The sequence below is a fragment of the Apium graveolens genome, chromosome 2 (genome assembly GCF_009905375.1).
Source record: "Apium graveolens cultivar Ventura chromosome 2, ASM990537v1, whole genome shotgun sequence".
NCBI lineage: Eukaryota > Viridiplantae > Streptophyta > Magnoliopsida > Apiales > Apiaceae > Apium > Apium graveolens.
The window spans coordinates 271308492-271380580 of record NC_133648.1 but is presented as its reverse complement, the minus strand read 5'-3'; the positions used below and the strand labels follow the sequence as shown (position 1 = coordinate 271380580).

Genomic DNA, 72089 nt, shown 5'->3' with positions numbered 1-72089 from the left:
ATTCACAAACACTCATAAAAAATGGCTTAACCTTAATTCTTCACTTGCACTAAGGATGGAGTTTACTATCTAGCTTTCAATGTGAAAGAGGGTCATGTCTACAATGACCCTTGGGGACTTAGAGTCAAGATCAATCACCAAATCTATAATCCTTATGACATTCCATCATCAGTCTATGAGGAAATGTATTTTGAACAACAAATTGATCTCCAGTTCTTTCAACTAGAGACCACCCTTGAAGAGGAACGCCGGGCCAAAGAGGCTGAGAGGCGTAGGATTAAGGCTCTCGAGCTGCAGGAGAATATAATTTCTCTTGCAACAACAATCTCTAGGATTTATCATCGTAGGGCGATGAGGGCAGAGCAGGCTGCAAAGAGTCAGAAGAAGTCTGAGTAGTTAGATTATTTTAGGTTTTTATGTCTAGAGATATAAATCTTGTACTCATCTTCTTAAATATTAGTGAAAATATCTTTTTATCTTCTTTGACTCTTTAAGTGAATGAATGTTTACTGTCTTATTTGTGCTTGAATGCTTGTGACTGTTAATATTCAAATTAGTACTGCATGCTCAATTTCAGATATTTTTTAATAGTGCATGTGAAAAACCAATCTTTGTTTGAGTTCATATATTCACTATAATACAGATTGAGCACATTACAGGAAGTAACTGATGTAACAGAAGAAATTTATGAAAGATTTAATTCTGAACTCATGACATTATAATCTTTGAGTGTTATGTTCTATCCAAATTCTTGAAACTTTCTTTTTCTCACCAAGAAAGTTGTCCACACTCAATCTCAATCTCAATATCATAGATCTTATATCTTAAATTTCTTCTTACAACTGAAACACTTGAATCCATTTCTCAAATGTTGCCAAAAATCAAGTGACATGGTTCTTGAAATTATGGTCACCACTCAGAAACAACATTAAGTTGGTTAGAGACTACATGCTGAGGTAGATCTTAATGTTACTAACGAAGACACGGGGGTTTCATCAGTTTTTACCGAAGACCCTGTGAAAGCTTTCAATAAACTCATTCAAGTATTAGTTCTTTGCAAGAAGAACAAGGTTTGAGATCATGGTACATGACAGTAACCAGATCAAATCCTCTCCAATTCAAATGGAGGTTCCCATAATTGGTGAACAACAATTGTCAAAACCACACTATTACCTGTGAGTTTAATTGTTACTTCAGATTCACAAGGTATAAATATTGTTATTACTTTATCAGCAGTTATTCTAAATATTGATTTGGTATTTTCAGCATTTATATTTCATGTTATAAATCCTGTTGGTATTGTAACATCCGAGAAATATCGTGTAATTATAAATAATTATTATGTGAGTATTGTGTGATTTGTTATGAATTATCTGATAATTGGTGTTGATATTTGGACGTTTATATATGATAAAATGTGAGTATGTTAATTTTATGATGCCCATAATAAAATATAGATGATTGTGATATTCTTCTGGTAAATTTTGGAATGTTATATGATTTTATAATGATTTATGAATTTATTAATTATTTTCTGAATAATTACGAAACTATTTTATAAAACCGGGAATCATCCAACTTCAACCGTTTTTACGATTTTACAACCGAAACTTTTCCGAAAACTCCTTCCTAAACTAATCTGGTAATTCCGGACATTTTTTGTGTTTTGATTTTTTCGATCCGGATTACGGTTTGACCCGTGCGGGGCCCGGCGCAAAATTTTCGATACAACAATCATTTTAATAAATCAACAAAATCCATGTTCTCAAAAGACGGGATCATATTACATTATTTTCGCATAAGGTATTTTATTAAAAGCCCGCTTTGGATAATTATCCAATACGGGTATCAAATTGGATCGCTTTTACAGTTACTTAGCGGCCAAGTAATTAATTTATCGATCCAATACGATCCAACATGAACCAATATTCCATAAATATAAATAGCCTAATTATTATTTTATTTTATTCGTATAATATAATTAGTCAGTTAAAACCGATTAAAATACAGAGAAACCCAAAAAACACCGCGTTCTAGAAAATCAAACGTACAAACGAAGGCGTTATCGGACTCCGATTCGAGCGTGCAATATATCAAATCGAAGCTCTCGAAAAACTCTTTCTGAATCAATCAACTATTTTGGTGCAGAAATCAAGGTATTTTCTTAGTTAATTATTTTATTTTGAATTAATTTAAGATTAAATTATGAAAATTTGTTCTTGATGTTGTTGATATGATTTGATGATTCCATTGTGTAGATAATCTTTTTCTGGTAAATTTGGTATATTATACTTCAAAAATAGAGTTCAATAACACATAGTAATTAATGTTTGATTTTCTGAAAATTCTTTGAAAATGTTCTTGGTGTTCTTGAGGATCAATCGATCGTTTGAAGGTGATGCAGATTTCAGAATTCGAAGTATGAGTAACCAAAATGTTCATATTTTCATACTCTATCTATAGCTGCCATCAAATCATACGAACGATTTATAATTTTTCAATTCCTTATTTAGGGTTTATGTTCAAAATTGGGGATTCTTAATTTATGAATCATTTGTTGATTTGGATGCTTGGTAAAGCTTTATTATTGAATTTTAAATTACTGGTATATAGAATTGAAGGTTTTAACCCTGTAAGAGTACATATGAGTTCTTGAATATTTTGTTTTTATTTTTCAATTTTCTCGATTATATGTGTTTTGGTTATGAATTTTAATAATATGAACTGATTGTGCAAAGTGTAAGCTTCATTTTCGCGTATAAATCGTCGAATTTGGTTATCAGCTGTGTTTCGTGTTTTTCCGATGATATCGCCGAAAAATCATTCGATGTCAGCCGGATCTTGAACGTTGTTGTACGTGTCATGTTCTTAGTGTAATTTTTGGGTCTCTGGGCACGTGTTAGTGTGATTTGCATTGAGAAACCGATCGAAAGAGACGATTTGGACCCCCAGTTGAGGTCGCCGGATGGAAGACCGACGTCGGTCGGAATCTGCATTTTTCCAGATTTTCGGCGACGTGTTTGTCGATTCTAGTGACTCCTCCCGCCCTGTATTCTACCTTTTGATCCCCCGAGGAAGAAGACCCGATTCTAGAAAGTGTTTCTGGAATTAATTTTTAAAAATAAGTCGAAATTAATTTCTTAAATTTCCAAAAATTGTTTTATTTCAAAATTCAATTTAGTTAATTATTTAAATAATTAACTAAATTACTTTATATCCAGAAAATTATTTTTTTATTTTATTTTATTATTTTCAAAAATTAAAATTTGATTTAATTATTTATAATTTATTTTAATTAATCATTTATGGATTTAATTAATTGATTAATTTATTTAATTAATTATTTTATCTATAAATAGTTAAATAAATTGTAATTATTTATAATTAAGCCAAATAATGATTTAAAAATCATTTTGAGCTTTTCAAATTTATATAACGGTATTTAAAATTCAATTACTATTATTATTAATAGAATTATTCTTTTATATTCATAATAAATCAACCGTTCGTCCGTTTAGTACGAAACGAACGCCTCTGGACTCAGAAAAATATTCCGCTTTCAATAAAAATACTTTTAAAACCTAAATTCTTTGATATCAAATGGGTGTTTGTTTTATGAATCATTCTGAGTCAGTTATTGATCGATAAAATACTCTATTTAACCCGATTTTAATTCTAAAAGTATCGAGATCTATCTTTTGACGATTCAACTTATGTGCCACATGAATTATGTGATTATGTGTTACATGAATAATATGATTACATGCCTTATATGTTTACGTGTTATATAGATTGGGCAACCACGTGTCTTTTAAATGTTATCTGATTGAGATGTGATCCTTATCTGTTATTATCGGGCGGGTAGATGATAAAGATAAACGTATGGGCTAGACAATAATATATTGCCAGTTAATTGAATGGTATCTTTTATGATAGATACCGCTAGTGTGAGGAACTCAAGCCAGACAGAGATTTTAAAAGTAAAGCATGATTACGTGTAGTCATGAAACGAGCGAATTCAAAATAGGGATAAACCTAAGATGGTAAATGACAAGAAAGGTCAAGTAGCCTGTCAATGAAAATATAGATACATCAGGACTGAGTGATATGGCAAATAGTTAAAGATCAGAGGATTATCAATTGAGGCAAGTATTCCTACACTTTCTTCTAAAATACTGCAAATATTTTCGTTCCTATTCTAAGTTCAGAATAGTTAAATGTTTTCATATTTCACTGTAATTACTCTTATTTATGCCAGTACCTTTTTGATAGTGTTCCTTGATTATCGATTGATCTTGTAACACCCCCAAATCCGGGGTCGGGGATCCGGGTTGTCACGAGTTCCATTTCCCTTAATAACACCCAATCTTAATAATTACTCAACTACTCTGTACTGTGACCCCACAATAAACACACACACCACACGTTATAGTCTCAGAGATGAACATCCAAAAATAACCACAAGTCATTTTATTCCACAATTATATGTCACTACACCCTAAAAAGGTTTCTGAATAAATTTACATTTCTTTGCCATTATTACAATTCATAATTATACATAAGTCTGGTACATCATAAGTTGAAAACCTAGCCTATTGGTAGTTCCTACCTCAGCTACAGCGACATCCATGCCTACAGGAAACTGCGGAATGTTTCCTATCCGCCTGCGAATTGGGAGCTTAGTCCTGTTCATCTTTTCTATCTGTTGTTGTGTGATGAAAGAAGAAAGCAAGGGTGAGCAGCAAGCCCACCAAAATAATATGTATAATGATTAATAATATATGAGCCTACACATAATACTCATGAAAGTCTTGGTCAAAAGAAATGAGCCAAGTTGATATCTTAATGCGATGAAGTCGCAAAATATTCAGTATAAATATATATACATATATACTTTTCAAAATGTTGGAAGTTCTCTTCCATGCATAATATACACAAGTCCCAGTGTATAACTGTATAAAAAATATCGTTGCAAGGTGACCTCATATATCTAACCTTGTCTCAACGTTTTTCTGAAAATCTTTGTCATTCATAAGACAATTATTAACTAGATATAAGTTTAAAAGATGAAGTTACCAAATACTTCACTACACTTATATCATTTATAAAGCTACTTGAACTACCATTGTTCAAAGTATAATGAGCTTTCAACAGTTCATCACATAGATGAGACTACAAGACAAGATTTGAATAGATTAAATCTTTAAAATATTATTAAAGGAAATGAAGTTATGACATACTTCATTAAGTTCTGATATATATATATATATATCCACATATACATCTTCCTTTATACATTTCCTGAAAACCTCTGCCATGTAAAGTATGAACAGAATTGCAATATCCAATAAATTTGGAAAGGAAAAGAATTTTGGCATAAACCAGATATCTTGCTGATCAGGCAAAGATACCCATAAGTAACATTTTCTACTAGTAGATGGACGAATTCCCCACTGGTCATCACCCTGGTCGTAATAGGACCTTATGCTGGACTGCCACTCAGCCACTTATGCATTTGATGGACTCCCACTGAGCCACTTACACTATCATGGACGCCCACTGAGCCCATGTTGCTTATGCCGACTCAATAGATGGACTTACTTCCCGAACGTTGGGTAAGTAATCAATTCATTTACCAAAACTGCAACCTTGTTGCGAATATAAAATACACCACAGAGCCGGATCCCTCAGGTTTTGAGCGAGTATTTAAATCCCCTTAAAAAGGAAGATCTTAAATATAAAAATGAGTTTTGAGATCCGCTCTAACTTTTAAAAATCATTTTGAAGACTCGAAAATACTTTAAAGAGTGTTTGGAGTAATACTGATTTATTAAAATAAATCAGTCCCGATATGAAAGGAATATCTGAATATTATTATTTAAATAATATTCCCATAAGAATAATTGAGGTAGAAGTTGGAAAACTTATACTTGAATGAATAGCAAATAACCAAAGATATACTTATACGAAAGTACTATCTTTATTTGAATAATCGAAAATAAGTTTGATTATAGAAAAATTATTCTTTAATAAAATAAAGAATATTATTTAGTAAATAATCGGAGTCATAAGTCCTCGAATGAATATTCAAAATAATATTCATTAAATAGAATAAACAGAGTCATAAGTCCTCGAATGAATATTCAAAGTAATATTCATTAAATAGAATTAACAGAGTCATAAGTCCTCGAATGAATACTATAATTAATATTCATGAAATAAAGGAGTCATACATCCTCAAATGAATATCCAATTAATAATCATTAATAATATAAACTGAGTCATAAGCCCTCGAATGAATATTCAAATAATATTCAATAATAAAATAAAGTTAAAGTTATCGAATAAACCTTATTCGATTAATATATAACCATATATATATAAGAATATATATATTATCCTCGGGAACATCGACTCCCGGTTTAGAAATATGTTTTCACCTTTGGGTCCCTATACTAAGGGTATATGCAAATTACCGCTATCCTCTAGCATAGGTATTATCAACTGAATCAACAGATATATATGGAAAGAATACGAAACAGGCATGCATAAATATATACCATAGCAGCATGCTTCAATATATTGCAACATTTGCTAATTAACCAACATGCATCTATCGCAAGATAATGCATATACATATATACATCACAACAACAGTTATAACGGGTAGAAAACTTGCCTGAGCGACTTGGGGTGATAAAAGGCTCGGGACGAGTTTGGTAACCTATAAACAACAAGTAAGTTGGAATTAAACCAAAGTCACTTGTAAATCTATACTTTAACTAACTCAGACTCTAACGCTTATTTTGCGCTTACTGATTCACTTAAGTCACTCGAGTACCCTCGGCTCCACCATTTTTAATAATTTAACCTTTACGAGTTTTAAGGAGATTCCTTCGCGAGTGTCTTACCAACTGCCTAACACACTTACCATAAATGTTTCATACCTTAATTAACCCTTTTTGGTCTTTAACCTATGTTTCAAAGTAAGGCGAGGGGAAAAGTTTCGTTCGCGAAACGCCGTTACTTGAAACGGTCGTTTCTCCTAAACTGTGCATCAGAATCGAACGAACTACATATCAAAACGAAGCTCGTAACACGAACTATCTAAACATGGCAATGGTCATAATCTAGCAGGGGGTTCTCGGGTCCTAATGTTATGCACAAAAACAGTCTAAAGAAAATTGGACGTTACGACGGCTATGTTTACGCGATTTCCCAATTTAAAACCATTCAAAACCAACCCAATTCAACCTCAAATCCAACATACAACCAACATCCATCCTTATCACATCATAACAACCCCAACCAATTCAATTTTAACATTCATACTTATGCCTAAGCTTGAATTTAACTATACTACAATCTTTTAACCAAAACAACAACATTTACCATTCCATTTCAATACCATTTCAATCCCAAACTCTAAATCACAAACATTAAGCTACAATATCACCCTACTAATCAAAATCATCTTATAATACATAGGAATCTAGGGTTTGGAGATGATATACCTTCCTTGAAGTGGTGGGAGGAGCTAGGAAGCCTTAAGAAGCTTTGAGAAGTCTTAGGAATGCTTGGATCTTCAAGGAAATCAAGAAAAATTTCAAGTTAAAAACTTGAAAACACTATTCATTGTCTTCTTCTTTGATTAAATGAAGAAGATTGAGAAGGAATTGATGGGTTAAACTCATGATATAGCCCTAACTAAGCATAAGGATGATTAAGGAATTAACTCACCAATTTAGGAGGCTTGGATCTTGAGTTTTGAATTTCTTGCCCTTTTGTAATAGTAAAAGCCGAGAGCATGAAGAACAATGCCTTGGTTTCTTTTTGATTTTGATGAAAAATGATTTGCTTGGCTTGGTTGGTTTGATTTTTGTGTTTGCTTTAGTAAATTACCTAGTTGCCCTTGATTTTGTGTGGTTAAAAAGCCACCACATCTCCTTCCTTCCCATGTCATGGTTGTGTCATCCTCATGATGTCATCCTCCCCTCCTTGTCCTCTTCTCATTGGTTTGGTGACATCATCTCTCTAATCCCTTTGATTAACTTCCTAATTGTTTGCCTAATGACCGCTGATCTGTTATACGGTTCGCTTAACTTTCGTTCTCGTTTATCGTTTGAAGGATCATACCCGGGATCTTATTACTTAGGTTCCCTTAACCTTTCTCAATACATTATATTCCTTTTTATGATCCTCTATTATAATCCTTTAATTTAAATCCTTTTTATCCTGTTACCTTATACTCAATTCTCTCCGTATCTAGTGGATTTCCGGGAAAAATCTAAGTGTTCGGATTTGGATTCTGACGATCTTTACATACACTTATATCCCATATAAAGTACTAATAAAATCTCAGAATATCCATATCAGAACCCCTACATAGTGTGGCATGAAAAGTTTTCTCATTCAGCATAGTCTGCAAAATCACTATTCATAAGGGTTTCAAAAATTTCCAAAAATTGGGGTTATTACAGTCTCCCCTCCTTAAAAGGATTCCGTCCCGGAATCAGATAGAAAATGAATAGGGATACTCTCTTAGCATTGCACTTTCTAACTCTCGAGTAAATTTTCCCACATTGTGGTCCTACCACCAAACTTTGCCTAGTTTGATAATCCTTCTCCTAAGCACTTGTTCCTTTTCACTCTATAACCCTTCCTGGTTGCTCCATATAGGTTACGTCGGGTTGCATATCTATGCGCTCCTATGCCCCTATTTATCTGGCATCCGAATTACACTTCCTTAATATTGATACGCGGAACGCGTTATGAATTTGCTACAGGTTTGGGGGTAGGGCTAGCTCATATGCTAACTTCCCAAACGTCTTTATATATCCAAGGGTCCAACAAATTGTAGACTTAGCTTTCCTTTCTTTCCAAACCTCATCAATCCTTTCCAAGGGTTTCCAAGGGGATACCTATAACATTACTAGTCCCCCTATTTCATACTCTTTGTCCTTTTTGAGTCAAATCAGCATACCTCTTATGTCCATCTTGGGTTACTACCAACCGTCCTCTGATTAGATCTATTATATCCCAGGTCCTTTGGACTACTGTGGGTCCGAGCACCTTGCGCTCTACAACTTCATCCTAACATAAGGGAGATCGACATTGTCTTCCCTCAAGGATCTCATAAGGCGATATCTCAATACTGACATATGATCTATTATCGTAAGATAACTTAATTCGCGTTAAGTGATCATTCCAAATTCTTTCAAGTCTATTGCACAGACTCTCATTATAGCTTTTAGCATTAGAACTTTTGCTTCTCAATACCCATTCTTTTCCAGTTCGTAATCGCTACTACCTTCCGTTCCTAATATTATACGGGTTATACTTTTGCTCGCTAGCGTTCTATAACCTTTTTATAACCACGTCAACCTTAGTATCACGAATGTGTTTCCATTCCGCATACTACCACCACTTTATTACTCCTTTTTCAGTTGTTTCTATTTTCCAAAATTTGATAAATCATATAGAAGTAAAGGAATTTGTTGAGAGATCACTATGATCATGAACACTTGTTATATCGCATAGTTAGTACAGAAGGTGGCCAGCCTTTAGTACTTGACAAGCAATTAAACAATAGCTGGTATCCTACTCGGCTTCTATCACACAGATAGATAGTCATTCGGCAATACCTCCCCTTCTGGAAGGGTTGTTCTTCTCAGTTTACATGAAATGAAAAGAGAGAAAAGAACGAACTGAAGAGAATTATATATATGAAAAAAAATATTGCCATAAAATATCTGGCTTGGAACCTACCTCTGAATTATAGAGGTTTGTCATAGGAGAACAAAACATATATGTATATATATCAACATCAAGTATTATCGCATCGCATTTCACATGCTTAAATATTTTTGTTATTCCGTCCATCATTCTATGGACCCATGCTCTTCCTCGAGCTTATACTAAATCACCTATGAAACTCCCTCGACATCGAAAATGGAATCTGGAATCTCATTTTATACATCATCGTTAATAGAATTTTATGCTTGCACCGCAACCTTCCTCGTATAGTAATACGACTCTCTATTGATAAGAAAGAATAAGTATTCAATAGGTAGATAATCGACTTAATTAGTTTATCAATGATAGCTTATACACTACCACGACCCGTTTAGTGGTACTCAATCTCAACATCCATTCCAATACAACTCACACGGTTGTAATCGGCTCATTATTCAAAGAATCGTTTCTGCATTACTATGGTCCACCACTGACCTACTGTCGTCATTCATTTTCCTTGGAATCTTAATAGCTAACCATACGGAGTCCATACATCTCGTATCTAATTCTTCTAAGGAGGTAACATAATCACAATTCATGATTCATGAAGAACACTCCTGATCCTGACATACATACATGACATGAAGCAGATAAAATTGCAGAAGAGTTTCAATCAAGGCAACGATAGCAGGTTAATACCATTCTTAATCATATGCCTTCAATAGAAGACTTAACTCAAAGGTTCGCTTAGTCCTTTTTGAAATATGGTCCTGGATTATTCTCAAGATAGTACCTTCTAAGATAGATAGCCCGCTCATGGCGATTACACGAATTAAACCTTTACCAACTACTATTACGGCTGGGTATTGCACAGTCATCAGAAGGAATGTCAATCTTCCAAACCATAATACAACCTTCATAGCTTTAACCATCATCACTGTATTCCTTTGGCACAAGCGCCTATAATTATCCTCTTACCTTTAAAGTGTCGGCCACCTCTTTGGCCTTTCCTGATAGTAAAATTTCCTTACAGTCAATGTCATTTTAACCACCTCCATATAAATTTTCTACCTCATTTCAATCACAGTTTATGTGAAGATGTTTTCCTTAAAATCTGATGAGTAAAAAAAAATCACCATTTTTCCATAAGTTATTGCGTCAGTCTTTAGAGGTTAATCACTGTCATGACTGACTCTCAATCATAATTAGAACATCTTTTATCTTAAGTACTAATTGCCCTGAACAATTTCGACCATTACTGGTTCGATCCATACCTTCCCGTGGTTTAACACGTGCCCCACTTGGCATCATTATAATTACGTCATATTTCCTTTATCAACATTTCTATTCTTAAGAATTTTGAATATTACCTTTTTCCTTATAAAACCTCTAAGGTTATCCTTCAATCGTTCCTCCTGTATTCCCTAGATACAGAGCATATCACAATACCATTTACTAATACTAGAACCATTGTCTATATACTTCTGAAAAATTTCTCCACTGATTCTTAAAGGTGATTGTTACCTTAATCCTTTTCCAATTCATACTGTCAAACTCATACTATCCCTATTAAGGGTGAAATGCCAACCTTTATGCATTTCCCTAGGATTTATTTTAAGTTACCGATGTTTAATCCTGAACTCCACCTTTAAAAAGGTACATGCATCCTCCCATGGATAATTCAAGTCATATATCCCTGATAAGGGTGTCTTATTCAATCATTCCCACCTCGATAGTACATGTCTAATTTCACAATAACATCTGTATTCAAAATGGGGTCAATCAATATGGCCTCCAAAAGATAACAACGGTTATCCGCTTGTCTTGCCTAACCTGGTAACGATAACAAGGATGTTCTGGAAGATATTGGTCGTGTTCAACGTGAACTTCTTCTTAATAATTCCTTATTTACTTTTGTTGTTTATCTCAACAGTCACCTCAATGTTGGGATATCTTTCATACCTGGCGTCTCCCTTTCTGGGTATCAAGCCACCGGTCTTACACTTCGCATTCTTGAAGGTCACTTCCTTCATCCAATTTTCCTAATTTCTTACTTCCTTGTTTCCTCAGTCTATCCGCGTCTCATTATTTATCCTTCAAACTATCTCAAGGTTTCCTCAACTCCTCCCAACTTACAGGGGGTAAACTATATGTATCTCTTATGCCTTCAACCCTCAACTTCAACTCATGGTGAATCACCCTCATCCTGACGAATGCATACTTTTCTATGTCTATTGCTACGAGTCTTTAGGGTTTCCTCATACCCAACTCCCTTACCATACCTCAAACTCTATTGCCCTTGTATACCTTTCCACTTCAGTTTCTTTTTATTTTCCTTTCTCTTATCATTATTTCATGAACCAGCACAACACAAGCATTGATTTCAAACATCCCGTCATTCTGGATTCGTGTCCTTAGAACGAATCTTGACAACTTTTACAACTTAGATTCATAATTCATCATACTCGTCTGCCTTTGTTCTGGCTCTAAAGCTTTTACTCTATCTCTATAACCTTGGGAAGTACTTTCCTGAAAACAATTGACTGATCTTAAATCATTTTATTATAATCTCTTGCTCCGTGCCTTCCTTGGTCTTTCACCAGCGCGTGGTCTCTCTTTTAGGAGGGTAAGTGATAAAAATAGTCTTTTGTGATTCGTCAATCATTTAGAATCTCAAGTGATTCCTATATTTCCTTTAGCCAGGCTCTTGCCTCGACTGGGTCAGCTTGTTCCTTGGAACTCTGAGAGCTTAGCGACTTAGAGGTCCTGAAAGAATTTCACACCACATTGTTTCCTCAAGGTGGTGGTTGGGAATAAAATATAAGTTCTGTTTAGACAGGTCCATGAATTTCCGTATAGGAGTACCGTCTCGGGTCTCCTTATCTCGCTCGACTTTTGCTTTCTTAGTCTAAATATTTCTTCCTACTCCCCATAATTGGGGTCATCCTTTAATTTAAAATCTTCATTTTCCACTTTATTATATTCCGGGTTCTTTATATCTTAATTGCGACCTCCCTGATTATCACATTCAAGGTTTGCCCCTAATCTTATTCCTTGTGGGGGCATATTACTTGGAAAATTTTGAGAATCTTCGGATATTTGTCTTACTTACTTTGCTTAAGTCTTCCCCTCGTTTAGTCCTTGAACGATTGCAAATTATGAATTCTCAAGTTCGATAAACTCCATGACACTCTCTTAAGTGTTAATAGAGCAATTAACAATGTGATTTTATCACAAACAAACTGATCTGAACTGAAATTAACGAATATATACATAACCATTGGTTCGAGGGTACAACAACTGAACATATTAAAGAGAATTACATCATTTGATCTGATCGTTTCTATCCCAAAAGTACTACCATAGATAATCATTTAGTCATTAAAACTAATCATTCATAACTTAGGCTAACCCTTGTGCTACATGAAATTCTTGTCAGATTGTTCAGACTCTGCACACTATTATGGATCAAGAAATGCGGGCACACACGACATCCCTAACCTGCTCCATTAAAGCGGTGATGAGGTCTATGATAGTTGCAAGTAGAGCTGGATCAATCTGACCCTCAAGATGGCCTCTAGCTATAACACAGGTGGTAGCCTCAATCCTTTCCATGCTATGAGCTAATCCCGCCGGAAGTATCCCGCCCTCAATCCTTGGTGCAGTAAGTCGATCCAACAGATCACTCCTAACATTACGGGCCTCTGTCAGGCCACCCAAAGTCATATGATAATCAGCGAGAAGAGAAGCCTGAGTGGTAGCATCTAGCAGTCCATGGGGTGCAGGTGGTGCAGTCCCAGGAGATCCAAACGGATAACCAAGCACGGTATCAGGTGACAATGGTGCAGGAGATAAAGGTGGCATTTCCTCAGTATGTGCTGGGCTCTGTACAGGGGAGGGAACAGGAATTGGTGGAACCTCATGGATATCTACAGAAACCTCTGGAAGAGGGTCTGATACTGGTATAATTGGTGTCGTGGAAGGCCCCACTCCTTCTGCCCTCATTAACCTTTATGCCCTTGGTAACTCTTCATCCTCTAGTGCCACCCTCGCGGCCATTCTTGCTCTGGTAGTCGCCCTGACTACGGTCATCAATTCCTCAGCGGTCCTCTCTTCATTCTCATCAGATCCTCCATGAGATCCTTCTCAGCCACAATCCTTTCCGGAATAACATCCTCAACCACAACATTCTCAATTTGAACCTCATCCGGTCCCTCATTGGGGTACTCTATCGGATTCACAATTTGATCTCCAACTTGTAATAAAACATCCTCATGCTGATGCTCCTGAACCTCAGGGTTCGGTGCCCCGCTGCCCTATACGAGAATGAACTATGTTACTATCACGATACTTATAAGGGTTCCCGTAAGGGTTTTAACTGTCAGTACTACGTTAGGTAGCCCGACTATGAACTTGGCAAGAGTTCTTATTATCTTTGTGAACTTATTATCTTAACGTCACATCATCTCTGAGGTTTATAACGCTTCGCTCTGATACCATTTCTGTAACACCCCCAAATCCGGGGTCGGGGATCCGGGTTGTCACGAGTTCCATTTCCCTTAATAACACCCAATCTTAATAATTACTCAACTACTCTGTACTGTGACCCCACAATAAACACACACACCACATGTTATAGTCTCAGAGATGAACATCCAAAAATAACCACAAGTTATTTTATTCCACAATTATATGTCACTACACCCTAAAAAGGTTTCTGAATAAATTTACATTTCTTTGCCATTATTACAATTCATAATTATACATAAGTCTGGTACATCATAAGTTGAAAACCTAGCCTATTGGTAGTTCCTACCTCAGCTACAGCGACATCCATGCCTACAGGAAACTGCGGAATGTTTCCTATCCGCCTGCGAATTGGGAGCTTAGTCCTGTTCATCTTTTCTATCTGTTGTTGTGTGATGAAAGAAGAAAGCAAGGGTGAGCAGCAAGCCCACCAAAATAATATGTATAATGATTAATAATATATGAGCCTACTCATAATACTCATGAAAGTCTTGGTCAAAAGAAATGAGCCAAGTTGATATCTTAATGCGATGAAGTCGCAAAATATTCAGTATAAATATATATACATATATACTTTTCAAAATGTTGGAAGTTCTCTTCCATGCATAATATACACAAGTCCCAGTGTATAACTGTATAAAAAATATCGTTGCAAGGTGACCTCATATATCTAACCTTGTCTCAACGTTTTTCTGAAAATCTTTGTCATTCATAAGACAATTATTAACTAGATATAAGTTTAAAAGATGAAGTTACCAAATACTTCACTACACTTATATCATTTATAAAGCTACTTGAACTACCATTGTTCAAAGTATAATGAGTTTTCAACAGTTCATCACATAGATGAGACTACAAGACAAGATTTGAATAGATTAAATCTTTAAAATATTATTAAAGGAAATGAAGTTATGACATACTTCATTAAGTTCTGATATATATATATATATATATATATCCACATATACATCTTCCTTTATACATTTCCTGAAAACCTCTGCCATGTAAAGTATGAACAGAATTGCAATATCCAATAAATTTGGAAAGGAAAAGAATTTTGGCATAAACCAGATATCTTGCTGATCAGGCAAAGATACCCATAAGTAACCTTTTCTACTACTAGATGGACGAATTCCCCACTGGTCATCACCCTGGTCGTAATAGGACCTTATGCTGGACTGCCACTCAGCCACTTATGCATTTGATGGACTCCCACTGAGCCACTTACACTATCATGGACGCCCACTGAGCCCATGTTGCTTATGCCGACTCAATAGATGGACTTACTTCCCGAACGCTGGGTAAATAATCAATTCATTTACCAAAACTGCAACCTTGTTGCGAATATAAAATAAACCACAGAGCCGGATCCCTCAGGTTTTGAGCGAGTATTTAAATCCCCTTAAAAAGGAAGATCTTAAATATAAAAATGAGTTTTGGGATCCGCTCTAACTTTTAAAAATCATTTTAAAGACTCGAAAACACTTTAAAGAGTGTTTGGAGTAATACTGATTTATTAAAATAAATCAGTCCCGATATGAAAGGAATATCTGAATATTATTATTTAAATAATATTCCCATAAGAATAATTGAGGTAGAAGTTGGAAAACTTATACTTGAATGAATAGCAAATAACCAAAGATATACTTATACGAAAGTACTATCTTTATTTGAATAATCGAAAATAAGTTTGATTATCAAAAAATTATTCTTTAATAAAATAAAGAATATTATTTAGTAAATAATCGGAGTCATAAGTCCTCGAATGAATATTCAAAATAATATTCATTAAATAGAATAAACAGAGTCATAAGTCCTCGAATGAATATTCAAAGTAATATTCATTAAATAGAATTAACAGAGTCATAAGTCCTCGAATGAATACTATAATTAATATTCATGAAATAAAGGAGTCATACATTCTCAAATGAATATCCAATTAATAATCATTAATAATATAAACTGAGTCATAAGCCCTCGAATGAATATTCAAATAATATTCAATAATAAAATAAAGTTAAAATTATCGAATAAACCTTATTCGATTAATATATAACCATATATATATAAGAATATATATATTATCCTCGGGAACAACGACTCCCGGTTTAGAAATATGTTTTCACCTTTGGGTCCCTATACTAAGGGTATATGCAAATTACCGCTATCCTCTAGCATAGGTATTATCAACTGAATCAACACATATATATGGAAAGAATACGAAACAGGCATGCATAAATATATACCATAGCAGCATGCTTCAATATATTGCAACATTTGCTAATTAACCAACATGCATCTATCGCAAGATAATGCATATACATATATACATCACAACAACAGTTATAACGGGTAGAAAACTTGCCTGAGCGACTTGGGGTGATAAAAGGCTCGGGACGAGTTTGGTAACCTATAAACAACAAGTAAGTTGGAATTAAACCAAAGTCACTTGTAAATCTATACTTTAACTAACTCAGACTCTAACGCTTATTTTGCGCTTACTGATTCACTTAAGTCACTCGAGTACCCTCGGCTCCACCATTTTTAATAATTTAACCTTTACGAGTTTTAAGGCGATTCCTTCGCGAGTGTCTTACCAACTACCTAACACGCTTACCATAAATGTTTCATACCTTAATTAACCCTTTTTGGTCTTTAACCTATGTTTCAAAGTAAGGCGAGGGGAAACATTTCGTTCGCGAAACGCCATTACTTGAAACGGTCGTTTCTCCTAAACCGTGCATCGGAATCGAACGAACTACATATCAAAACGAAGCTCGTAACACGAACTATCTAAACATGGCAATGATCATAATCTAGCAGGGGGTTCTCGGGTCCTAATGTTATGCACAAAAACAGTCTAAAGAAAATTGGACGTTATGACGGCTATGTTTACGCGATTTCCCAATTTAAAACCATTCAAAACCAACCCAATTCAACCTCAAATCCAACATACAACCAACATCCATCCTTATCACATCATAACAACCCCAACCAATTCAATTTTAACATTCATACTTATGCCTAAGCTTGAATATAACTATACTACAATCTTTTAACCAAAACAACAACATTTACCATTCCATTTCAATACCATTTCAATCCCAAATTCTAAATCACAAACATTAAGATTCAATATCACCCTACTAATCAAAATCATCTTATAATACATAGTAATCTAGGGTTTGGAGATGATATACCTTCCTTGAAGTGGTGGGAGGAGCTAGGAAGCCTTAAGAAGCTTTGAGAAGTCTTAGGAATGCTTGGATCTTCAAGGAAATCAAGAAAAATTTCAAGTTAAAAACTTGAAAACACTATTCATTGTCTTCTTCTTTGATTAAATGAAGAAGATTGAGAAGGAATTGATGGCTTAAACTCATGATATAGCCCTAACTAAGCATAAGGATGATTAAGGAATTAACTCACCAATTTAGGAGGCTTGGATCTTGAGTTTTGAATTTCTTGCCCTTTTGCAATAGTAAAAGCCGAGAGCATGAAGAACAATGCCTTGGTTTCTTTTTGATTTTGATGAAAAATGATTTGCTTGGCTTGGTTGGTTTGATTTTTGTGTTTGCTTTAGTAAATTACCTAGTTGCCCTTGATTTTGTGTGGTTAAAAAGCCACCACATCTCCTTCCTTCCCATGTCATGCTTGTGTCATCCTCATGATATCATCCTCCCCTCCTTGTCCTCTTCTCATTGGTTGGGTGACATCATCTCTCTAATCCCTTTGATTAACTTCCTAATTGTTTGCCTAATGACCGCTGATCTGTTATACGGTTCGCTTAACTTTCGTTCTCGTTTATCGTTTGAAGGATAATACCCGGGATCTTATTACTTAGGTTCCCTTAACCTTTCTCAATACATTATATTCCTTTTTATGATCCTCTATTATAATCCTTTAATTTAAATCCTTTTTATCCTGTTACCTTATACTCAATTCTCTCCGTATCTAGTGGATTTCCGGGAAAAATCAAAGTGTTCGGATTTGGATTCTGACGATCTTTACATACACTTATATCCCATATAAAGTACTAATAAAATCTCAGAATATCCATATCAGAACCCCTACATAGTGTGGCATGAAAAATTTTCTCATTCAGCATAGTCTGCAAAATCACTATTCATAAGGGTTTCAAAAATTTCCAAAAATTGGGGTTATTACAGATCTCTTGAGCAATTACCCATTATTTCGGGTTATTTGCGAACCTTGAATTGGAATGTTTTGAAATCAAAATGATTTGACATCAAAATACTCCACGGACTGGATGGTTATGATGAGGGCCAGGAATGAGCTGGACCCTAAGGGCCAGAGATGGCTGGTCCCTTGATTATTAGGCCATAGTTTCCTCGGTACCCCATATGTTGGTTGGGTCTATGCAGTTGGGTATAGATCCGCACTATATCCTGACTGATCAATGGGTTATATTGCATATGTTGGTTTCTAGTGTCCAGTCTAATTTATTGTTAATCTCCATTAATGGAATTACTTCATGAATAGTTCATAATTACAAAATCAAAAAAAAGATTTAATTCAAAGGGATGAAACATTGAAACGTTCATTGTTCTTTTACAGAAAAATGTGATTTATGATTAAAGGCCAATGAGGGCCGACGTTTTGTTCCCTCAACTGTTTTAAATATATAAAAATGTTTTGAAATCATTCAACAATCGTTTCTAGGAGTTTCTTTGATCTGATACCTGGAAACCATTTATGATACTTGTTGGGCATTTTTGGCTCACTATTGCTTTGTGAACTCTTATTTCTTTTATTATCAAATGAGGAAAAAAGTGAATAGATTTCAATAGACAACAAAAGTGGAGAGATCCCAGCTGAAGAAATTTGGAGGTGTTAGAGTGATCAATACGAGGAAATTAGTAATTAGGTAATGAAATTGTATTTAGATATTGTAATTTTAGAAGATTAGATTCTTATTTCATACCATAACCTATAAGCAATCCAGAATAATGGGGGGTTGTATGTATATCTGTTTTAATATACAGGTTTATATTGTTTAAAGTTGTGTAGTGACACCCAATCCTGACCGCGGATTTTGGGATGTTACAGTTGGTATCAGAGCTGCAGGTTATTGGTCCCTGAAATAAGAATAGGTGGAATAAGATAGGATTGAAAGGTCATATAAGATAAGGAAGACCCTGAGTATACTCATTTTGAGTTCGAGTTGAGTGTGAATTAAGATTAGTGGAACCCATATGGATTAATAAGATAGGACATTGTTAAGATAAGTGGGAGGCGAGTATATTAACACTATAAATATATCGAGTTCCCAGATCCTATGGTTGCTAAGAGTCGACAGCTCGATGGAGAATGGGTAAATTACCCTTTTTCATATAGTTTTAAAGGAAAACGCGATTGAATTCTGTTAGAATTTTGTATAAGGGAAGATAGGAAAGTTCTAGTATGAGCCAACTTAGAATTGCGTAGTAGGATAAGCTCCATGATGGAGGTAACGAGTCGATTAAAGATAACGAAGAGCCAACATTGCAAATTTCGGAGGCACCATCATTGCAAGAAGTTTCTTATCACTTTTCAGGTGTCGTGCAAGGAATGTTATCTACCTTATTAGATATACTGAAGATTAACAAGAAGATACGCTTTTATTTACGAACAGAACGTCGAATTGCGTCAATCGGTGGTAACTACGACATCAAGGACAACAAAAAAAATATCAAAGATAGTACGAGATGTCAGCACTGGAGTTAGAGTTACGAATAAAATGGTATGCAACGGAAATGAAGTTTTGTCGATTAATAAAGGCAAAATGAACCCAATAAGGGGTAGAAGATATACTGAAGTGAATGGACCCTTAGGTGGTCGTTTCTTCAATTACGTACCTTGTTGTGATTAAAGAGAACAATAACCAACTCATATAGTAAGGACGACCAGACGCTTGATTTTCAAATTCTAAAACATGTTTTCGAAAAAGATTTTCTTAACAGAATTTCTAAAAGATCTTTACATAAAATGAGTTTTAAAATTTTGGTTATCAAATTACTACTTGAGTTCTTGTTGCTATAAGTATTTAATTACCCGGAAGAATATTTGATCGAACTTAGTATTGTTAGTACAGAGGGCCAAGTAGACCCGCTAATACGGAGAAGCTCAAAATTTTCTCGAAAAAAGAGTGCAAGCCTTGTTGAATAGTATCAACAATCAAATCAACTTGTGGAAATGTTATCTATCCAATTTATGAAATTATTAAAGTTTAAAATGAGTTCGTTGACTCAAAAGGAAGCTTGGGGATGATTGATGAAATGGAGGAATCTTCTTGATGATTGAAGAAGAGTAATATTTCTATCGATGGAGTCGAGGCATTACAGGATCAATGATTACGCTACGCGGCATAGAAGAAATTAGAGATTATGATTATAAATTCTGAAAGAATACGATTATGGTCAAATTATGAAAATGTTAAAGGCATTTCCAAAAGATATTCTGAATCTATCATCTGACGTGGATCTGGAATCTGTTACTCGAATGAGCCCTGAAAGTATGCACCAGCAAAACGTAGATGGCGATCAATGGTGTCATTCTTTTCTACGACTGCGTACACTCTTCTTGATTGTTGGATACGTGTGAGCTTCTCTTAGTGATAAATATATGAGATAAGGAAAGAAAAATTTATTGTATCCCTTTCAAATTATTTCCCTTCTCAAAATATTTCTTTTTGCTCGAGACAAGTAGTATTATGATGTGGCGCTTTGTCGAAATAACGAAGAGTCTGGTGGGACGCCACCTAATCATGTGATGTATGCCATATAGTATGAAAGACTGGCCATCTTGAGTAAAAATATGGTTGTCTCATTCATATCTAAATCATCATTCATTATTTCCTTTTCGATTGTGACTTATTGATTTATGGATCCTTCCGATTGTTTCCTTGTATTCTTATTCTTTACAAAAGTTTTCCAATCAGAATCATATACACAAATTCTCTTCTTGTGTAAAGTCTACTCTTTGTGCGTTCTGAAAGAAGTTAAATAACCTTGTGTAGCGGATGGAATTACTTATTGAGTATAAAGATGGTTACAAGCCAATAAACGGTGGACATGTCCGGGCAAAAAAGAATAATTATATCAATAACGCGGTTATCACGATGACATCAAATTGGAAGCGGAAATCTGTATACGTGATATGTTTCAAGTCTAAGATTATGAACGTGAAATAGAGTAGTTAGCAAATTGTATGAGGTAAATTAACCATAGAAATAAGCAAGTGAAGTTGATTGATTGACGGGACAACAAAAGTAGATAAAGGAATTCTCAACAATGACCCAGACAAGCGATTAATACGTAAAAAGGCGAAACATACTTCAATCACGGGGAGATGTTTGTCATGAAATTTAGAAATCGAAGAAATCTCGAGTATGATAAATCTCAAACATGTTCTTCAAGGAACTGTTAAGATTCCTAATCCATGTAAGTTAGTTATAATAAATTCAATACTTATAACTGGGCCAGTAAAGAAGGTTCCATATGAAAAGACGTAAAGGAAGATGAAGAATTGGTGATCTAATTGAGAAATCTTTTAAGAATTAACACTTTAAAATCAAATGAGTTTTTATAGAATATGACATTATGGATTGAGACCATATGTTGGTTATCAGAAATTAGACAAGTTAACTAAGGAGAAGAAGCGTATATTCTCAAGGGTAGAGGTTTTGTTTGATCGGATAAAAGATGCAGTATAAGTTCTTAAAAATATCCATATACAAGTATGAGTCGTGAAAAATAAGATTAAAAAAAATCTATGGAACGGATTTATGAACAGGTATAAGTGATATAAATTGTTAATTGAAGAGCTTAATGATGAACTAGAAGAATACTGGAATAAGGTTTTTGAGAAACAGCAGAATAATTTTATATTCATTAATGGAGTTCCGAGATAGTTTGAAGGAATAAAAGAAAGGCATGGTTATGTCCCCAGTTTGATAAAAAGATGTATGAAATGTTAGTCAGTAGTATATGTAGATATCAGTATGATATGTTCTGAAGTATGGTGAAATGATAAGTTCATGATGGTGGGTTGATTTTTTGGTTGATTATTGGTGTCGGCTTGAGTCCGACTGGTAGTCCATAATGTAGAGGAGATGCTGCCCAAATTTTTGAAATACCCTACTTTTAAAGGCAAAAGTATACTTTCGTGTGTTATTAATATTCCTGTTGATACTCCAAATGATTGTGATCTCGGTTCTTGAAAGAAGTGGTTGTAGCCAAATTGACTTTTTATAATTGGTCTCTGATTTCATTTAGCTAGCCATCACTTAGTTCGATTGATCAATTAAAAGAGTTAATTGGTTAATTTTACCAACTTATGGTCAGTTAGATGGAAATCAATTCCAATTAGATTAAGTCAAATTTTGATATGATTTTCAGATCTGAAGTCAAAGCAATGAGAAATTTGGAGGAAGTAAGGACACCATTAGAATTCAGAAGTTTAGCGGAATCAGCACGATGTTACGGCAAGTGTGTGAAGCTTTAATTAGATAAATATGCCCTTTGCAAAAGATAAGAGAATTAAAATGTTATTTACTCATATGAGTGAGAAGAACGTTTTCAAGAACTAAAGGTTCGAGATAAGAGCCAAGAGAAGGAAGGAAGAGAATGAAGGAAAAATTAATAACTACATCAATATGGATGTTGTTAGATGATCAAAGAGATGTTATCATCTGCAATAAGGTTTTATTCAAGGACTTGAAGGTATACCAATAAAGAACGATGATATAATAAAAATTATTCCAAAATACTAGAGAACTCGCGAATATAAGTAATTGATATAAGCTGATAATGTTAGCATGTGGACTAAAGAGGGAGATGTCCTGATTATGCAAGAAAGACGATGTATAGTGGGCATAGACCTTAATAATTTGAAACATATGTTTAATGCAAAGAAGTCAAATATGTGATAAAAGAGAGTTAAAGTTATTTAAAATAAAAGTTGTGCGATTAGTGATTATGTGAGTAAGGTTAAGGAAATCGTTGTCAATGGATTTTGATAGTTCTGTTAGCAAGAATTCAAATATTTATTAATAGAAAGTTTTCATTTCAGTATTAGCCACAAAAGGGCTTATCTAATGATAATCAAATCAGTACAATTAGAAAGAAGGGATTGCTTATATTAAGAAGAGACAATGAGTCATGAGAATGGAGAACTTGGATAGAAAGGAAAGTGGAATCAAAAGGATGACAAAGAAATTTTACAAGATTGTCCAGGATATAAGAAAGTTATGAACGTCAGGATGCCAGAACTAATGTAGGGCATGAAGTGAGACACATATATTTGGAGATAGGAAATTCATTCGAAGACTATGATTAAGTATGGAAATTTAGACGAAGGTATGGATTGACATGGCATAAGAATGGAAATAGGAGGACATGCAAGTAAATGTTATATTTATTGAAGAATTAAAGCCAGCATCAGAGGGTGAACCTATTACCGTAACCTTTTCAAAAATGAGTGTAGCTCGTTAAGGGGCGATATAAAGAATCACTCGAAAACCAGAGATGAAGCCAACGTTATTTAAATTATTAAGGATAGGTTAACTAAACCTAACCATTCTTTTATTAACAAATACTTTACCTAAGGAATAAGTTGATACTGCTACAAGGAGATTGTGGTGCGCTATCAGATTCAAGTATGGATTGGAATTGATCGATATTATTAATCTTTTTGGACAGAAGTAAAGTGAAGAAGTTGATGAAACATTTTTAAATTGGGATAGGAAATGCATCCTAGGAATATGATTAAGTATCGAAGGCTAAAAGAAATACCTAGTGACCAGACATGAAGAGAAAATGGGTAAAAGCGTCAAATGAATCATTATTGATAGGTTATTCCAAACCTAGTCATTTTCTTTTATCAATGAACAGCTTGTCCAATAAGTGGGTTAGTTGCGGCTTGAGGAAATGGTAATACGTCATCAGATCCAAGAATTGAGGGTAAATGATCAACATTATTTGACTGAAGATTTGCCAGAAATATTTGGAATACGGTGAAATATGTCGAACCAGAATAATATATACCACTCCTAGATGAACGAACATTAAGTAAGGCAGAACTAAAATAGAGGAATTTGGCTAAACATTATTAACTCAAGGGAGTCAAGTTATATCAAGAGTATAAGGCAAGACATAGATGTCAAAGACTTTCTGATGATATGACAATGAAAAGAATAGACGTTATATGTGACTAGACGTCAAGGGAGAGTGTTGGATATAGAAGGAGTTAAAGATTAAAGATAGATTCATCTATGACAACAATGCAGAGGATGATAACTCAACATAGACAGGACTTGCAAATAATCCTATATCCAATGAAACCAATACGAAGATAGAAGACTTGACATATACACAATGATCTAGAAAGCTACAGTGAAGAAGTCGTTAACAGAAGTTCGAAGGAAGTTCATTAATATGTTCATTCATCGAAGGAATAAGGTTAAAGATATTCGAAGTAGCAATCTGGATTGGTGTGAAGGTCATAAGGGTTTCAGTGAAGCTGATTTGATATGGTAGAAGACTTGACAGTGAATTATATAGTCTATAGTACGAAGGCCTGAGAGCGGAACTAGTCGTCTGTGAACCAGACCATTGTACTGGGCGTTAGTGATCCGTGAAAGGAAACTAAGTACTATCATTCGAAAGACTGTCAAGTGAGAGTCGTATTCAAGAAAACTGTTCGAAGATTGAAGACGAAGCTCAGAAGACAGGAAGACATGAAGTGGTATGACTCAGGGATTGCATAGATCAAGTTTAAGGAAGTAAAAGAGGTCAAATTCAAGTTCAAAGTGATTGCAGGTCAACTTCCATGAGTTGCAAGTCAACCAAATGGAAGTGCATATCAAGGAGGAAGATTTGTCTAAGGATGGAAAAGTTTCTAAGGCAAAAAACTTATATAAATCGACTACTAAAAGGAAGAAATCGACTTCTGGCATTTCAACAAGCCAAAATCGAATTCTAGGAGTTTAACCAAGTCTACTAGTCGATTTTTATAGCTACTAGTCGATTTCTATAGCTACTAGTCGAATTGTGCAAAGCAGAAAAGTTACTAAGGCATGGGAAGTGCAAAAATCGACTACCATATTCTACTAGTCGATTTTAGCATCCTAAAAATCAACTAGTAGCTACTTGGTGTTTTAATCTAAGTCAAAATTCCCCTTGGCATGAAAATCGACTTGTGGAAAGCCTAGAAAGTCACTAGTCGAATTCCTTGAGGTACAAATCGACTTCTGAGGTGTTGGATTATAAATCAAGGTCATTTCCTCTCTTGAACTCCAATTCGATTACTGAAAATCAAGGAAACTTTAATTCGACTTGTGAATTTCGACTACTGCACATGTTCAGATCTATTTACTTGGATGAGAGCTTGCCACGTCTTCTAGTCTATTCACCTACCTATATATATCAGTTCAACAGTGAATTGAACAATCAATCACAATCAGAAACAGTAGCGTTGCTCTCGCTCTTTGGAGATTTGTTCTATCAAATCATCAATTTGCGAAGTGAAGTGCTGCTGAATTTTATACAGAATTCTAGTCTTACATAGGAACACTCAAAAGCATTAAAGCCTTGTATTGATAGCTTGTATCCGATAGGTTATATTGCTTTTTAGAGTGATAGCGATACACACATTTGATAAGTTATCTTTTGTAGTGTGTAGAGTTATTGTTGCTTTGTTTACGTTTGTAACAAAGTTTGTAAGCAACCCACTCGGAGATTTTTCTTAATAATATAAGATTAATCCCCCGAAGCTCTTGTGTTTGTGTTTGTTTTTCATAGTATCTTTATCCGCTGCGAATTTATTTGAAAAAAGAACGATAATACATTCACCCCCTCTGTATTAGTGGACCTAACAATTGGTATCAGAGCTTGTTGATCAATATACGGATCAGATCCTTTAGTTTTCAAGTTTTGTGTTGGATTTTGGTTGAACGGAGACTGGGATAGCTTCTGGTTGTGTAGATTGGGTTTCTGTTGATTGGTTGTGTTGTGTAACTGATTGGTTAGTTGCAGTTTGAGACATCGTATTGCAAAAATTTTACAGATCTGTAAAAATGAGTTCTCAAAAGATTGGCGGTCTTAAGGTTCCGAAATTCGATAAGGCAAACTACAATCTATGGAGGAATAGGATGCTTCTTTATCTCAGAGCTGCAGATTACAGATACATTAAGGTCATCGAGGAAGGACCATTTGTGTTTGAGATAGAGGATCCAAATGATGATGAGAAGAGAATTCCTAAGAATCCAGATGACTACACTGAGAAGGATATTAAATTGGATAGTCTGGATGCCAAGGTACAGCACTTGTTGATGGAATCCATGGATGATGACATGAGCCATCAAATTGTTGTGTGTGAAAATGCTAAGCATATGTGGCAAACCATATAGTTGTTAATGGAAGGAACGGAAGACGTCAGAGAAATCAGACTTCATATTCTGACTACCCAGTACGAGGCATTCAAATCTCTCCCAAGATAAAACATAACTTCGGTCTTTGAAAGATTGAACAAGTTTATAAATGAACTGAGCATCTATGGGAAGAGATATGAACAGAAAGAGATAAACAGGAAGTTTATGTTGACATTGCCCACTCATTTCATAAGTAAAGGAGATTCAGTTCGTGAGCGCTTGGACTTCAAGACTATGTCTCTAGACAAGTTATATGGGAAGATGTAATAACCCCAATTTTTGGAATTTTTGAAACCCTTATGAATAGTGTTTTGCTGATTATGCTGAATAAGAAAACTTTTCATGCCACACTATGTAGGGGTTCTTTTATTGATCTTCTGGGATATTATTAGTACTCTATGTGGTATATAAGTGTATGTAAAGATCGTCAGAATCCAAATCCGAACACTTTGATTTTTCCCGAAAATCCACCAGATATCGAAAGAATTGAGTATAAGGTAACCGGATAAAAAGGATTAGTGAGGATCTGGGAACCAATAAGAAGAGGACAAAGGAGGGAGGGTGACATCACATGGTGACATAAGCATGACCAAGCAAAGTGTGTTGTTGGTTGAATTAGAACCACACAAAAGTTACCATGGTAAAAAGGTAATAAAACAAAACAAAACAAATCAAAAAATCAACCAACCAAGCCAACAATTCATTTTCACCAAAAACACAACATTTTCTCACCTTTCTTGTTCCATGCTCTCGGCTTTTTCTTCTTTTCCAAAGCAAGAAAATCAAAAATCAAGTTCCAAGCATTGTTAAATCACAAGGTAATTATCTAAGACTCCTTATGCATAGTTATGGATATCCTATAAGTTTGAGCTCCTAAATCATTCACAATCTCTTCCTAAAAATCATGGAAGAAGATGGTGAATAGTGTTTTTCAAGAACTAAAATTTTTGTTCTTGAAGTTTTGTTTAGTTTAAGCTTGGATAAGGACTTTAAGGGTGATTCCAAGCCATTCTCTTGATTCTCCACTCTCCAAGCAAGGTATAACCCCTCCAAACCCTAACTTTATTTGAGTAATTAGGTTTAGTTTTGTTGATTTTAATTCATGGGAGGCTTGCTTGTTGTGAATGTAGAGATTAGTTAGTTTTGTGAAGTTTTGGAGTGGTAATTCTTGGATTATTGATTAATGAACTTAAGTGTAGTTAAATTCAAGTTTAAGAATAAGTATAAATTGTTAATGTTGAGTTGTTGGGGCTGTTATGATGTAGTATGGATGGAGTTTTGATTGGGTTGTGATTGTGGGTTGAATTGGAGTGTTTTAAATTTGGGTAATCGCGTAAACATAGCCGTCGTAATGCCCGATTTACCGTAGACTGTTTTTGTTCTTAACATTAGGACCCGTGAACTCACTTCTAGGTTTTTACCATTGCCATGATTAGATAGTTCATGTTACGAGCTTCGTTTTGATATGTAGTTCGTTTGATTCCGATGTACGGTTTAGGAGAAACGGCCCTTTTAAGTAACGATGTTTCGCGAACGAATCATTACCCCTCGCCTTACTTTGAAACATAGGTTAAAGACCTAAAAGGACTAATTTGAGTATGAAAAATTTATGTAAAGTGTGTTAGGTAGTTGGTAAGACACTCGCAAAAGAATCGTCTTAAAACTCATAATGGTTAATTTATTAAAAATGGTGGAGCCGAGGGTACTCGAGCGACTTAAGAGAATCAGTAAGCGCAAAGCGAGCGTTAGAGTCTAAATTGGTTAAAGTATAGATATATAAGTGACTTTGGTTTAATTCCAACTTATATATTGTTTATAGGTTACCAGACTCGTCCCAAGCCATTTATAACCCCCAGTCGCTCAGGCAAGTTTTCTATCCGTTATACTGTTGTTGTGATGTATACATTTGTACATGCATTATCTTGTGATAGATGCATAATGGTTACTTAGCAAATTCTTGCGATATATTGTAGCATGTGATATGGTATATATGCATGCCTGTTTCGTATTCTTGATACATATATCTGTTGATTCAGTTGATAATACCTATGCTAGAGATAAGCGGTAATTTGCATATACCTTTAGTATAGGGGACCCAAAGGTGAACTTTTTCTAAAACCGGGAGTCGAGGCTCCCGAGTATAATATATATATATATATATATGAATAGTTTTCAAAACTATGAATCGAATAAGGTTTATTCAATAACTTTATTTTATTAATGAATATTATCTTGAATATTCATTCGCGGGCTTATGATCCCGTTTATTTTATTATTGAATATTATTTTGAATATTCATTCGAGGGCTTATGACTCCGTTTATTTTATTAATGAATATTATTTTGAATATTCATTCGAGGACTTATGACTCCGATTATTTACTAAATAATATTCTTTATTTTATTATAGAATAATGTGTCGATAATCAAACTTACTTTTGATTATTCAAATAAAGATATTACTTTCGTATAAGTATATTTTTGGTTATTTAATATTCAATGCAAGTATAAGTTTTAAAACTTCTACTTCAATTATTTTTATAAAGATTATTCTTTATGGGAATATTATTTAAATAAAAATATTCAGATATTTTCTAATATATTGGGACTGATTTATTTCATTAAATCAACATTACTCCAAACACTCTTTAAAGTGTTTTCGAGTCTTCAAAAATGATTTTTAAAGGTTAGGGCGGATCCCAAAACTCATTTTTATATTTAAGATCTTCCTTTTAAAGGGGATTTAAATATTCGCTCAAAACCTGAGGGATCCGGCTCTGTGGTGTAATTTATATTCGCAACAAGGTTGCTGTTTTGATAAAAGAGTTTTTGATTACTTACCCAACACTCGGGAAGTAAAATTCTTGGAACAAGTTAATCCATTAACAGGCATCGCCTGGGAAATATTGGTGAGTTTTCCTTTCCAACTAGATACGACTGCTTGGTGGAGCCGTATCAACAAGTTTCTACTTGGGGAAAGTGGGGACGAGCTTTACGTTTCAGAGTCATGGATTTCATCTGAACTAGGAGTGGCGTAAGTGGTCGAGTGGCGCCGGCCCAGCCTAATTATATTGGCCCAAATGGCCTGAAAGTTCCGCTAAGACGGTCCATTCCTTAGGAGTCCAGTGTTCGGTTGACAAGTAAATCCGACAGGTTCTCCTCTACATGTAGAAAATGGTGGGGTTGTACTATTGCGACTGATCATCGTAAGTGGTCTTCCTGGCGTGACAAAACTCCCGTAATGAGTTCATCATCCAGTTGGATATTTATGCAACACTACCCAGAGCACCTCGATAGAAAGGCTACGGTTGGGCGATTGTTGAGTGTTGGCAGGGTCAAGCTTTCAAAATGATGTTTACATCAAATGAAGTATCTCGTAACTTCATTTTATTTTGATGATATTTAAAAGATTGATTCTATACAAGTTTTGTCTTGTAGCTTAATCTATGGGATGAACTAATTATAACTTGAACGGTGGTAGTTCAAGTAGTATTCGGAAAAGATATAAGTATATTGGAGTATCTTGTAACTTCATCTTTTAAACTTATATCTAGTAAAGGATTATCTTATGCATGACAAAGATTTTCAGAAAAATGTTGAGACAAGGTTAGATATATGAGATCACCTTGCAACGATATTTTTATACAGTTATAAACTGGAACTCTGTGTATATTATGCATGGAAGAGGACTTCCAAGATTTTGAAAAGTATATATACATATATACTGAATATCTTGCGACTTGGTCGCGGTAAGATATCAAAATTGGTTCATTTCTTCTTGACCAAGACTTTCATGAGTACTATGAGAATGCTCATATATTGTAAATCATTATACATATTATTTTGGTGGGCTTGTTGCTCACCCTTGCTTTCTTCTTTCATCACACAACATCAGATAGACAACCCGAATCCCTGACCCCGGATTTGGGGGTGTTACAGAAATGGTATCAGAGCTAAGCGTTATATACCTCAGAGGTGATGTGACGTTAAGATAATAAGTTCACTCAGATAATAAGAACTCTTGCCAAGTTCATGGTCGAACTACTTAATGTAGTACTGACAGTTAAAACCCTTACGGGAACCCTTATAAATATTATGATAGTAACATAGTTCGTTCTCGTATAGGGCAGCAGGGCACCGAACCCTGAGGTTCAGGAGCATCAGCATGAGGATCTTTTATTACATGTTGGAGATCAAATTGTGAATCTGATAGAGTACCCTAACGAGGGACCGGATGCAATTCATATTGAGAATGTTGCGGTTGAGGATGTTATCCCAGAAGGGATTGTTGCCGAGGAGGATCTCGTGGAGGATCCCGACGAGAATGAAGAGAGGACCGCTGAGGAATTGATGACCGTAGTCAGGGCGACTACCAGAGCAAGAATGGCCGCGAGGGTGGCACTAGAGGATGAAGAGTTACCAAGGGCACCAAGGTTAATGAGGGCAGAAGGAGTGGGGCCTTCCACGGCACCAATTATACCAGTATCAGACCCTCTTCCCGAGGTTCCTGAAGACATCCATGAGGTTCCACCAATTCCTTTTCCCTCCCCTGTACAGAGCCCAGCACCTACTGAGGAAATGCCACCTTTATCTCCTGCACCATTGTCACCCGATACCGTGCTTGGTTATCCATTTGGATCCCCTGGGCTTGCACCACCTGCACCCTATGGACTGCTAGATGCAACCACTCAGGCTTCTCTTATCGCCGATTATTACATGACTTTGGGTGGCCTGTCTGAGGCCCGTAATATTAGGAGTGATCTGTTGGATCAACTTACTGCACCAAGGATTGAGGGCGGGGTACTTCCGGCAGGATTAGCTCATAGTATGGAAAGGATTGAGGCTACCACCCGTGTTACAGCTAAAGGCCATCTTGAGGGTCAGATTGATCTAGCTCTACTTGCAACTATCCTAGACCTCATCACCGCTTTAATGGAGCAGGTTAGGGATGTCGTGCATGCCCGCATTTCTTGATCCATGGTAGTGTGCAGAGTCTGAGCAATCTGACCAGAATTTCATGTAGCACCGCTTTTGGAGGATTAGCCTAAGTTATGAATGATTAGTTTTAATGACTAGATGATTATCTATGGTAGTTCTTTTGGGATAGAAGCGATCAGATCAAATGATGTAATTCTTTTTAATGTGTTCAGTTGTTGTACCCTCGAACGAATGATTATGTATATATTCGTTAATTTCAGTTCAGATCAGTTTGTTTGTGATAAGATCATATTGTTAATTGCACTATTAACACTTAAGAGAGTGTCATGAAGTTTATAGAACTTGAGAATTCATAATTTGCAATCATGCAAAGACTGAACGAGGGAAAGACTTAAGCAAATTAAGTAAGGCAAATATCCAGAGATTCTCAAAAAAAAAAATTCCAAGTATTATGCCCCCACAAGGAATAAGATTAGGGGCAAACCTTGAATGTGATAATCAGGGAGGTCGCAATTAAGATATAAGGAACCCAGAACATAATGAAGTGGAAAACAAGGATTTTAACGTATAAGATAACTCCAAGTATGGGAGAAGGATGAAACATTTCATACTAAGGAAACAAAAGGTCAAGTAAGGAAAGGAGACCCGAGACGGTACTCCTATACGGCAATTCATGGACCTGTCTAAAAAGAACTTAGACTATTATCCCCAACCATCACCCTGAGGAGACAGTGCGGTGGGAAATTCTTTCAGGATCTTTAAGTCGCTAAGCTCTCAGAATTCCCATGAACAAGCGAACCCAGTAGAGGCGAGAGCCTGGCTAGAGGAAATATAGGAATCATTTGAGATTCTAAATGAATGATGAAGCACAAAAGACTGTTTTTGTCACTTACCCTCCTAAGAGAGAGACCACACGCTGGTGAAAGGCCAAGAAAGGCACGGAGCCAGAGGTTATGATAAACTGATTAAAGTTCAGTTAATTGTTTTCGGGAAAGTAATCCCCAAGGATAAGGAGATAGTGTAAAAACTTTGGAGCTAGAACAAAAAGCGGACGAATATGATGAATTATGAATCTAAGATTGTAAAAGTTGTCAAGATTCCTTCTGAGGACACGAATCCGGAATGACATGATGTTTGAAGTCAATGATTAGTGGGTACGTGAAATGATTGTAATAGAAAGGAAAATAAAAAGAAACTGAAGTGGAAAGGAGCATAAAGGCAATAGAGTTTGAGGAATGATAAGGGAGTCGGGTATGAGGAAACCCTAAAGACTCGTAGCAATAGAAATAGAAAAGTATGTAATCATCAGGATGAGGGTGATTCACCATGAGTTAAAATTGATGGTTGAAGGCATAAGAGATACATATATTTTATCCCCTGTAAGTGGGAGGATTCGAGGAAACCTGGAGATAGTCCGAAAGATAAATAATGAGACGCGGATAGACTAAGGAGACAAGAAAGTAAGAAATTAGGAAAATTGGAGGAAGGAAGTGACCTTCAAGAATGTGAAGTGTAAGACTGGTGGCTTGATACCCAGAAAGGGAGACGCCAGGTATGAAAGATATCCCAATATTGAGATGACTGTTGAGATAAACAACAAAAGTAAATAAGGAATTATTAAGAAGAAGTTCACGTTGAACACGACCAATCTCTTCCAGAACATCCTTGTTATTGTTACCAAATTAGGCATATACTATCGAGGTGGAAATGATTGAATAAGACACCCTTATCAGGAATATATGACTCGATTTATCCATGGAAGGATGCATGTACCTTTTTAAAGGTGGAATTAAGGATAGAACATCGGTAACTTAAAATGAATCCTAGGGGAATGCATAAAGGTTGGCATTTCACCCTTAATAGGGATAGTATGAGTTTTGACAGTATGAATTGGAAAGGATTAAGGTAATAACAACCTTTAGGAATCAGTGGAGAAATTTTTCAGAAGTATATAGACAATGATTTTGGTATTAATAAATGGTATCTTGATATGCCCTGTATCTAGGGAATACAGGAGGAACGATTCAAGGATAACCTTAGAGGTTTTACAAGGAGAAAGGTAATACTCAAAATTCTCAAGAATAGAAATGTTGATAAAGGAAATATGACGTAATTATAATGATGCCAAGTCGTGACAGTGATTAACCTCTAAAGACTAAGGCAATAACTTATGGAAAAATGGTGATATTTTTTTTTACTCATCAGATTTTAAGGAAAACATCTTCACATAAGCAGTGATTGAAATGAGGTAGAAGATTTATTTGGAGGTGGTTAAAATGACATTGACTGTAAGGAAATTTTACTATCAGGAAAAGCCAAAGAGGTGGCCGACACCTTAAAGGTAAGAGGATAATTATAGGCGCTTGTGCCAAAGGAATACAGTGATGATGGTTAAAGCTGTGAAGGTTGTATTATGATTTGGAAGATTGACATTCCTTCTGATGACTGTGCAATACCCAACCGTAATAGTAGTTGGTAAAGGTTTAATTCGTGTAATCGCCATGAGCGGGCTATCTATCTCAGAAGGTACTATCTTGAGATAAGCCAGGACTATGTTTCAAAAGGGACTAGACGAACCTTTGAGTTAAGTATTCTATTTAAGGCATATGATTAAGAATGGTATTAACCTGCTATCGTTGCTTTGATTGAAACTCTTCTGCAATTTTATCTGCTTCATGTCATGAAAGTACGTCAGAATTTGGAGTGTTCTTCATGAATTATGATTGGTGATTATGTTAACTCCTTAGAAGAATTCTATACGACATGTATGGACTCCGTATGGTTAGATGTTAAGATTTCATGGAAAGTGAACGACGGCAGTAGGTCAGTGGTGGACCATAGTAATGCAGCAATGATTCTGCGAGTAATGAGCTGATTACAACCGTGAGAGTTGTATTGAAATGGATGTTGAGATTGAGTACCACTAATCGGGTCATGTTGACATATAAGTTATCTTTGATAGAAAAACTAGGTCGATTATTTACCTATTGAATATTTATTCCTTCTTATCAATAGAGAGTCGTATTACTATACGAGGAAGGTTGCGGTGCAAGCATAGAATTCTAGTAACGATGATGTCTAGAATGAGATCCCAGATTCGATTTTCGATATCGAGGGAGTTTCAAAGGTGATCGTGTATAAGCTCGAGGAAGAGCATGGGTCCATAGAATGATGGACGGAATAGCGAAAATAATTAGGCATGTGAAATACGATGCTATAATACTTGATGTTGATATAAATACTTCTCCTATGACAAACCTCTATAGTTAAGAGGTAAGTTCCAAGCCAGATATTTTGTGGCAGTATATTTTTTTTTGCATATATACAATTCTCTTCAATTCGTTCTTTTCTCTTCTTTTCATTTCATATAAGCTGAGAAGAACAACCCTTCCAGAAGGGGAGGTATTGTCGAATGACCATCTATCTGTGTGATAGAAGCCTAGTAGGATACCACATGTTGTTTAATTGCTTGTCAAGTACTAAAGGCTGGCCACCTTCTGTACTAACTATGCAATAGAACAAGTGTTCATGATCATAGTGATCTCTCAACAAATTCCTTTATTTCTATATGATGGATCAAGCTTTCGAAGATGGAAGCAGCTAAAGGAAGTAGTATCAGTACGGTGGTATTCCGATTCTAACGCGTTAGGGATACTAAGGTTGACGTGGTTATTAAAAGGTTATAGAACGCTAACGAGCAAAAGTATAACCAGTATAATATTAGGAACGGAAGGTAGTAGCGATTACGAACTGGAAAAGAATGGGTATGGATTTGTTCGGACCAATCAATGTAATGTCTATGTCGAGAAAGAAATATTGCTTAGTGATTTTTGATGACTATTCCAGATACACGTGGGTGTTATTCTTACATTCAACGGATGAAGCAGCTGAAATGATCATTGATCACATCAACAAGATTGAGTTAGAAGCTGGCGTGCCTGTAAGATGCATAAGATCAGATAATGGCACAGAATTCAGAAATGCAAAGTTGAATGATTTCTGTGTGGAGAAAGGCATCTTGAGACAGTATTCAGTACCAAGGACTCCTCAACAGAATGGAGTGGTAGAAAGAAAGAATCGTACGTTGGTTGAGGCTGCAAGGACAATGCTGAATGAAGCCAATCTTCCTACGTATTTCTGGCTGAAGCTGTTAGCACTGCGTGTTATACTCAGAATCGAACCCTGATCAACAAGATGTTTGAAAAGACACCATATGAGTTAATGGCCAACAAGAAACCATCTGTGAGTTACTTTCATGTGTTTGGAGGAAAATGCTATGTGCTAAAGGACGATGAGCATCTTGGTAAATTTGATGCCAAAGCTAAAGAAGGTATTATCCTAGGCTATTCATTGGATTCTAAGGTATACAGGGTGTTTGTGATTGATGACAGCAAAGTTGTGGAAAGCCTTAATGTAACTTTTGATGACACCAAGCTCCCAAGTATTCAGAAGGAAGATAGTAATGATCACTTAAGTGTGGAAGATCTTTCTGATGATGAAGACGAACCTGAGTTTGTTCCAAATAGAGATAGTAATGGAGATGATCATCACAATGATCATAATGGTGATTCAGATTCTGATGGAAATGGTGGAGATGGTTCAGATATGAATGGAAATAGAGGTAACACAATTGTGCATAGTGAGACAGTTTTTGGAACCAGTCCTCAAGTGTCAGATTCTACAGATCAAGATGGCAGCAACTCAGGGGGAGCAGAACAAGAAAGATGATCTGCTAGTCGAACTCAACAGAATGCTAATCAAGCTGAATCATCAAGGGCAAATATGCCTAGAGCTGTAAAGTGGAGTAGATCTCATCCTGAAGATCTCATTATTGGTGATGTTGGAGCAAGAGTTCAGACGAGAAGAGCTACTGCTAATGAATGTCTATTTTCTGGGTTTCTTTCTCAAATGGAACCAAAGAAAGTAGATGAAGCTCTTGGAGATCCTGATTGGGTGATTTCTATTCAAGATGAGCTCAATCAATTTGAAAGACAGAAAGTGTGGAAGCTTGTACCCAAACCAAAAGATAAATCTGTTATTGGCTCTAAGTGGGCATTTAGGAACAAGCTGGATGAAGATGGAATTATAACAAAGAACAAGGTGAGACTGCTTGCTAAGGGTTATTCTCAAGAAGAAGGCATTGACTATGATGAGACCTTTGCACCAGTGGCAAGACTTGAAGCCATCAGAATGTTCTTAGCATTTGATGTACATTCAAACTTCAAGGTTTATCAGATGGATGTGAAAAGTGCTTTTCTGAATGGTGAGCTTGAAGAAGAGGTCTATGTGGAGCAACCTCCTGGTTTCACAGACCCTGAGTTTTAAGATTTTGTGTATCTTCTCTTCAAGGCTCTTTATGGTCTAAAGCAAGCGCCTAGAACATGGTATGACACTCTCTCTGAATTTCTACTTGAGAATGGTTTCACTAGAGGGGTCATAAATAAGACTCAATTTCATAAAAAGCATAAAAATGATATCATACTTGTGCAAGTTTATGTTGATGATATTATATTTGGGTCTATGAATGAGGCACTTTGTGCAAGGTTTGCTAAGCTTATGCAGAGTAGGTATGAGATGAGCATGATGGGTGAGTTGAATTTCTTCCTTGGACGTCAAGTAATCCAGAAGCCAGATGGTATCTTCATTTGTCAAACGAAGTACATCAGGGATCTTCTGAAGAAATATCAAATGGAAGATTCAACACCTGCCAAGACTCCTATGGAAACTGCCACAAAACTTGATCAAGATGAGTCTGGTAAAAAGGTGGACATCACTCACTATAGAGGCATGATTGGATCTCTTCTCTACTTGACTGCAAGTCGTCCAGATATAATGTTTACAACATGCTTGTGTGCAAGGTTCCAAGTTGATCCGAAAGAGTCACATCTGATAGCTGTCAAGAGGATCTTTAGGTATTTGAAGGGTACACCGAATCTGAGTATCTGGTATCCTAAAGACACGGGCTTTGATCTCATCGGCTATACGGATTCTGACTATGCTGGTTGTAAGATTGATCGGAAGAGTACTTCAGGAAGCTGTCAGTTTCTTGGAAGAAGATTGGTTTCTTGGTTTAGCAAGAAGCAGCATTCAGTTTCTACATCTACTGCCGAAGCTGAGTATATTGCTGCTAGAAGTTGTTGTTCTCAAATTCTATGGATGAGAAGCCAACTCCGAGACTATGGACTTGAGTTGAATCATATTCCTATCTACCGCGACAACACAAGTGCCATAGCAATCTCAAACAATCCTGTTCAGCACTCGAGGACCAAACATATTGATATAAGGTATCATTTCATAAGAGAGCACATAGTGAATGGTATTGTGGAACTAATTTTTGTTCCCACAGCTGATCAAATTGCAGACATTTTCACTAAGCCACTTGATGAAGCTACTTTTAGCAAGTTGGTTAGTGAACTTGGCATGTTAAACTTGTCCACTTAAAAATGGAAGTTAACATATTATGTAATTTGATTGGTATAAATTTTACAAATCCTATGATGATGCTTTTAGGCCTTGTAAAGTTTATTTACCTATATTCATTATTCATGGATTGAAGCAAATTGATTATCACATGTTTTGTATGCTTGTATGCTTAGTGATAATTGGATTTGAGATTTTGATGATAATTGATTACCATGATCTTACATGTTACATATTATGTGGTAATTGAGTTAGTTTATCTGGAGCTTTGTATGTATTTGAGATAGGTTAGCACCCCTTCTCTGTATTGGACCTAACACTCTATCTCAGATAAATTTATTCCTAGCATGAATTGTGTCTAATTGTCTTAAATCATAATGTCTATTTGTCCTGTATGTATGCACGCTCTTAGTCTAATACATAAAATATTTATGCATGTGTACATACTTGACAAAACACTTGACAAAATATGCTTGCTATATGCTAGATAACCTTTTATATTGGTTTAGAACTAAAATGAGTAGAGTATTTCTTCCATCTTTATCACATGTTTCATCCATGTGGCTCTGATACATTCTCTAGAAAGTATTATTCTACTTACTCAATTCTAAATCAATACATGATGCTATTTACCATTGCTACTAACTCTGTTGCTATTTAAGTCTTGCGCTGAATATCCAAGCACAGAAAGCAGCTAAGGTAAAGTTCAGGTATGACCAATCTTTCAGAATGTACTTCAAGTTGAAACACCACACAATCACACACTGAATGATCTCTGGTAGTAGATCATGTCATGTGTTCTCTGTGGTTACTTATAAGGTATCATTCCTTGACCCTTAAGCATTCTGAAACTTTGTGGATTATTCCTAAGGCCCAGTCCTAGTATTCTGAAACTTATAACTTCCCCCAGTGGCTTAGGAAGCTGACTATGAGCCTATCAAACCAATAGGTTCTAACCAAAGTCATAGAACTAAACACTCCTCAAACAGAATTTATCCAAAGCTTTTGCTTTGATACATAAAAATCACATGATCAGTTGCATTCTGAACCTTGATAACTGGAGTTGAGTTGAGTGAGGGAGATAGTGCCAAGCAGCACCACATAAGGAAGGAAAGGTCAACCCTACATCTCTGTCTCTCACAAAGTAGTGGAGTATTCAAATCCTGAGACAACTATAAAGCCCATTTATATTCTCTCAAAAGAATGTAAAGCTGAAAAAGGCACTGAAACTGTTACTAGAAGCATTCTCTCAACATGTTGTATTTCTATTGAAAATTTGCCTGTCAGCCAGGGCATCTGAATGAGAGTCACTACCTTACCTCAAACATTTCAATGCACGTGTGAGTTTCAAACACAAGGAAGGTTTTGACGGAGCAAGTTTATCAAACCATCTCAAGGTCACTGATAAAACTTGAGATTTAATTTTGATTAAATCTGAGATCCATATGGATTCTAACTCTGATGAGATTTTGGTACTCTGGTTTATCCTAAGACCATTATCTCTGATTCATGTCTAAGTAACATAAGAAGAAATCATTGATCCCTAATGGCATATCATTGATCACTGGTTATCTTCCCAGAATTCAAATCTGGATATGATTTTGACTAAGTCAAAATAGAAACTTGTAAATGAGGACGCAGATATCAACTGACGAGTTTATAAGGTATGCTTCTTTATAGAAGTTGAGGGATATCAGGAATTCTGCCATTTTATAGAATCCTAATTTCCCCTCTCAGAAGGAATATTTTTGAATCTCTTGACTGAGAGTTTTCATCCTTGAAGATGGAAGGCAACTTTTCTATAAAAAGGATTTTCTTACAGGTACATTCATTGTTGGACTTCTGGAGCTCTGAGTGGAGTGAAACACTTGTGAGGATGAGTTCAAACACTTGAGTGTAGAGTGGAGTGAAACACACTGTGAGGACACTAAACAGAAATCACACACTTGCACTGTGAGGAAATTTGTAGCACCTGTTCTTATTCTAGCTTGGTTTTGTTTGTAATATTCTCAAGAATGCTGTGATGATCTGGGGTTGAGGACTTTTTTTGTATGAGGTTCTCTCCTGGTTCTGGTTATGGAGTTCTGTTTCTTGGGAGATATAAGGAACCTGGAAGGGAATTTTTGGTGATATAAGGGTAGTTCTTTTCTTGAGTTGAGAATCTTGGAACTTCTTTTCTGTCTGAATTGTACTTGGTGGGAGAATTAGTTTCTGTAGTCTACATTTGAAGGATTACTCAACTAAAGGGGAGAATAAATATGGCATAACACAAAAAAAACTGGTGGATATCCTTATTCAACTAAGGAAGAGCAACCTTCTTCAACTTAGAAGAAGACAGGATAGGTCACCTAAGATATTTTTCCTGCCTACTCATGTTGATTATCTAAGGGGGAGAAATATGGAGATTTTGAAGACGTATCATTTGCATTTCTACTAAAGGGAGAGAATATGTTGTTCTCTGCTGGAGCTAAATGAGTATGAGTGTAGAAGATATAAGATAGTATTATTTCCATGTCCAGGACATCAATGTTGAAAGCTGATTGAAGATTTTTGGTTATTATTAGTTGAGTTATCCTCCAAATTGATACTTCTCTAGTATAAATTTGACTGTCATGTTTAACAGCCAAATAGGGGGAGATTGTTGGATATAGAAGGAGTTGAAGATTAAAGATAGATTCATCTATGACAACAATGCAGAGGATGATAACTCAACATAGACAGGACTTGCAAATAATCCTATATCCATTGAAACCAGTACGAAGATAGAAGACTTGACATATACACAATGATCTGGAAAGCTACAGTGAAGAAGTCGTTAACAGAAGTTTGAAGGAAGTTCATTAATATGTTCATTCATCGAAGGAATAAGGTTGAAGATATTCGAAGTAGCAATCTGGATTGGTGTGAAGGTCATAAGGGTTTCAGTGAAGCTGATTTGATATGGTAGAAGACTTGACAGTGAATTATATAGTCTATAGTATGAAGGCCTGAGAGCGGAACTAGTCGTCTATAAACCAGACCATTGCACTAGGCATCAGTGATCCTTGAAAGGAAACTAAGTACTATCATTCGAAAGACTGTCAAGTGAGAGTCATGTTCAAGAAAACTGTTCGAAGATTGAAGATGAAGCTCTAAAGACAGGAAGACATGAAGTGGTATGTCTCAGGGATTGCATAGATCAAGTTTAAGGAAGTGAAAGAGGTCAAGTTCAAGTTCAAAGTGATTGGAGGTCAACTTCCATGAGTTGCAAGTCAACCAAATGGAAGTGCATAGCAAGGAGGAAGATTTGTCTAAGGATGGAAAAGTTTCTAAGGCAATAAACTTATATAAATCGACTACTAAAGGGAAGAAATCGACTTCTGGCATTTCAACAAGCCAAAATCGACTTCTAGGAGTTTAACCAAGTCTACTAGTCGATTTATATAGCTACTAGTCGAATTGTGCAAAGCAGAAAAGTTACTAAGGCATGGGAAGTGCAAAAATCGACTACCATATTCTACTAGTCGATTTTAGCATCCTAAAAATCAACTAGTAGCTACTTGGTGTTTTAATCTAAGTCAAATTTCCCCTTGGCATGAAAATCGACTTGTGGAAAGCCTAGAAAGTCACTAGTCGAATTCCTTGAGGTACAAATCGACTTCTGAGGTGTTGGATTATAAATCAAGGTCATTTCCTCTCTTGAACTCCAATTTGACTACTGAAAATCAAGGCAACTTTAATTCGAATTGTGGATTTCGACTACTGCACATGTTCAGATCTATTTACTTGGATGAGAGCTTGCCACGTCTTCTAGTCTATTCACCTACCTATATCTATCAGTTCAACAGTGAATTGAACAATCAATCACAATCAGAAACAGTAGTGTTGCCCTCGCTCTTTGGAGATTCGTTCTATCAAATCATCAATTTGCGAAGTGAAGTGCTGCTGAATTTTATACAGAATTCTAGTCTTATATAGGAACACTCAAAAACATTAAAGCCTTGTATTGATAGCTTGTATCCGATAGGTTATATTGCTTTTTAGAGTGATAGAGATACACACATTTGATAAGTTATCTTTTGTAGTGTGTAGAGTTATTGTTGCTTTGTTTACATTTGTAACAAAGTTTGTAAGCAACCCACTCGGAGATTTTTCTTAATAATATAAGATTAATCCCCCGAAGCTCTTGTGTTTGTGTTTATTTTTCATAGTATCTTTATCCGCTGCGAATTTATTTGAAAAACGAACGATAATGCATTCACCCCCCTCTGTATTAACCTAGTGGACCTAACAGAGAGCATTGCAGTTAGCTTTGTATAAGAACTCCTTGGAAATAAAATAAATGATAATTTGCATTAGAATATGTGGGTGATACCTCCAGGTTGGTAAATTTCTCTACTCGATTGTGATACAAGGGAAATAAGGTATGATGATACGTTTGTGCATTAATCGTACCCAGTTGAGATTTTCTCGTTAACTCTTAACTCTAGTGTAACTTCAAGAACATTAAAAATCAAATACGCCAGGATTTCAGTATATCATTCGCAGATGGATAAGAAGGTTAAGAGAATGATTAAAGAGCCTCGAATGTGATCGGAAGCGATTACAAACTGGATTAATTGGACAAAGAGACGTGTGGGAATGAGGTTCAACAACCATTTACTATTGGAACGTTCATGAGCACGACTTACTAGAATTAGAAAAGAAAAGAGAATTAATAAAAGAAAATTAATATGTGTTATGCTGGTCCTTTTGAGACAGTAAAATAGGCAAGGTAAAGGTAAGTGAGTTGGCCTCATCGCCACATGTATAGCAGATTCATAGAAGGTTTATATGTGTAAAAGCACGATGAAAAGTATCAGTATTATTCTTTAGTGTGATTCTGAGGACAGAATACTTTTAAGGGGGGAAGGATGTAACATCCGGGAAATATCGTGTAATTATAAATAATTATTATGTGGGTATTGTGTGATTTTTGATGAATTATCTGATGATTGGTGTTGATATTTGGACATTTATATATGATAAAATGTGATTATGTTAATTTTATGATGCCCAGAATAAAATATAGATGATTGTGATATTTTTCTGGTAATTTTTGAAATATTATATGATATTATAATGATTTATGAATTTATTAATTATTTTTCGAATTATTACGAAACTATTTTATAAAGCAAGTAATCGTCCAACTTCAATTATTTTTACGTTTTTACAACCCGAAACTTTTTCGAAAACTCCTTCCTAAACTAATCTGGTAATTCCGGATATTTTTCGTGTTTTGACTTTTTCGATCCGGATTACGGTTTGACCCGTGCGCGGCCCGGCGCGAAATTTTTGATACGACAATCATTTCGATAAATCAACAAAATTCGTGTTCTCAAAAGACGGGATCATATTACATTATTTTCGCATAAAGTATTTTATTAAAAGCCCGGTTTGGATAATTATCCAATACGAGTATCAAATCGGATCGATTTTGCAGTTACTTAGCGGCCAAGTAATTAATTTATCGATCCAATACGATCCAACACGAACCAATATTCCATAAATATAAATAGCCTAATTATTATTTTATTTTATTCGTATAATATAATCAGTCAGTTAAAACCGATTAAAATACAGAGAAACCCTAAAAACACCGCGTTCTTGAAAATCAAACGTACAAACGAAGGCGTTATCGAACTCCGATTCGAGCGTGCAATATATCAAATCGAAGCTCTCGAATTAATTTAAGATTAAATTATGAAAATTTGTTCTTGATGTTGTTGATATGATTTGATGATTCCATCGTGTAGATAATCTTTTTCTGGTCAATTTGGTATATTATACTTCAAAAATAGAGTTCAATAACATATAGTAATTAATGTTTGATTTTCTGAAAATTCTTTGAAAATGTTCTTGGTATTCTTGAGGATCAATCGATCGTTTGAAGGTGATGCAGATTTCAGAATTCGAAGTATGAGTAACTAAAATGTTCATATTTTCATGCTCTATCTATAGCTGCCATCAAATCATACGAACGATTTATAATTTTTCAATTCCTTATTTAGGGTTTATGTTCGAAATTGGGGATTCTTAATTTATGAATCATTTGTTCATTTGGATGCTTGGTAAAGCTTTATTATTGAATTTTAAATTGAATGGTATATAGAATTGAAGGTTTTAACCCTGTAAGTATACATACGAGTTCTTGAATATTTTGTTTTTATTTTTCAATTTTCTCGATTATATTTATTTTGGTTATGAATTTTAATAATATGAACTGATTGTGCAAAGTGTAAGCTTCATTTTCGCGTATAAATCGTCGAATTTGGTTATCAGCTGTGTTTCGTGTTTTTTCGATGATATCGCCGAAAAATCATTCGATGTCAGCCGGATCTTGAACGTTGTTGTACGTGTCATGTTCTTAGTGTAATTTTTGGGTCTCTGGGCACGTGTTAGTGTGATTTGCACTGTGAAACCGATCGAAAGAGACGATTTGGACCCCCAGTTGAGGTCGCCGAGGTCGCCGGATGGAAGACCGACGTTGGCCGAAATCTGCATTTTTCCAGATTTCCGGCGACATGTTTGTCAATTCTGGTGACTCCTCCCGCCCTGTATTCCGCCTTTTGATCCCCCGAGGAAGAAGACCCGATTCCAGAAAGTGTTTCTGGAATAAATTTTTAAAAATAAATCGAAATTAATTTCTTAAATTTCCAAAAATTGTTTTATTTCAAAATTTAATTTAGTTAATTATTTAAATAATTAACTAAATTACTTTATATCCAAAAAATTATTTTTTGTATTTTATTTTATTATTTTCAAAAATCAAAATTTGATTTAATTATTTATGATTTATTTTAATTAATTATTTATGGATTTAATTAATTGATTAATTCATTTAATTAATTAGTTTTATCTTTAAATAGGTAAATAAAATGTTATTATTTATAATTAAGCCAAATAATGAGGGGTTTTCTATATATTTATTTTAATATACAGGTTTATATTGTTTAAAGTTGTGTAGTGACACCCAATCCTGACCCCGGAGGATGTCACATGTATGATTATTTCTAGACCTTATTTAAGGACTATGGTCCCGTTTGTTATCGTTGTTCCAGACAGCTACAACAGCTTTTTGATGAGAAGCTGTCAGAAAGTTGTTTGGTAAATTCTAAAAGATGATGTCTAGAAAAGCGCTTTTGGTCTAAAAGCTGTTGTTAGCAAAAATATGTCCCCCATGCTTTTGGAAAAAGCTGTTTTCAGCTTTTACAGGTAGTAGATATCAGTTTCACCATCAAACCTTCTTAAAAACATTATTTTTATATATTATATCTCAACATATACATAAATTAAAAAAAATTACCAAACAGTCATCTAATTTTCCTGACAACACTTTTTTCACCAGTACTTTTTCTCACAGCGCAACAATTTTTAACAGTCCTCCCAAACGGAGCCTACCTTTAGTTGTATGACCACAGATCACCCTTCTTTAGCCACCTCTTATTTCTGTAGGACAATCTTCCTGAGCTTTTTATGTGAGATCTGTGAAAATATTTAGAGAAAAACATAATTAAAGAGAAGCAGGATCCTTCCTGGTAAAAGGAGAGGTAGATGAGAGATAGGATTTAGTAATCCTTGTGAGGAAGCTCTGACTATTAAAAGTCATGAGATGTGTGGTGTGAAGAGTAGTAAGACTACTTTAATAGAATAGAGAGATTAAGGTTTACTTGTTATATGTTTGTAGGTGCACAGAGTACTGTTAGGGCTAGAACACGCGCTAATATTCACGTAAGTATATGTGATCGTAAGTAATATAGAATTAATTCTAATTCGTTCCCACAGGGACTGGTTTAGGTTAATTTTAATCAATGTACTTATGCAACAATGGTATGGTTATTATCCAATGTTAAGACGAATAACAAATTGAGGTTGTTTTTAACTAAACTTAACTAGAGATTATACTAAAGAACATTAACTACACTACAAGAAAAAAGTCCATAGACATCGGTTTTTGGCCGATGTCTATGCTGTTAACCAACCGATGTTGATGTCGGTGATGTCTATTCTAGACATCGGTGGATACCCGATGTCTATGCAAGCTTAGACATCGATTTTGGTTAAAAAACTGATGTCCATGTATTTTTTTTTACAAAAAATGTTATAAATAAATTATTTAATAACTAAATAACACCTATTAAAACAAATTAAACATATAATGAGCTATGTTTTTTGTCACAAAGACATCAAAAATTTTCATATGGGTGATGTAAAATGGTGTATTAAACATTTGATTCTTCACTGAAAGGTGATGTCTATTTTAGCATATAAACATCAGTATTTTCTTGAATAAAGTGATGTCTATGTTTCATTTAGATTTGAATATGTTAGTCTTTGACAGCAGTTGTTTGTCTGAAACTGATGTACATTGTGTTGTTTGACATCAGTATTTTTTGGTTAAAAGTGATGTGTATACTGTCACATAGACATCAATTTTATCTTAAACAAAGTGATTTCTATGTTTCATTTAGACTTGAACCGGGATTTCTTTGACATCAATTTTTTTACCTTAAAATGATGTACATTAACTTTTTTGGCATCAACTTTTCTTCTTTAAAAGTGATGTCCAATTGTTTTGTAACTAGCATACATCAAATATATGGATCTTGCAATCAGGTAGACTAAGGAAATAATAGGATTTGAATGCATGCTTAAATACATAGTCTGTCTATTATCATCATCAAAATAAAGAGCATTTTACATTGAATATTTTATTACTCAAATGGATACCCTAAAAAAATTAGCTTTCACGCTAAAATAAATAAGTAAACAAGCGCCGTAACCGTACAGTGGCCGGTAGGATATACATGCCCTATGTGTCTCTTAGAACTCACTTTAAACATTGCCAAATCTGAAAGCCAGCAATGGATCTCCAGCAATGCATCTCCAGCGAATATGCTTAAATACTTTAGAATTGCTAACCTCAGTAATGCATCTCCAACAATAATCCTCAGTCTTTTCACAAAATCATCACGGTTTATCTTCTTATTCTGCAACAACATAAAAAAAATATGAATTCAAGTACAGACTAGCAAGAGATATTTTAAAATGGAAACAAAGGGATATATATACATTAAAATTGCATTAACAACCATATCCTGAATAACTCGTAATTATTACCGACAAGGTTCATATTACTAGGGCTAATTCTGTTTGAGATAGCTTTAAATAAAACAGTTAGCAGCAAGGGTGTACCATTTTTCTTGTTTCTCAGTAACACTATAACAGTCCAATTTCCTCATTCACTATGAATATATCCGATCAAGTTCCATTTAAATTATATTGACACACCATATCGCCATGGTATCGAGACACCAATATGGTTATTTTACAGAAATGTTCCACATAATATGCAATCACATATATAACATTTGCAGACTCACTGTCATGTTCGATGTATCATTCTCGGTCTGGGTGCCATTTTCAGTGGAGGAACACTACAGTTAATCAAAAAATATAATTTAATATATATACCAATTGCACATAAAAAGGACTAAAAAGCTGTTGATGCTTATTCAAAATAGTTAAAAAAACATTGGTTATTTTCAGTTAAATATAATTTAAATTTACAGGCACACAGAAACGTGAATAGAACTAAGGTGTGGGGTGTATGAAATAGACACTGCACCTACTATTCCAATTCCAAAAGGTATCAAGTCAGTTTTTATAACCACGGTATACAGAAGAATCTCCACATCTTTGCTGCCACCTGCATTCAAGACATGATTCCAGTTGTCTTAATTGACTAATCCCTGACATATAACACGTCTTAATTGACTATCGCTGACATATAACAATTAGTAATAGCACAAACATCAACAAAACCGTATTACCTGATCATTGAAATGGAAGCGATCAACATGATTCCAGTTGTCAAGATCATAAGAAACCTTTGTATTCCAGTTTACACTCCCTGTTGCATTTCTTTTCTTCAAACCAATTTTAACTTATTTTTTACATGCCACATTTTCATGCAAGAAACAACTGTTATTAGTTTGAGTTAGTATTAACAAAAAGGTAGTTTCATAAGACCCAAATTGTACTAATAAGCAACTGGTCTGGTACCATTCCTTGTGCAGGGCATCTGGACAAAAAGGCATGCATTATGAAAAAATGAAAATATGCAATAGTAGGAAGTCTAGCTATCTATGTAGCTAGATGGATTTCAAGGGAAGACAGATGAGCAGCTGATGGAGGTCATTGAACAGAAGGCTTTGCATGTATTTGATATTGTACGAACTAGTGGCTGTGCAATATATATCTATAATGTGATCAGAGAAACATTTTTGTCTACCTCTAGCTCTCCCTTCACACCAAAGCTAGTTAAAAACAAAGAGACTGCAAACATGGCAGAGCTAAGTTACTGCTATAATATATGGTCAAATCATAACCCAATAATTAGTCACCATCCCCCCTTACACATCATGTATCAAAAGATAAAAGACCCCTTCATATAGAAAGCTTGCAGTAGTTCACAAACCTCAACCTGCAAACAGTCTTTCACAATCATCATTCAGCATGTCTTATATTGTTTATGTCATCATATTTCTTTCTCTGCATGCATGTAATGGTCGTAGTCTAGGCCTACATACTAACAAAGGCGACATCACTTACATGGTTATTGCGATAAACCTACAGAATTACATATATAGATACATAATGCACTAATATAGCTTATAGTTATAGGTAGTTGAAACTTTAATTGATTTCAGAATCTGGTGTAGAATATGCATAGCTCAAACCTTTAGCACTTTAGAGATGAGGTTCTTCAAGCACAACAAAATCATTTTGCTAAACTGGCCAATAAAATTTTGACCAGAGTTTAGCTTGTGCAGTTTCTGTCAAGGAGAATCCCTCCGAGGAAACCTTAACCAAAAAAATAACAAAGGTAAAAGATTTAGATACTCCCCAGAAACATTTTCCAGCTCAAAAATAATTTAGACTAAAAGAGTATATAATCTAGGAACAAATTGAATTATTAAAAGATCAATATGAACCTGTGCTTTATGAATAGATATAGTAAGCTCACCTTTGGTATAGAAGTAGTCTCACGCAGCACCTCTGTTTTGCTCAATTTTGAACCTTACCCTAATAAAAAAATTTAACATGGGCCTCTGGGTTTATTTTTCTCCTTATCCGCAACCAAGCGAACCTGCAGACCAAACACATTCGCATTAATAAGCTGCTAACTTAAAGTTGATACAACTTTGTACCGAAGCCTATATGACGTACATGATATGTTTCTCCTGAAGCTGTATTCTTATCCAAACAGGCCACATTTAAAATATAAATATATGGCACGGTAGACCGGAACTACTATGCCACATAAGCTGTGCTCACCTTCAAATTGTACAACTTCTGACGTGAGAAGAATCACCACCAGTGCTAGTTTGTAGGCAAACTTTGGCCAAAATACCAGTTCAGCATACTACCCTTCCCCTTACTAGGGAATATATATTTTAAATAAAATAATAATGTAAAACAAGACATTAAATACCAGGGAATCGTGTGTACTTCAGAAACATTTTTTGTAGCCTTCATACTTCATACTTCATAATAATGTAATCCAAAAGTAGAAATTTTAGTATCAACAAATTCACATACTTCATACTTGATATATAATTGGGAAGGAAAGTAGATGCTAACACTATGCACATATTTTACCTAGGTGTAGGAAAAAATTATCATTCTTGGTCTGTTGCTTGAGAATAATGGCCAAAAGGCACAATGAATCACTACTCTTACCACTTACAAACCCGCTTCCAATCAGAATAAAACATCACCATAACACCACATATGTTTTGTTTCCCATTCTATCTTCTATGGACGGCTGTTTCATTATTAGAACACAAACAAATAAACAATGAATCGCTATTACTGCTTATAGATCAAATCAAATAAAAAATGTTGGGGAATAACTTACTGCAAAATTACTTCACTATCTTCCCTAGGAGCTTGTCTAGTGCTAGATACATCATAATTTCATTATACACCCATTTAGGCAATCATGCAAATGAAAATCATAATCATAGAAGAAACAATAACAAATTTAATATTTAGGAATATAATGCAATACCCTTGCTTTGCTTCTGAGGTCCATGCCGGAACCACCAATCTTGTTAACAAAATCCATATTAAAAGAGATTGAGATAGATCCAACAAGAAACTAAAAACCAAGTACCCTATAAATATAAGTACATATCCCCTTCCATGTAACAACTACAACCCAGTCTAACAGCTGTGAATAGAGTTGTAAGCTCCTGCATCTTCAGAGAAAGTCCTACGCACACAATTCACAAAAAATTCAACTAACATTACAACTAAATCACAATAATGTACAAATTATAAAATCATTAGTTAAAATCAATAAAAATATTATATGTGAACCAAGTACAATTAAAAACATATAAACACAAAAATATAAACTAATAAATAACACAATCCTACTTTCAATCCAACCTTAAACAAGTGAATACCAGAGATTAAATCCAGAACCGTATACAAAAAAGGCCATGTATATATACAACGAATTGAAAAGAATTAATAACTTGAAAATACATTGAATTAAATGAAAGCACCATAGGGATTTGGATTTGAAAAAACCCCAATTTAAAAAATTAGGGTTTCGATTTAAAAAGACCCCAATTTTAAAAATTTGTCTTCATGAAGAGAAGACTAGTAAGATTTTGAGACTAGAGATGAGATAAGCTTACAAATCTTAACAACCGAACTTTAGTTGAGTCGAGATGATGAACACAGATGGTGAGATGTCGAGGTGAAAGTGAGCGGGGTAGAGGAGTGTTTAGTCAGGAGAGATGAGTGAAATTTTCAAGAGGGAAATAGGGGAACCAAGATAATGGCTCATGGGCGGGGTAAAATTTTGGGATAATTGTAAGAAATTTTGACTAAGGGGGAAATTAAAAAGCTGAGCGCGAAATAAAATTTTTTCATGTAATTTTAGACATCGGTTTTAAAATAAGCGATTTCTTCGAATGACAATAACATCATAAAAACACGGGGTGATGTTATAAATTCTTTTAACATCAGTGGCAAATCTAACCGATGTCTAATGTGTGATGTCTATTGACAGTTTTCTTGTAGTGCTAAGAGAATAAAGAGAGTTGAATACTATATGACACAAACATGAGATTCTAACTTCATTAAATACTTCATTCAATAGCCTTTTCATTCTTAACCTTAGTATGTAATGGTGATGACACAAATCAGATAACACGAAACTGATAAACGCCAACTTTCGTTGTACGAATACCATACTACCAGACATCCACAAAAGAGATAGAAGCTGAATAGACACCAATTATATTGAGACCCTATATGTCTATAGATTTTGACAACATAACGGTTGAATGCACAAGTTATCTATCATGATTATATAGGGCAAGTAAGATGGTTAAAATTACCTAAAAATCATGCATATCACATACATGAACCTATGCTAGCATAGCAAGTTCTAAACCCTTAAATTCACTTTTGGTTTATTAAAGATTAACACACTATCTTATAAGTTCGCGACGCTCACAAGACGAATAAGCACAACCAATACTAGGTTATCATAAAATCCCCACACACTAAGGCATCACAACAAATTAACTAAAGAAATCCATAAATAAATCCGTTAAAACCAATGATAATGATTAGCCTATAATCGGACTCATCATCAACATGGGTTCCGATGAAAACATGGTATAATAAACGTAGTCTTTATACTGAATAAATAATAAACCAAGTATGAAACAAGAGTATAGGTTCACAAGCAAGAAAACTAGCATCCAAAGTTACAACTTAAAACAAAGAATCACAAGAATAAACTAGATCCTTTTCGCCTTGGTTGAATTGTGCTCTACGGTCTTTTTACACCTTCTCCTTAATCTCTGGTACATCTTGTTATGAAAAACGACCTTAAGTTATGTTTATATAGCAGCCCATGCAGATTAGAAGTCTTCTGGATCAAAATCAGAGTAGAAACGTGATTCCTTGAATTCGACCCGGCGCGGCCGCGCGCTACTACAGTGCGGGCGCGTTGCATTTCTGTACTCCTGGCACGGCCGCACGCTACTACAGTGCGGGCGCGCTGACTCTCTGGAAAAATTTATGCTTTCTTCTTTTCTTGCTAGTTTGAGTTGGTCTTTTCACGAGCTTTTATTCTAGACACTATCCTAACACCAGATTAGCATCAAAACAATGCCAATTCACCTGAATTCCTGTTAAATGCCCGAAATGCAAAAACACTACAAAACGTGTTAAAAATACCAACAACTTGAGTACAAAACACCAATTTAAAGCTTTATAGAACATTATAAAGTGACATAAATGCCACTCAACATACCCCCAAACTTGAATCGATGCTTGTCCTCAAGCATAAACAGACTCAAAGAACAAGAAATAAAAATGCATGAATGCAACTATATGAATGCAATGATCCCCCATAGAATAACTAAACCAATCAACAAGCAACATCTCAAAAAATGCAGTTATTCGCACAAAGATCAATCAAACCCCACAAATCAACTTACAATCCGGAAACATGCGTGCATGCAAATGCTTACAGATAAACTATCGCAACTAGATGAATAATCATGACTCACTACTCATCAAAGCAATCGCAAGGTTATAAATAGAATAAAATCTAAACTCAAAACAACTTATAATACTTCAATTCTTATATCAGAGTTTTACATGGATTCATGCTTTTATTCACAACATAAAAATAACACAAATATGCTTATTTGACCGTGCAATGAGTGAGGTCCATAAAAGACTTATATAATAATATCCATGTAGCGAGCGTTAGGTTATTGGATCCCAGACTATAAAAAGCCTTAGGTCACTAGGCACAAAGTCCCCTAAGAACTTAATAACTCGAGTATTAAAGAGCCCACTCATGATCAATTATGCATAAACATATTTTTTTTTCTTTAACTTTTTTTTTCTTTTTCACAAATTTCTGAACGAGTGTGTTTCGCTCCATCTCGTTCAACCCTAGACTACTCATATAAAATGAGCCGGCTACTAGCCATTTGACACCTAACCACAACAACTAGCAATGAAATCCAATTTTCTCCAATTTTTAAATATCCATGTTATTTTTTCATTAAGAAAATATCATAAATTCTAAATATAAACAAGTGATTAAACCTCGACAAACAAATAACCCATAACCATGATCTAATCCTCAAGCAACCTATAAGACTTAATAAAATACAATTGTCTCTAGCATGCAAATCAACTCGATAAGACTTAACATCACTAAGCACGATATCACTACACTTGCATCAATATCACAAATTAATCGGAAAAGTCATCTAAGGGATCATGTTATTATGCAAATGCATGAACTATATGAACAAACTATCATACAAAAATAAAACAAAAAACTACAAAAAATAAAAAAACTACCACATGGAAAATATGCAACTATATGAACTAAACTAGCATGAATATGCAAATTATATGTGACTCAAACAAAACACATAATCCTTAAATACTACCCACAAACTTAAAATATTCATTGTCCTCAGTGAAGGTAATAGCAAGGAATCAGGCATACCTAATCAGAATCAGGGTCATCACCCTCTAGGGGTGGAATGTAAAGAGTGTTTGGAGGCGGATATACAGAATCCTCACCGAATACTGGCCACTGGATGTCAACTCATGTGGCTCTGAATACAGTCCTCAATGCCTGGGTGAGTTCATGTGCAAACCTACTATAGATGTCATGCATCGCATCCATCCTCCTATCTAAACACCTATATTGTGTCGTACACAAACCAGCACTGCCTTGTGCTTCCTCCTGCTGCTGATGTTGCTGCTGCGATCTCAAATGACCGGTCTCTCCCAACTCAGCTCTCCACGCTGCCTTGCTATAACGACACATGTATTTCTGAATTATTTAAATATGCGATTGTGGAAGTATTAAATAAATAAAGTATGTGTATAGTTTTTGTCAGATCAATTTTATTTTATTATTAAGTATGTGTGATTTATGCTGTACCGGGTTGTCCCCGTAATTAATTATTGAATTGTATTGAATTGTTTCCACTTTTAAAAGTAAATTTAATGCAAATTTATTTGTATAAATATGTGGATTGTCTCTAAAATTATTTTAATGGTTTTATAATTATAATAATTATTTTTGGGATTTTATAAAATTTAGAAATCAATATTTTATCAATTATTTACCCCTGTATGATTTTCTAATTGCATTTATTTGTAAAATCTGTATTTAATTCCAGAATTCTTCAAAAATTATGAAACTCATATTTATTTAAGTTTGGAATATTCCGAGAATTTTAAAATTATTTTGGGAATTTTTGGGATTAATCTCACCCGCGTGTTGTTTCGTTTAGTTGTTAAAAGCGGGTATAAATTGCGTTTTGAAAATTATTTTAAAATTACTAAATTTACATTTTTATTAACTTCGGAATATTTATAATGTTTTAACACTATTTCGGTAATTTTACGAATTTTTCTTATTCGTACAATGGCTCGTTAAAATACAAATCGCGGGGCGAAACTGTGCTGCAGAGGTTCATATAAATCCTCTTTGGACACGTGGTTAGTTTTCAGAAAAAGATTTTACGGGTGTCCATTTATTTTTTTATACGTGGCAGGTGCTGGTTTCTTTAAAAAAAACCACAAAAATAATAAAACAAAAGCATTCTTCTATTATTCCTCTTATCTCTCCCCTATTCCCGAAGCTTCGTCGCAACTCTGATTTCCGGTGAGCTAGTTACCCCGTGATTTGCTTCCAGACTGATTGATTTCTGTGCTGCGATTCCGGCTGTTTCTTGTTTTCGGTTGTCCGAATTGGGTGTTGTTTTAAGGTTCTGAGTTGCCCCTTCTTGGCTGGTCACTCTGATGTATAGTATATACACATCTTTATATCTGTATATCTACGGGTCCTCCGTGTGTGCCTTTTTCCGTTTTGTTCTCCGGTCGGGTGTGGTACTTTCCGGCCGCTTGTTCCGTTCTGTAGTGCACGCGCATGCGTGTGCTTAATTGAAACTGCTTGTTTTTATTTTATTTCTGAAATTTCGGATGAAATTAAGTGATATATCGATGTAGTTAATTTAATCTATTAATTGGTAGAATCTGTAAGGAAGCCTGAAATATATCGGGTACCGACATATTTTACCGCCATCGGCGATGAGCCTCGGCGAGCCGACGGTGGACCGTGATGAGTATTTCTGAGTCCTAATATTTTAAAATAAATAAATTAATTCATAAAATTATCTTTGAAACGAGAATTTGTTATTTTATATTAAAGTCAAGTACGTAATTTGGTTGATGAATTGTGATTGGATTGATTGTTGGATTGGTAGTTGATTGAGACGTCGATTTTGTTCGACGAGTAGTCCAATAAACAAAGGAGACGCTGTCCAAATTTCGGAAGCGTATCCTGTAAAACATAGGGAATATCAGTCGAGTGTATATAGTTATGTACTTATAAATAAATGTGGTACGAGCCTACCTGCATATTGTGCCATATGGTTAATAACCCAATTTTACGAAATGTACCTTCGTGTCGTAAGAATATACTTTATAAATTATAGCTGGCAACCCTTGTTTCCTAAAACGATGATTATATGTGTTTTCCGAAAACGAATATTGAATCGAGATTTGAGTATATGAATCATGTATGTTACGTGTACTATAGTAATGTATATAAGTACGAGTCAGGATTGTTATCGTTGGGTAGGATTGGTATCGAGGATATGTCAAGCATAATTGGGTGTCTAACATAGAGTATTTCGACCCTGTAGGTTCTAGTCGGGAAACCGAAAGTGGATGTTGGACTAAAGATAACCTAGTTGTCAGTCGGCGAGCTCAGTAGGGTTTCAACCGAAAAACCTGAGTGTCGAAGTCGAATCCAAGGTGATCTAGTGGTTGGACGTTAAAGCCTGAGCGTCCGAGTCGGCTCAGAGTCGATCAGTAATAGTTGTAAAGCTCTGCAAGGCAAGTACTTCTAAACCTTTTTTGAGATATAATGCAAATATTTATAAATTCTCTCATGACATATTGTTAAGTATTCAAAATAGCTCTGTTTTATATTGTAAGTACTTTGAATCATTCAGCCTTGAACATGAGCCACATCATTTGATCTTTGAGCCGTAAGCCTTATTCCTTGTGAACCATTCCTTGTTGATTTACCAGATACTAAACTGCACAAATACGATACTACTCCACAAATATATAATCATCATATACCAAACACTGGAACATAATTGTTTGAACATACAGAAACTTTTATACTCAACCATACCTTGTGACATCAAAGAACAAAACCTTGTAAAATCCTTGCTCATATAATACCTGATTCTCCTACAGGCTGAAGGCCATTTCTTATACATACTTTGATACACCCTTGTGATACCCATGAATTGCATTATGCTTTTATTCAAGTATTTTATCATCATTGATTATGATTTTGTTTTATTGAAGTACATTGTATATCATACTGAACTGTTTTAGAATTGGATAGTTTTCTTTATGTGGACCAGATTCGTGGTCGTAGTAGGCCAATATGTGCCTTGGATCCAGTATATAGAGCAAAGTTGGGAGCCTTGCTCGGGGTTAGTACGTGACTGATCAGCAGCCTAACCTTGGTTTTAAAATTTAAAATGAATATCCAATTCTAATGATTGTTTAACAAGAAACTTGATTCTTCTGAATCATTCCATTGGAACATTGTTTAACCTCTGTTATCGTTATTATGAATTGCTGAGCTAGTTAGCTCACTCTTGCAAATCTTTTTATGTCTTCTACAGTTAAAAAGGATATGGTTGATAGCGAGGTTCCTCAGTCCAAAGTATGAGCTAGGATTCCAGATTGAGTTGGATCGAGCTAGCAGGAGCTTTATATGGTAGTGAGATAGTAAGATTGTAAGAATAATTTCATTATCAGTTGTAAGTCAAATTAGTTGGGATTTAGGTACGTTGTAATAAAAGTTAAGGTTATGGCTTATTTTCATACTTTAACCTGTTGCGATCCATGATGGTGTAAAGCAGGGTCATTATAAATAATATTTCATTTACAGGTTTATATATTGTGTGTGTGTGTGTGTTGTGGACCCCAAACTTCCGACCCAGGTTTGGAGGGCGCCATAGGTTGGTATCAGAGCTACATGTTATAAGTCACTGAAATAAGCCTAGATTGTCGGGATTGGGTAGAGGGTTAGAATCAGGAATATGAAATAGAAAGATAAGATGCGTAAGGATTGAGTTCGGATGTATAGTATGTTTTCAGTATGATTCGTGTTGCGATTCGAGATTCTTAGCTTGCGATGTGAATTCCAGACAATGGCAATGGCAGATCCTGATTTCCCTCTATCATCTGATCGTTTGGAGCCTTCCGTGCGAGGATCGTCATCTTCTCTCAGATTTGATGTGCACCTTGTTCTTCCATCAGTATTAATGATACCACCTTCTGTTATAACAGCTGCCCCCTTCAAGCTATTCTACGCTATTTTACCACCTCTTGATATGAGACTACCTATTTAAGAACCTCCATCTGTTTATTCTTGTTTTACTGGATATTCGGCTTTGAGTGTATCTTTTCAGTTTACCCTACACCATGTTTTATACCCCAATTTAAAAATTTCCCTATGAAGCAACAGTACCTACGAGGATGAATTCGGGAGCTACAGTAAATAGTGAGTACTTGAGATATAAATAAGTGTTCCGGAGGATAGCTTCTACCAGGTTAAAAGAAGCCATTAGTGACTAGGCCACCCATGACTAGCTTGTGGAATCGACTAGATGAGTTTTGAAAGAGAGTTAGAGAAGAATATGGATCTGGAGCTTTCTTGAAGTTAGATAATGGCATTATGACGATGTGATATATTTATGGTAACAATGTGATGTGTCATCAGCGGGCTTATTGACTATTAGATAGCCTGTTCTACTTAACGACTGCAAAGTTGATGACGGGAGCATTACCAGCATAAAAGCTTTGATGTGAAGCTACGAATAAGATAACATGCAACGATAACTGAAGTTTTCGCTGATTAAGGAAGGCAAATGGACCCAATAAAAGAGAGAAGGCAGCTTGAAGTGAATGGACCTTTATGTGATCATTTCTTTAATTTAGTACCTTGTTATAGGTAGGAAGGACAACAACCGACTCATATAGTAAGGACAACCAGATGTGCGATTTTCAAAATTTTTAAACAAACTCTCGAAACAGATTTTCTTAACAAATTTCCAAAGGCTCCTTTTAATAAAATAAGTTTTAAACATTGGTTGTCAAGTTACTAGTTGAGTTTCTATTTTGTTAAAAGACCCGGATTACCTGGAAGGATACTTGTTTCAGACTTAGTATTGTTAATTCAAAGAATAAAGTGATCCGCGATTATGAAGAAGTTAATTATTCCTAACAGAACGGTGCAAATATTGTTTGATAAGATTAAGAACAGAATCAGCGTACGGAGCAATTATTCATTCAATTACTAGGACTATCAGAGTTCAAAGAATTCATTGATCTAACAGAAGCTTGAATATGACCGAAAAAGATTGGGAAGATTTCCAGACTTTTCTAAAAAAAGAATATTATTAACAAAAGGATCGTTATGGTGTTTGATTAGTGGTTATTCTAAATTAAAAAGAGGAAACTCGAGGTTATCTGGTAAGAACGCCATTATAATCTAATTGTTAAAGTATTATACGTGTAGATACGATGTTAAAAATGCAAGACTTAACAAGTAAGAATCTACCATAATACTTAATTTGCGAAGGCATTTCAGCGTACTTTCTAAAGTTGTTATATGAAACAATGGGGATATGATCGAACAAGCTCGAAAGATGTATACAAGTAAAATGTGGATGGTGACCAATAGTACCATTCTTTTCTGCAATATTATAGTGTATATTCTCTTTTTGAATCCTAAATATGTATGAACTTCTTTCCTTGAAAATTCTTTACAGTGATAAGAAAATGGAGGATATTTCATTCCTTTTAAATTTAATTATTTTTCTCAAGTTTGCTCTCTGATTGGGACGAGCAGTATTATGGTGAGACACTTTGTCAGGGATGACAAAGAGTCGGGTAGGACGCCACCTAATCATGTGTTGTATGCCATATGGTATGAAAGACTGGCCATCTTAAGTACCAATGTGGTTGTCTCATTCATATTCAAATCATTACTTCTTCTTTCTTTTCAACTCTAATTTTGTTAAATTGTGAATCCTTCTAGTTGTTTCGTTGTACTGTCGTTCTTAGCAAGAGTTTTTCAAACAAAAATCAACGTATTATGAACCAAACGGGCAAGGTTCCATCTACCTCTCATGCATGGAAAGGAAATAAGGGCATATGGCAAGGATTGCAAATCACTAGCCCTAGTCGGGGATGCACTAAGAGTCAAGAAAATCTACTCCAATAAGGAATACGTCTCCGAGAACGAGAGTTTGCGATTTTCCTGTGAAATATGTTATTTAGAATACGGATGTGATAACGTGAATGATTATTGTAAATACCTTATGCGTTAAAGTATTGAAAGATGTGGGAGCAACTTGATTGTTATTTCTCAAGATTTTGTTGATGAGATAAATTACCCTGTTGACTGGATAAGATAATGACTAAAGGGCTAGCAAATCAAGAACGTGTAATTGTTAAATAAGTGAGTACTCATATTAGAATCGAGGTTTCTGGCAATAAGTTTATGAGGATTTGATATCATTTAAGATATGAGAATTTAACATTATTCTAGGAAATGGACTAACTATTTAAGCGTGATGCCCAGATACACTGTCGTGATGAAAAGATAATTCTGAAGACACTAACTAAGAATATGATGAGCTATAAAGGAAGAAGAAATGTAAAGAATTTGTTAACGATGATTACAGTGATCAAGATGTGATCACTATGGTGATTATAAATAAAAGTCAAGAGCAAACAAAATTTGAAGATTTTATAGCAATTAAGGAGTTTCAAGATATGTTTCCAAATGAGTTACCAACATTTCCTCCAGATAGAGAAATGAAGTTCGCGATTGATTTAGCACCTGAGACGAAGCCAGTGTCCAAGGCCTTACACAAAATGACACCAGTTAAAATAAGGGAGTTAGCAAAGCAAATGCAAGAGATGTTAGAAGAAGGAGCGATTAGACCTAGTGTACCCCATATGGTGTACCGGTATTAATTGTTAATAAGAAAGATGGAAGTATGAGGTTATGTGTCAACTAGCAAAAGCTCAACAAGTTTACTATCAAGAGTAAGTATCTGTTACCTCGAACTAATGATGAATCATCATCCAAAGATCCACATAGTCTCCCTGCAGAATGCCCCACAACAAACGTGCACACTCCACAGTAACAACATGCACGTGAGAAGATGGCATGATATTAGCACAAATAAAAGAATTCCATTCACGCGCAAACTTGTTCAGGCACGATGCAGGGAAAGTGGCATACTCGTTCGTGCCCTTCTTGAACTTCCAATGAGTCTCAGGCACACACAGGGTAGCAACAATCAAATCCAAGTTAAACTCCCCCGGAGTCTTCTCGTTCCAATTCTCCCGATCTGGCCTCCTCTCGGGCTGCTCAATCACCCTACAAATAGCCTCAGCACTGTACTTCATCGTCATCCCCCTAACCACCCTGAAACCGTTCTTCTCCACCTTAGAATTCGCGTAGAATTCACGCACCACACTCATGGGCACATCAGCGAGTGTCTCGCAAAAAGCAACACAGCCCATCTCCAAGATCATCTTTAACAACTTACCATCTTTACCCAATGGAAGTAAACCACGCTACTTGGCTATAGGCTTCGAAAGTAGCCTCGCATACTCTGCCTTAGCCTCGGGAGTTGAAAGTGGTGCTGCTGCTCACTTGAGTTCGCTGTCTCTTTGGTGCCAATGAGATTGAATAAGCTTGAGAGAATAGAAGTTTGTGAGAGAGATTTGTGTGTTGAGAGTTTGAGAAGTGATGGAGAAGTTTGTTTATAAATGTGTATGTATATAGGAGTTTAGGAATAGAATTGGGTATGGAAAAGGAATGGGAATTGATTATGGGAATAATGGGAACAATGGGTTTGATTTGGAGAGGGAAATATGGGATGTGGAAGAGTAAAAATCGGGTTTAAATTGATTTTGGAATAAAGTCCCCGATTTTCTATTTATTCTGACTTATATTTTTTTCGCAAACAGTGAATCAGCGTTGTCGCCCCGCCTAGCAGCGCGGGCGCGCCGTGCTTCTGGAAAACCAGTGCGGCAGCCCCGTATGCCAGCGCGGGCACGCCGTGCTACTGACTTTTCACCGCGGCCGCCTTGCTTCTCAGCGTGGGCGCGCCGTGCTACTATAGTTGGCACTGAATTTTTCTGATTTTTTGATTTTATTTGTGTTTTTCTCCTCTCTTTCTTCTTCCTCTATCTACTATTGTACAAAAAACTTGGGTTGCCTCCCAAGAAGCGCTTGCTTTACGTCGTTAGCTTGACGTAGAATCTTGAGATCAAGTAGACAATAGAACGGCACTAACCACCTCACGGTTTACCGTATCCCCATAGTAGTGCTTCAATATCTAACCATTTACTTTAAATACTTGGCCTGGATCATTCTCCAAAATCTCCACAGCTCCATGCGTGTAACGCCCCCAAATCCGGGGTCAGGAATTTGGGTCGTCACGCCATCCTTCACTCATGTGTAACCTGGTATTGATTCAATAATCCACAGACCCCAATCTCATACTCACACACACAAGTTATAGTCTTAGAAATGACGTACAAGATGTAATATTCTTTTATTACACTCGAATGTACTTTACAGGATCTCAAACAATTATTTATAACCTCTACATGAAGTTACAATAATTACAACTGATATCTTATATCTATCTGATACTCTAGCACACCTGAGACAAAGCTTCCAGGGATCCTCCCCATGACTGCAAGCGACTAGGTCCCACACCGACATACTGGTTATTTGTTGTGCTGTGTCATTTAAAAGAAAGCAAGAGTGAGCTATAATGCCCAGCATAATAATGTACAGTATGAAAATGACTGTATGATAAACTCACGTAAAACATCATATTTGATAAATACATTTTCTTCAAAATAGTTTTCCTTGGTGATACACACCTTATGAAAATAATCCTTTAGTGGATTTTATTAACCTGTGAATACCTTATTAGTAAACCCAGCACCTAGGCTTGGGTTACGGTATTGCATCATAATTCCAATTGGAAGAATATGACATTCACTGGAGCCACCGCATACGATGATTAGTCGTACTACGGAAATAGTAACCTTTTCTACTAGTAGAAGGACAAAACCATCATCTCTCGGGTATCACCCTTGCCGCATACGGGCTATGTGTCCTCATTTCGGGTATACACACACTTTGCAGGTCCATAGGTACATATTGTACCGTCTCCTACGGTACCAGTAACCTATCCAATACACGAAGTACTTGGATTCTACCCCTCCCTTGTCTTTTAGGAAATCCTATCATATCTCGAGAACTCGAACCATATCGAAGTTCCTCCAAGCGTTTTGCTTGTTGATAGGCATAACTTTACTTTATATATATATATATAGGTACTTCCGAAAGTTTCGGAGGAAATACTAACGATGTGAGTTGACCGTTGTCAACAGATAATCAATAAGGGGAAAAAGTTTCTCCTTAAAACTATATTCAAAATATTAATAAGTCGGGATAATATTCACCGACGATCTGAAATTATTCGAATGATATTCCGAAATCAAAAAGTATGTTTTAAATCAGGATCTATGATTTTAAATCAAAATAAACTCTTTAATTAAATAATAGTTAATTAAATGATAATCGAAAAATAATTAAACCTCGAATGAGTTTACTCTTCAAAATAATATTCCTCAACTAGTTTATGTTTATGAAATTAATAATCTTTAATGATTAATTAGGTTTGAAATAAATAATTGTTGGGGTATACTACTCCCCTGATAAAAGAATAAGAATATAGTATTTATTATTTGCATCAATAAAATATAGTTGAGGGAATATGATCGTTGGGAAATTGTTTTAATGAAAGTTCGAGGTGTTTTAATATTTCGTAAGTGGACGTTGAGTCCCTTTTAAAACGTACAACTATGGAATTATAATCGTCCAAAATATCTCCGGGATGATTCCCGGGTTTATACTTTATACAACAAAACTGACCAACTCTCGGTCTTACGACTTATACATCACACTCTACTGTAGCGTTAATATTCTTATATAAGCACCTGCGGAATACTTTCGGGTTTTCATCAATTTAACTGACCGATCCTCGGTCTAAAATATATACACGCCACGCTACTCGCTAGCGTTAACGTTCTCAATTATAAACTCCTCCGGGATACCTACGGTTTTTTATAAGCTTACACCGACCGACTCTCGGTCTAAATATAATATTTCGAACTCGGTATGAACGTATACTAGATATTATCAACAATTGAGTAATGTAATACATCTCAAACTTCGTAAAATAGTTTAAAGCAATCTTATGCATATATCACAGTTTTGTAAAATATTCACAATACAACAGTTCTTAAAAGGTAGGGTTTGAAAACTTGCCTGGCTATCTCGAGGTGGAGGATGCTTTAGGTTCCGCTTGGATATCTATAACCATAAACACAATTCGTTAAGTCCCGTTCTATTTTATGGCGACTCGCACTCACGCGCTACTTATTATGCACCCTCTCAACTTATACTACCCTTATTATTCCTTTAAGTCCTTATTCACATCATGGTCGCTTCTTTTTTCTAAGTATCTTAGGTTCATTCTCAGTATCGCCGTCGGCTCCGCTTATGGATTCTTACGGTTTCTACTCGCGCGGTCTTGGCTCTGATATTTTTATAAAATTAAGAAATCTTTATTCTCACTTGAAATTTTTGTGGAAGTTAGAAAACTCAATATGTTACTCTCTGTAAAAATTTAATGATTTATGAACACATTTAAGTCGATCCTTTATATTTTCAAAATTCGTGATTCGTAGCAGTTTTTGTCGCGTAAATCACTTTTAGTAAAACGGCCATAACTTTTGATCCGTAAATCGGAATCAAGCGATTCAAGCGCCTAAACGATCCTTAAAACATTTTCTATCCTAAAAAAGGGTTATTTTTCATGAAAATACAGTTTACAACTTCGGGACTTTCTGCAGAAACTTAAAGTTACGATTCGTTGGTTTTAACGGAGTTGCGTTTACGATCAGGGTTTCGTTTACGCCCTAACTCTTAACACAACCACCAACAATCATCATTTCATCATCAACACACAAAATCCTCTCAAGAAGATCATGTTCTTGAGGCAACAACAATCAATCTTAAATCTAATCAACTTAAACTTCAAGATCTCAACAATACCACTCCTTAAACTAAGTTTTCTACCACATATTAAATGGATCTTAAAAATGAATCTTTAATAAAGTTGGGCCAAATATTTTTACCTTTCTTGAAAGCTTGAGATGTGTTCTTCAGGATGGTGGAGGCTTGGAAGTGCTTGGTATGATTTTTAGAACCTAAAACCCCCATTGAAATCAAGAAACCAAAGAGAGGTTACTATTCATACTATTCACTAGTGAGTTTCTTGAATTTATTCCACCCATCAAACCTTGATAAAAAGAGATGAACGAATTTTATTACCTTAGTTTAATTGCTAGGAGGCTTGAGAATTAATTGGAGGATTTAACAAGATCTAGAACTTGGAGTTTTGAATTTGATTTCCCCTTCTTTTGCATTAGGGCCGAATGGAAGCATCAAGGGGGTATTTATACTCCTCTTGGTTGCTTAGCTTGGTTAATTTTCTAGGTAACTTCTAGGAAGATGGGTTTATATCTTCCACTTGATTTGATAATCTTCCTAGCATAGCATTCTAGGTTTTTCTTATTGCAAATCTTGGGGATAAATCTTAGGTAGGTTCCTAGAAACTACTTGTGTTAGCTTCCTTAGCACATTATTTGGATAGCTTGCTTGATAATCCTATGGTTAGCTTACTATTTGATAAAGTAAACATGGTTACTTTCTTACCATGGTTTAGTTAGTGCGTTACGTTTATTTAATCGCTTACGCATTCGCTCGGTAGCTTAAACATTTTCGTAATACTTACTCGTAAATGGTTCGCGACGTAATTCCTTTCGTATATATTCCTTATATTTTTAATTATCATACTTGAATATAAATTCGTAGGGTTTTAATCTTGTAATTATATTGTGATTCCCGTAATCCTCGATGAGTCGTAAATACGGTCATTTTTCAAAGTTCATTTTCTTCGAAAACTAATAGTGTTTACATACACTCATTTGGTACATATAATCGTAATATCAATTCCGAAACTCATTTTCTCATGCACAACATAGTGTGGGCTAAAAAGTTTTTCCCCGTCCGTCAGGGTTACTATTCATTAAATATTTTACAAGGTCTCAAAATTCAAGTTACTATATTACTATTCATAAGGGTCTTTTACCGATGTCAAAAATTTGGGTTCTTACAGTCTTCCCCCTTGAAAGGATTCCGTCCCGGAATCAGTTCAGAAACAGGTAGGGATATGCTTCTCGCATGACAACCTCGAGTTCTCACGTTGACCTTGTAGTATTTTATCTCTTCATAAAATTTCCACTCATACATCCAATATATTTCCGGGTACTCGTCCTTGAAGTCTTATGACCTCTACACGTTACTCGATATACGCTAAGTCTGGCTACGAGTTTATTAGCTCATTTTCAATCATATGTTTAGTTTTGACGGTTAACTTTCCTAATCTCGATTCGTGGTACTCGTTATAAACTTAGTGACCGTTCGACGATGGTGCTAATTTATAAGTCAATTTTCTTAGTCCTTTAATTCTTCAACTGGTCCAATAAATCTTGGGTTCAACATTCCTTTCCCTTTCGACTCTTATCACTCCCTCCTCGGGAGGTACTTTTAACAATACTTGGTCCGCTACTTCGTACTTTCTGTCTTTATAGTCCTAGTCCGTATATCCCTATTGTTCATCCTGGGCTGCCACTAGCCGGGTTCTGATAAGTTTTAGGAATTGCTTGGTCTGTGGACTCAACAATGGTCCGGTATCCTCCGCTTACCAGTTTCTTCCCAACCTAAGAGAGAACGATTCTTTCTTCCGTACAAGCTTTGTAGCCGTTCCAATGCACGCATGATAACTTGTTATTGTCGATAATTCGATTAACATCAACTGGCCACTTCATTTCCCTTAAAATTGATAACATGGACGATTAGCATATCTTCTAGTATTTGGAATCATCCTTCAACTTATTCGTTTCCCCCTACATCGCTCCTACTAGTGCTAGAGTTTCATTCCTTAACGTTTTCCCATTTTGGGCGCATTATCTAAGAAGTTCTCGTCGCATTTTGGGCGCCAGATTTAACATTTCTTCCCGTAGTAACGTAAAGCACGTCATCGTCATGTTGCCATCTTTAAGGAAGCACCATTTCATACGCAATTTATTGACACGTTTTAGGATCGTGCATCATTCAGCTTCCGTCATCGGTCGGACTTCTTTAATCATTCCCCATATAATATCTATAGTACTACGACACTTTCTGGGTCATACTTGTTATTCTCGCTAGCGCCTTAGACGTATTCACGTTTATTGGTACCTGCTACTAGTGGCCTTTATAGGGCGTGTACGATCTTCTTTGCCTTCTATCAGTTCTGACAATGACATCCTTCATTCTTTCACGTTACCCTTCGTAAGGGATATCGGCAACTATTTTTCGTATGCTAGCGTGGTAAGTACATCTACACGAATTATCTGTCAACAATAGGCGATTCCCCAAACCGTTCCAAATAAAAGTTAAGCCGCTAGTTGTATTCTCAATGGTCAGGATAGTCCTCTCATTCTACTTGTCGATTTGAGAACTCTAAGTCATTCCCCTGTCCGTCCTTTTCCGCAAAATATCTTGGAAAATAGTCCCGTTGTGAAATTAAATCTTGGGTCCTTGTGCGGCGCTGTCGTCACGGGGTCTCTCTGTCCCAATTATCTCTTATGCGTTCATAAAAATTTTGTAAAGTGGACATCTATCGTTTGCATAATAAAGTAAGCGGTCTTATTTAATCTATCACTCAAAATCCTCAAATAGCACGACGGCTAACTTGGTTCTTGATAATTCTCCTTCAAAATTTATTATAATTAACTCTTAACCCTATTTTGGTCATCTACAAGTTGAAATCGCCAAAATTTTAACCCTCGCCTTTCCGTTTTCATTTTCCGACTATGTCGAATACTTACTTACCTACTCGAGGACATCCCCTTTCATAATCTGTCACGACTAATATCCGTTTACGTTTTTAGGCATCTTTAAGTCTTTTTGTTAAGTAATAAAGCGTTCTTTCATGCGATCCTTCTCATCAGTTATTAAGAGATTTGTCATCCTCAATATATCTTTTCCTACTTAAAGTGTCGGCCACCACATTGGCCTTTCCTTGATGATAATATATTTCTCAATCATGGCCTTTGATCATTTTGACTATATCCTCTATCTCGTGTTCAGTGTAAAAAAAAATTCCAAAATTTTCTCATAAGTAAACTCCTTGTCCCTTTCAGTCCGAACTTTATCGCAATTATTCTAGATAATTATTAGAAAGCCTTATGTCATGGTCCTTAAACTGCGTAGGCATATCATTAGACTTCACGCAACATCCTATTTTTATCGTCGAGTAATTCTAGCACGGGATTGCTACTAACCTTACCTTCAATTCTTGAAAATCTTATTCTTCAAATTCATACATGCTAGGTTTTTCCCGAATTTATTAGCACCTTTCCCAATATTGTTTCATAGAAGTGTACCTCACTAATCACGTCATATCCCTATTTTCGTTCTTCTATAACCATATTAAAGATACTTATGATAATAACTAAACATGGTATTTTTCTTTTTAAAACAACTTACTCATCATGATGCTCCGATTGCACCATCATAGCACTGAGCTTTTAGTCTCATATAACCACAATCGGTTCTCAACTATACCTCTCTTTGTTGGGAAGACAATTAGTCTTGGAAAAATGATTTTCACGAAATCGATGAAATTTAGACAGTCTTAACAAGGTTTCAAAATCTAACATCTGAACAAATAATGAGCTCTGAATAAAAGAGTCGCAACACTCAGAAGTTTTATAACTTGGAAGGAAGAATATAACAACGATTATCCTTCCATGTCCTTAGAATTCTATATTGTGATATTATGGAGAATATCCATTGAAAGCAACGATTGCTGAATAATAACATCATACCAATGATACTTGTAAGATTTTCCCATTGAAAGAATACTTTTCTTCTCGAATAATGAAAGAAATATCGAATGAAATCCTCAACCAAAGATTAACCATTGAGGTCTCCAAGAGGTGCTATTTTGAAAGAAGGAATTTTATCCACTGATTAATAAAAAAGGAAGCATATTGTTCTTCAATCACTTTGTAATTTTAATTGGATATTCATTATACAAACGAAAGAATAAAATATTTCATGAACAAAATATTTCATAAAACTGAATATGAATTCTCGTTTGAGTGGGCGACCTAGTTAGGTCTCAATTAAATCATTCTTTGAAAATTTCATCAACAATTAAATCTGGCATATATAATGCACTATGGAATAATAAAAATTTTATTGGAAGTGGAACTAGCAAAATAATAACTAGTCCATATCAAGCAATATTATAAACCGGCTAAGAAAATGGCCAACACAATTGGTTTGGCCCATAGCAACTAGCTAGGATGATTAGCTAGGCTTTTGTCATATTAATTAAAATGTTGACTAGTTAGGACAATTAACTAGTCATTCATGAGAACATATGCAACTAGGCATATTTCAGTTTGTTTGTAAAAAATCTCAACATCGTAACCACTGAAGAAATTGTGGCTACCTGGATGACGATTTTGAAATAAAGAGTTTTTAAATTTGGGCCGAGAAAGACAATTATAACTATAAATCGAGTGGTCTTGGCATCGGAACAATCGATAGCCTCTTATCAAATATTTCTTTCCAAATAAAGGGTACATTCATAGGTGCCCTAGTTCATATACTTTATCATATCTTTAAATAGAATTGAATCGGAATACCAATATCAAATTGATACCCTTACTATAATTTCAAAGTTCAATATATAATTTCATCCCGATTAGAGGAAAAGGATTCCCGAGGAATATATGGATATTAGATCATCCATGTTTTTAACAATTTGTTAGATATTTACAATCTCGACTGAGAAGAGTAAGTATGAAAGAAGAATCAAATGAAGATACTCATTATGAATATTCATCGATGAATTAAGGGAAAATTTATATATAAAAATCTCTTGGATAATTGAAATGAAGTATAAATATTTCTGAGTTGAACAAGAAGATCAAAATCTATGAATGAAAGTTCATGGATTAACTAAAAGGATTGAACAAGTCCTGATGCGGAGAAAGACTATTCAAGATGGTCACATCAGAAGTTCAAAGTAGGGAACGAAAAGGATTGCCTGATATGACTTATCAAGGCATTACGAATGATCAACAATTTGGAGGGAGTAACGTGACAGTAAGTAGGTGCCAAAATAATTTATTGATTATCCTAACTCTCGTCATTATCCATCTGAGGATGATCCCACCTCTTCTTCTTCGTAATTCCATGGTTCAAATAGTTTCTCTTTCAACATCATTTTAAAATCGCTTACTAACTTGACTTTCGCACGTAAATCTGTCATTCCGGTGTTTTACCTCGAAGACCTTACTCAGAAATATTCCAAAAACATCTGTTAAGCCGATAGTTGCCTGCTACACGCATCCGTTACTAACTATAAGTGGCCAGTTCCCCCTGAGAACAAATCAAAGAGATCTCTTAGGGATCTCAATGCAGTCCATAAGTTCAGTGGCATGTGTATGTAATTGAACATACGTTACCGAATATATTAGAGGCCTACGTGTATATATATGTTGCCTCTGACATCATTTCTACCGAATAATTCCACTCTAGACTCACTGGTCTATCCTTTTAAAAGGTTCTAAGATCAAACCATCGCTCGTTGTAATCTTATGCCATTTAATTATAGACATGCTATCAATTCTCAATGCTCTCGATTTCTGAGCTAAACCATCATAACCTTATATGTTAAGTGCACTAATAATATCACATAGTGTACTCATCCTATGATGACATTCTTATATTACATTCAAATATTACGTAATACAATTAGAATCCTCAAGGGTATATTGGACACTATCTCTGGTGAGTTTGTGATTATTACGGCATTCCCATCCTCCTTGGTAAAATGACATTGTCAACTAGTTTGGGCCAATAACCTCAACTGTATGCTAATAATTAGACTTCATGATCCTCACATATGATGCCCCTTCACGGGCAACCTATAAAGTGAAGGGTTTTTAGCACATAAACGCAACGAAAACGTAAATTTAAATCTTAAAAAAAAAACGAAACCCTCCGCAGGATCCATGCGAAAAATAATATTTAATTCTTAGTTCAGTATGTTTACCTTAAGAACCTTTACGTTAATGGAAAGATGGAGGTCTTTAATGGCGATCCAAAAATGATGAACGGAGATCCTTAGCAGCTGCTCCTCAAGTGTGAAGCACTCCACCGGTATCCATCAAGAAAATGATATAATGAAGGAGGAGGAGATGGAGAGAATTAGGGTTTTGTAAATCTTTTTAGTTTAGGCAAAAATAGGGTCTATAATAGTATATTTATAGGAAAAAATTTCAGCTGAAAATTTTCCCATAAAATATTATTATTATTAACCCTTTATTATTCTCATTAATAATTAAAACACCTTTTAATTATTAATCCTTTTTCTAAACTCTTTAGAAATAATTCTCTCACTTGATTTAATTTCCAAAAATTAAATTCTTAATTAATAATATTAAGAACTTTTCTTAATTAATTTATAATCAATTAAATCTCATTTAATAAATTATTAAATTTGCCAAATAATTATTTATTTCATAAATAAATAATTATCAGCCATTATTAATTAATTCCTCCACCATTAAATCATTCTCTTTTATGGTGTAACCCTGTAGGTTCAATATTAAGCCGGTAGTAGAAATAAATAATAATAAAACTATTTTATCATTATTTATATAAATTCTCTAATTCATTAAATATGATTAATTAATTAATCATATTTATTTTACATCGTGAGGGATACTTCTCAGCATATCGCGACTATCCGGATAATACGAATTCACTGCTTAGAATACCAAGAACCTATTCAGTGAATAGTTACCATACAATTAATTCCTTCTACCCTACAATGTCACGATTAAATACAAGGCATGGAACTTGTGTCAAGCCTATCTTATTTAATCACTTGCTTTCCCATTCACTATGCTTAGTTCTATTTAATGTAAATTAGAAACTCTTTTCTAATTTCATTCACTCTGGCTAGAGATTCCTGAACTAACATAAGTGGATCAGCATTGAACATTCTCTTCCTACACTAGAAGGGGTAGATCCTTTATTGATCATACACTATCTTCATGTACAAATTCCTATACCCAGTAGAGCCCATTGTCCCTTGAGACTAAGAACTAAACCAAAGCATAGTTCAGTGTACACAAGATGACTATGATGACCTCAAGTCTAAGGATACTTGTACAACTATCACTATGTGAATAACTGCTGACACGTGAGTGAACTTCATCAGTTGTTCAGCTATGTGAGTCATGTTCAGTGAACTTATTCTATAATAAGCACCTACATACTAGCTATAGTGTCACCACACAATTGTCTATGAGAACAGACATCCTTCATAATGAAGCAAGCATAGTATGTACCGATCTTTGCGGATTATTGATTACCAGTTAGTAATCCTACGACCAGGAACTATTTAAGTTTAGAGTTATCATCTTTTAGGTCTCATTATTATGATCTCATCACAATCCATAAAAAGCTTTACTCTAAACTGTGGTATATCTTATTTAAACATTTAAATAGATAGAGCCCGCAATAAAAACAAAACAAGTTTTTTACTAATATCAATGAAATCAAAACAGATTACATAAAAGTTATTCCTAAATCCTCATCCATAATTGGA

At 35.2% G+C, this 72089-nt stretch overlaps 2 long non-coding RNA genes across 2 annotated transcripts; both read right to left on the bottom strand.

Annotated features, from left to right (window-relative positions):
- Positions 1–46862: 46862 nt before the first annotated feature.
- On the bottom strand, positions 46863–47991 carry LOC141706300 (uncharacterized). The gene is made up of 3 exons (XR_012568756.1): positions 47901–47991; positions 47696–47776; positions 46863–47057 (listed from the first exon to the last, which is right to left on the bottom strand). It is a non-coding gene; the product is annotated as an uncharacterized LOC141706300 (long non-coding RNA).
- Positions 47992–48788: 797 nt separating this feature from the next.
- Positions 48789–49746, bottom strand: LOC141706299 (uncharacterized). Its single transcript, XR_012568755.1, has 3 exons — positions 49300–49746; positions 49097–49219; positions 48789–48933 (listed from the first exon to the last, which is right to left on the bottom strand). It is a non-coding gene; the product is annotated as an uncharacterized LOC141706299 (long non-coding RNA).
- Positions 49747–72089: the final 22343 nt, after the last annotated feature.